The sequence below is a fragment of the Macrobrachium nipponense genome, chromosome 28, assembly GCF_015104395.2.
Source record: "Macrobrachium nipponense isolate FS-2020 chromosome 28, ASM1510439v2, whole genome shotgun sequence".
Classification (NCBI taxonomy): domain Eukaryota; kingdom Metazoa; phylum Arthropoda; class Malacostraca; order Decapoda; family Palaemonidae; genus Macrobrachium; species Macrobrachium nipponense.
Genome location: NC_087217.1, coordinates 24,851,621 through 24,921,620, shown reverse-complemented (window position 1 = coordinate 24,921,620; position 70,000 = coordinate 24,851,621). Strand labels below are relative to the sequence as shown.

Below are 70,000 nucleotides of genomic sequence, written 5' to 3'. Positions count from 1 at the left end.
TATATATAATATATATCTATATATATACTATATATATTATATATATATATATTATAGTATATATATATATATATATATATATATATATATATATATATTATATATATAAATATAAACACACACACATATATATATCTATATATATATATATATATATATATATATATATATATATATAGTATATATATATATGTGTGTGTGGTATATATATATATATATATATATATATACATATATATATATATATATATATATATATATATATATATATATATATATATATATATATATATATATATATATATATATATATATATATATATATATATATATGATATATATATATATCTATATATATATATATATATATATATATATATATATATATATCTATATATATATATATATATATATATATATAATATATATATATATATATATATATATATATATATATATAAAATCTCAGCAGTAAGCACATAATTATATTTCTAGCTGAAGCCACTTCATAATGAAACGACAGAGTGCCAAATACTTTCGCGTATTTTCAACATATCTTCGGGACACAAAGATGTGTTAGAAATACTGGAAAGTACTTGGCACTCGGTCGTTTCATTTTGAAATTTCCCAGTGGCCTCAGATAATATATACACAGGTAGTATACACAGATACCTGAGAACTGTGAATCTTCCACTCACGCGAATTTGCACTGTCCTGAAGACTGAAGAACACTGAATCTTCCACCTGAGTGAATTTGTACTAAGAGTCTTGAAGACTTGAGAGTAAGTGATCTGGAAACTTATTCCCGTGAAAGCAGAAGCGCACTATGGCATGTAAACCACCCAACCTCTTCAAGTACATCGGTTTGCTCAGCGAGAGGGAGAAGGAGGGAGAGGGGGAGAGAGGGAGAACAGGTGGGGTTTGGGGTTTTTGGTCGAAAAACCATAGCGTTGGGGTTTTTTTGGATGGAGAGAGACGGTACCCCAATCATACGAAAGGATCGGTTTGTGTGTATGTGTGATACCCAGACGTGTCTTGGGATAACGTCATCGTTCTAAGTTTCTAGACAGGAAAGTTTTTGCTAAATATGATTCGTAATCGGTACAAATATTTCATTTAATTCTATCTAAGTCATTCATTCTGACTTCTTGATTCATATTTTGAAGCTAATTATTTAAGAACTAACTTGGGATTAATTTAACTTCACTGAACATTCTCTTTTCTTTTTATTTCCTCCTTTTTTTTATTTCCAAGCAGTTTTGTTGTTATGGAATCTTTTTCATGATTTTGCAGATATTTGGGCTTTTGAATGTAAATGACAGAATATTCATTGGAGAAGATTAAATATGAACAAAAGGTAACTATTTCTAAAGTAATCTTGCAGTATTTTCACTAATTATAATAATAATAAAAATAATAATAATAATGTTAATAATAATAATAATAATAATAATAATAATAATAATAATAATAATAATAATAATAATAATAATAATAATAATAATAATAATAATAATAAAAAGGCAAAGTAACGAGAACTGAAGGGATAAAGCTACCAGATGGGAGCAACATCAAACACATAGATGAGACAGGATACAAATACCTGGGAATAATGGAAGGAGGGGATATAAAACACCAAGAGATGAAGGACACGATCAGAAACAAATATATACAGAGACTCAAGGCGATACTCAAGTCAAAACTCAATGGCGGAAATATGATAAAAGCCATAAACACATGGGCAGTGCCAGTAATCAGATACAGCGCAGGAATAGTGGAATGGACGAAGGCAGAACTCCGAAGCATAGATCAGAAAACCAGGAAACATATGACAATACACAAAGCACTACACCCAAGAGCAAATACGGACAGACTATACATAACACGAAAAGAAGGAGGGAGAGGACTACTAAGTATAGAGGACTGCGTCAACATCGAGAACAGAGCACTGGGGCAATATCTGAAAACCAGTGAAGACGAGTGGCTAAAGAGTGCATGGGAAGAAGGACTAAAAAAAGTAGACGAAGACCCAGAAATATACAGAGACAGGAGAATGACAGACAGAACAGAAGACTGGCACAACAAACCAATGCACGGACAATACATGAGACAGACTAAAGAACTAGCCAGCGATGACAATTGGCAATGGCTACTGAGGGGAGAGCTAAAGAAGGAAACTGAAGGAATGATAACAGCGGCACAAGATCAGGCCCTAAGAACCAGATATGTTCAAAGAACGATAGATGGAAAAAACATCCCTCCCATATGTAGGAAGTGCAATACGAAAAATGAAACCATAAACCACATAGCAAGCGAATGCACGGCACTTGCACAGAACCAGTACAAAAAGAGGCATGAACCAGTGGCAAAAGCCCTCCACTGAAGCCTGTGCAAGAAACATCAGCTACCTTGCAGTAATAAGTGGTACGAGCACCAACCTGAGGGAGTGATAGAAAACGATCCTCTGGGACTATGGTATCAGAACGGATAGGGTGATACGTGCAAACAGACCAGACGTGACGTTGATTGACAAAGTCAAGAAGAAAGTATCACTCATTGATGTCGCAATACCATGGGACAGCAGAGTTGAAGAGAAAGAGAGGGAAAAAATGGATAAGTATCAAGATCTGAAAATAGAAATAAGAAGGATATGGGATATGCCAGTGGAAATCGCACCCATAATCATAGGAGCACTAGGCACGATCCCAAGATCCCTGAAAAGGAATCTAGAAAAATCAGAGGCTGAAGAAGCTCCAGGACTCATGCAGAAGAGTGTGATCCTAGAAACGGCACACATAGTAAGAAAAGTGATAGACTCCTAAGGAGGCAGGATGCAACCCGGAATCCCACACTATAAATACCACCCAGTCGAATTGGAGGACTGTGATAGAGCAAAAAAAAAAAAAAAAAAAAAAAAATAACAATATTAATAATTCTGATGAGAATGTTTTTGGCGCTTTTTCATTGGTGTTCGAAGCTCAGGGGGGACTTCTCCTATAGGCTCCTGTCAGCTCTCAGACAATAGGAGGAGCCCGCCCACCTGTCCCTACACCCAGCTTCAACAAACAATGGGAAATTTCCAGAAAGGTTTGTAAGATCGATTGTGAGTAAAAATAATAGTAATGGTAATAGTAATTCATTATTATTATCATTGGAAGAAAGTAGACTCTCTCCTAAGAATTTTTCTGCTCAAGTTGATATATGAGTTATAGAATTAAATGAACTAAGCGAATTGTGCAGACTGCCAATAAACGTACGTTATAACTATTTGTAGAAATATCAAGTTTAATATTTGGAACTAATAACTATTTGCAGAGTATCAAGTATGATATTTGGAACTACACTTTATGTAAATATCAACCACATTTGTCATCGTGGTCAGTAAATTTGCTTTCTCAAAAATAAGAGAATTCGCAGTAAAATATATGTTTTTAGAAACAGCAAGAATAGTTAATTGCACAAATGGAGCTTAATGTGTTGTTATATAATGACCTCAGAAGTCAGTCATTTCATCTAAGAACAAGTAAAAAATAAGCCAAAGTTTCTTCGGTGCAATCTAGTTTTCTGTGTAGCGTATAAAGCTGCTTGAGCCGCGGTAAATGAACATTTCATCCACGCCCTGTTGGTGGTCTGTCCCATAACGTTGCCAGACAAACTATTATGGCTAGAGAGGTACAGTTTGGCTATTCCCCGTTGGAGGCCTATCTTATAACGTGGGCAGAAGCACGATTATGGCTAGAGATAGCTACAATTTTCGTTGTTTGATGATTGGAGGCTGGGTGATCATCGTACCAATTTGTAGCCCTCTAGCCTCAGTAGTTATCAAGATCTAAGGACGGACATAAAAGTGTTTACGGACAGGCAAAGTAATCTCAATATCCGTTTGGCTTATTCAAGTAACTACCATATATACAGGAGAACGTTGGAAAAGGATATAAATAATGGATTTTCTAGATTCCTTTGTGACCTTTCGCCTCTGGGGAGAATTAGTTCTTTTTAGTGGATATCTATAATATAGAGATAGAGTCCTGAGTAAATACATTGAATTAATGACTCTCTGTAAATTAACAGATCTATAATGAATAGTTATATAAGGAGAAATAGCATCATGTATAACCATAACTAATAACATCTTCTGAAATTCAAGAGACCTGTAGCAAAGCTGAGTGTCGATCAGTTTATCAAAGGTTTTAACTTTTTTTATCACTTCTTATTTACATTGTATATTTTCCTCCATATATAATTTATTTTATAAATACACCTGAGGTTTTACAAAAAATTTTGAATGATTCCTTATACAAATAATTATGATTTCCTTCTAAGAGAGCGATATTACAATATTGTTGGATAACTTATAGTAATTTAAGGAGAGAGAGAGATAAATTAATTTTGTTTCTTTTTTTTATTGCCCCTTTTAGATACAGAAAAATTTAGTGAGTTAACAATGATTCCAGAAGAAAACAATAAAGGAAATATGAGAAATATAAATGAATTTCACATGATATACAGATCAGAAAGCTATTTATGTGACATGACATGAGGAAATAATAATTTCATCTTCGATACAAATTTTTTACATTTATAAATTTTAGGTACACATAAGTTCTTTTTAAAAGTCTGACAGTACAAATGATTTAACACTTATATACTAACAAAAAGTTATGCAATATCCATAAATTTTTAGCATACAGTTGGTAACAGATTCCCAGAATTGTAGGTTTTTAAAACAGGAAAATCAAACTACATCAATTGATGCGACCAAACGTAAAGCAAATATTAATTCGAAACAGGTACAAAATTCATGAATGGTATATACAATCACTTTTCACAAAATCAAGAATGGTCACTGGAGGAAAATGCCACGAAAAAATCCCATGTCAACTAAAATTTACGTCAAGAATTTATGAAAAATCCCAGTTAGGGGGAGAAAACCTTGTCAAGAATTTATAAAAATAAAATCACAAGAAAAATCTCACTTAGAAAAAACTTTATGAATTTATAATGATTTCCCGTGAAAAAAAATTCTAGTTAGAATAAAATTTAAGACAAGAATTTATAATGATGTCCAATTAAAGAAATTCTACTTAGAATAACATTTAAGTCAAGAATTTATAATGAAGTCCTAAGAAAAAAAAATTACTTTACATTAATTTGTAAAATTTGCAAATGACAGGAGGGGCTTTTTTTTTTTTTTTTTTTTTTTTTTGCATTTGTGGAATACATACTTGAAGGGTCCATTTTGCTTAAGGAAGCCGAATCCTTCATGTACAAAGAATTTCTCTTGAGCTTTGCTCGTAAGATATTTGATGTCGTAATCCCACAAATGTATTTGTACTCTGAAGCACAAAACCCATTTTACCCACTAGGACACTTCTGGATTCTGCTGGGGGCACCTAGGGTATAGTGTCCAGCATCCTGGGGATGATGATGTTGAGGTCCCCAGATGTATAATTCCCAGTGGGGTGAAGTGTTGGTGCTAGTGGCCATTTCTTCGTGCCTAGAATTTGAAAAAATTCTTTAAAAGTGTATATATACACCTTGGTGAAGACTTTATTTTCATTCACAAACTGCAAGGAGCAAGATTTTCTGTGTAACTAGTATATAATACTATCATCATAACTAGTGATATTTTCGAACAGTCAGTGTAGAAATTCTTTTATTTGAACATCCCTAACATTAATGAAATTGTTTGAATATCAACTTTTATTCAAAATACATCAAGTAAATTCCACAGTTATAAGAGTCATTAATATCAGTTAAGTGCTATGCGCCTGTATTTTCACTGTAAATGGAATAGGCCTGTCTCACGTGATGAGTGCTTTCTGTCGGTGTTAACATGTAAATTTTCTTTAATGAAAACCTTCCTTCATACTTTTCAATATTAATATTCTAAGATTTCACCACCCAGTTAAACAGCAATGGATTGAAACTCAAAAATAGAAAATATAGTCCCATGAAAGCTGAAAGATTTTGAGAATTAGACACAGCTATACTTGTTAAATAATCTTCTTCTACTCAGTTGCTGCTTAAATTTAGTGTAAAGCGAAAAAAATAATTCTAAATTTTCCAAAGGCAACAGTGAGGTGTAAAGATCCACCTTTTGTGTGGCAACAAAAGAGGGAATCACTAAAGAAAGTACTTACTATAGGTTGAAGCCTGCATACAACGATGATGCGTATTAGGGCGAAAATGCCGAAGAAAAAAACCACCATTAAGAGAACCAAGGCCTCACAGATAGGTACAGGCTGGTATTCCTCGCTGAAGTCGTCAGCAGGAATGTAAAAGCTATCACTTCCGTTCAAGGCTTCCATTGCTCTGAAGATAACAAAGAAATAAGACCATTTTAGAGAGTAATCAAAGGGGTAAAAGATTATAGAGATATATTCAACAAGAAATAAGATAATTTTAGCAGTGATGAATGTAGTAAATGGGTGGAGATATATGTTAAAAAACTTTTTTTAATAATCACATGATTTTGTTTTTAGCTGAAGCCACTGGGAACTTAATAATGAAAAGACAGTGTGCCAAATACTTTCGTGTATTTTCAACACATCTTCGGGACACAAAGATATGTTAGAAATACTGGAGAGTACTTGGCCCTCGGTCGTTTCATTTTGAAATTTCCCAGTGGCCTCGGCTAATATATACACAAGTAGTATACACAGACACCTGACAATTGTGAATTTTCCACTCACCAGAATTTGCAATGTCCCGAAAACCGACGAACACTATGAATCTTCCACCTGAGTGAATTTGTACTAAGAGTCTTGAAGACTGGAGAGTAAGTGATCTGGAAACTTATACCCCTGAATACAATAGCACACTGTGGCATGTAAACCACCCGAGGTCTTCAAGTACCGCGGTTTGCTCAGAGAGAGGGAGAGGGAGGGAGAGGGGGAGAGAGGGAGAACAGGTGGGGTTGGGGATTTCTGGTCGAAAAACAATGGTATTGGGGGTTTTTTGGGTGGAGGGAGACACTACCCCACTCATACGAAATAATCAGTTTGCGTGTATGTGTGATACCCAGACGTCTTGGGATAACGTCATCCTTCGAAGCTTCTAGGCCTGAAAGCTTTTGCTAAATATGATCCGTATTCGGTACAAATATTTCATTTAATTCTATCTAAGTATTTCATTCGCTGGGTTCTGACTTCTTGATTCAAATTTTGAAGCTAATTATGAAAGAACTAACTTGGAATTAATTTAACTTATCTGTTTTCTGTTATTTCACCTTTTTTTATTTTATTTCCAAGCAGTTTTATTACTCTGGAATCTTTTTCATGATTATGCAGATATTTTGACTTTTGGATGTAAATGTCAAAATAATCATTAGAGAAGCTTCAATGTAAACAAAATGTAACTATTACTAAAGTAATCCTGCAGTATTGTCACTAATTATAATAAAAATGATAATACTTTATTAAAAGTAATGGCTACTTCAGCAGCGTTACACTTGTAGAGATTCTTCTCTATTTTCCGAATAGCGGCTTTTTCAAGTGCTACTTAGACAGGCTAGTAGAGCCCCTATGGAGGTCATGATCAAATATAGAGTGAAAATTGGTGTATATATTTGAATTTTCAGATAAAATATGATACCATAGTCATCAAAGTCATTAACGATATCTCTCTCTCTCTCTCTCTCTCTCTCTCTCTCTCTCTCTCTCTCTCTCTCTCTCTCTCTCTCTCTCTTTCTTGAAGTAAGCGAGCTTTCGTCTGGAGCTGCCAGACATCCTCGGGCTGGGAAGCTGAGGGTGGACTGATCTTGGAGCGGTGTCCGTCCTCGTTTATATTTAGGGTTGACAGCAGGGGGTCTGCCCTATGCTGATCTACTATTGGCTGGTGGCGGTAGTTCTTCGTTTTCATTGGTGGCTTGAACCAGGTCTCAAGCCACTTTCCTTAGCGGCGCGGTAACATTGATTGGCGTTTCGCTACGCTGCGGGACGTCACGGCTAACTTGATTATCGTTGGCTGCAGAAGTATCTCGTTCGGGGCCGTTGCCTTCCGTGGAGTTGTCGTGCTCGATGGTGTCATTGTTTGTGGCAGGTCTTCTCATACTCGTAGGGAGGAGAAATTCTTCTTGCGTCGTATTTAGTGTAGGTTTTACTTGCTGGATGAGAAGCACCTCCAGCAGGCGTAACCGACGGGCATCAGGTGCCTTCCCGATGATCCTCGTGTTTTGGATGATCACATCCTGGGAGATAGCCTCTTGATGTCTGGTGCGGGTGTGATTCTTGATAGCCCCCTCTTGGGCGTGGCATGAGAGTCTCTTCGACAGGCGCATGGTAGTCATATCAACGTAGGAATGTATTCTGGTACACTGCATGCGTCTGTTTCAGGGGGTCTCGTACCTGTGGAGAGGGGTTATTTTTCATAATAAGGTCTTGCGTCCTCCGATTCTGGTAGTAAATGGTCAGGTCGATATTTTTGGTGTCGTCGGTCGGGGATACATTTTCAGAAATGATTTTCTTAACTGAGTCGCCTTCTTCACGGTAATGGGAACTCATGAAGGCTTTATAATACTGCATGAAATCATCCTGGGGGCCGTGTTGCGGGCTCTCACTACCGTACTATTTCTCCACGGCTGTACGTTCTTCTCTGCTTATCAATTTATTTGAATACCCGTTATTTACGAGTACTTGGGAGGCGCGGTCGAGATCCTGATGAGTGTCTTGGGAGGTCGAGCAGTAGGAGAGGGCTCACCTGACGAAGACCCTGATGATTGTGATTTTGAATCTGGCGGGGCACTCACTGTCACCATTGAGGCAAAGTCCTAGGTTGGTTTTCTTCCGTCTTACTCACAAGGGCGTCGAGGAAGGGGAGCCGATCGTCGATGCTGTATTCAACCATGTAATTCAGCACGCTGCACTGCTGAAATGCCTGACGGAGGGCTTCTACATTCATTCTCGGCGTCGACTTGAACAAAGATGTCGTCGATATATCGTCCATATCTGTGGGGTTGCTGCATCCTGGCGAAGACTCATTCATCCACGGTGCCCATGTAAAAGTTAGCAAAGAGTAGCCCCAATGGGGAGCCCATCACTACGCCGTCCTTCTGGTGGTACATCTGGCCATGGTGGGTGGAGAAAGGGGCCTTTTTCATGCAGATCTCCAACAGTGTACGGAGCGAGGCTTCTGGTATGTTGAGGGGCGCCATCGACTGACTCCTATAGACACGCTCAATGATGATGTCAGGGCTGCTTCTCACTCTCTCCCACTCCTGCCACAGTCTCTAGGTCTCATTCTGGAGAGCACGCAGTTCGGTAGTCTTGATCACTATTTGCCACTGTAGGAGGGATTTTCTAAAACTCCTGGTGTCATTATTTCTTGCTGATGGGTCGTGTAGCCGGAAATTAGTGTACTTAGGAAGCAGACCCTCTCTCAAGCATACTTTATTAAAAGTAAAGATACCATAGTCATCAAAGTCATTAACGATATATATATATATATATATATATATATATATATATATAATATATATATATATGATATATATATATATGATATAGATATATATATATATATAAGTATATATATATATATATATATATATATATATATATGATATATATATATATATATATATATATATATATATATATATATATATATATATATATATATATATATATATATATATATATATATATAATATATATATATATATATATATATAATATGATATATATATATATATATATATATATATATATATATATATATATATATATATCTTTCTCTCTCTCTTTTTCTTAAAGCAAGCGAGCTTACGTCTGGGGCTGCCAGACATCCTCGGGCTGGGAAGCTTATTCAAGGAACAACCATAATATACACGAGAATGTTGGAAAAGGAGATAAATAATGGATTTTATACATTCCTTTGTGACCTTTCGCTTCTGGGGAGATATAGTTCTTTTTATTGGATACCTATAATATACAGATGGAGTCGTGAGTGAATATATTGAATTAATGACTCTGTAAATTTACAGATCTGTAATGAATAGTTATATAAGGATAAATAACATCATGTATAACCATAACCAATAACATCTTCTGAAATTCAAGAGACCTGTAGTAAAACTGAGAGACGTTCAGTTTATTAAAGGTTTTAATTGTTTTATCCTTCTTATTTACTTTGTATATTTTCCTCTATATATAATTTATTTTATAAATAGACCTGAGGTTTTATCAAACTTTTGAATGATTCCTTATAAAAATAATGATGATTTCCTTCTATGAGAACGATATTGCGATATTGTTGGATAAATTATAGTAATTTAAGGAGAGAGAGAGAAAAGTTAATTTTTTGCTTTTTTTATTGCCCCTTTTAAATACAGAAAAATTTAGTTTGTTAACAATGATTCCAGAAGAAAACAATTAAGAAAATATGAGAAATATCAATGAATATCACATGATATTGAGATCTGAAAGCTATTTATGTGAGAAGACACGGTTAAATAATAATTTCATCTTCGATAAAAATTTTTACATCTATAAATTTTAGGTACACATAATTTCTTTTCGAAAGCCTGATAGTACAAATGATTCAACACTTATATACTAACAAAAAGCTATAAGTTCGAAATCAGTTATACATATTAATTAGCAATATCCATATATTTTTAGTATACAGTTGGTAATAGATTCCCAGCATTGTAGGAGGTCTTCAAAACAGGAAAATCAAACTACATCAATTGATGTGACCAAACGTAAAGCAAATATTAATTCGAAACAGGTACAAAATTCAGGAGTGGTATATAAAATCATTTTTCACAAAATCAAATCAAGAATGGTCACTAAAGGGGAATGCCACAAGAAAATCCAACATCAACAAAAATTTACGTTAAGAATTCATAATGAAATCCCATGAAAACTTTTCTATTTAGAAAGAAATTTTTGTTTAGATTTTATGGTGGTATCCCATGAAAAATCCCAGTTATGGAAAAAAACTTGTCAAGAATTTATAATAAAATCCCATGAATTATCCCACTTAGAAAAAAACTTTAAGAATTTATAATTATATTTTGTGAAAAAAAATTCCATTTAGAATTAAAATTGAGTCAAGAATTTATAATGAAATCCTATGAAAAAAATGACTTTACATTAATTTGTAACATTTACAAATAACAGAAGGGACATTTTTTTTTTTTTTTTGCATTGGTGGAATACATACTTGAAGGGTCCATTTTACTTAAGGAACCCGAATCCTTCATGTAGAGAGAATTTCTCTTGAGCTTTGCTTGTAAGATGTTTGATGTCGTAGTCCCACAAATGCATTTGTACTCTGAAGCAGCAAAGCCATTTTACTCACTAGGACACTTCTGGATTCTGCTGGGGGTACCAAGGGTGTAGTGTCCAGCATCCTGGGGATGATGATGTTGAGGTCCCCATATGAATCCCAATGGGGTGAAGTGTTGGTGCTAGTGGCCATTTCTTCGTGCCTAGAATTAAAAAAGTCTTCAAAACTAAACTTCCTTAATACTTGTCAATATTAATATTCTAAGATACTTTGACCCAGTTAAACAGCAATGAATTGAAACTCACAAATAGAAAATATAAACTCGTGAAAACTGAAAGATTTTGATAATTAGACAGAGCTATACTTGTTGAATAATCTGCTTCTACTCAGTTGCTTTTGAAATTTACTGTAACGTGAAAAAAGTAATTGAAAATTTTCCAAAGGCAACACTAAAGTGTAAAAATCCACCTTGTGTGTGGCAAGACAAGTGGGAATCACTTAAGCAAATACTTACTCTAAGTTCAAGCTTGCATCGGACGATGAAGCAAAACGATGCCAAAACGACGATTAAAAACAGCAAATTTAAGAAAGGCAATGACTGACTGTTAGGTAAAGACTTTTCCTCCTTGGTGAAGTTAGCCTCAAGAGTGTAAATGCTACCAAGTCCATTACAGGCTTCCATTGCTCTGGAAAAGATAAAAAAGTAAGGCCAATTTAGAAGAGTGATAGATGGGGTAAAAGATTATAGAGATATTCAAAAGGAAATAAGATAATTTTAGCAGTGATGAATGTAGTAAATGGGTAGAGAAATATATTAATTTTTTTTGTGCGGGGGCTGCATACTCTATCCCATAAAGTTTCGAGCGAATATGTAATGTAATCCCACCATAAAACATTGAATCTTTGTAGTACAAATAATTTATTAATGTTTTAATGTATTTATTTATCAAATTGTTAATTTGTCTGTGCTTTCTAATAACCATATCTTCTCTCTGTATATCCTATTATCTTCAGTAATTCCTTTCCAAACTGCACCATAATCTTTGGAAGCATGAATTCCTAGCCAATGGGACATTTTAGGACTGTTCCATATGCATAGGGTTCGTCTTCTGAATAATAATAATAATAATAATAAATAATAATAATAATAATAATAATAATAATAATAATAATAATAATAATACGCGACGTTTCCTCCTGATCGACAGGACATTATCAAGCAATAACTGCTGAGGGACTGAATCCCTCAGTAGTTATCGCTTGATAATGTCCTGTCGATCAGGAGGAAACGTCGCGTGAGAGAGAGAGAGAGAGAGAGAGAGAGAGAGAGAGAGAGAGAGAGAGAGAATTGTATAAGCAATAATAAATCAAATGACTCAACCGAATTTTACCATGCCCTTTGGTGCGTTGCTCGCCAGTCTAAGCAACAACGAGAAAGCCGTCATCAGAAAGATAGAGAAGACTCTTTATAAAATTAATAGTGCTGAAGCAGCAGTCATTTTTAACAAAACATGTCTACGAGAGGGTCTCCTTCCGAAATATACAAACATCAGGCTGTACGACCCCACAGCAAGAAATGAAGAAAGGACCAGGGACTTCAGAACGTCCCTCCTACAGCGGCAACTACGGGAGAAGACTGCCGATATGAAGACCCTGAAGGAGGAACATCACCGCCTGCGAGAAGAATGGGCGGAAATACGTGCTGAAGCTGTCCGCCCTGATCCTGATGACAATACCAGACACGACACCCCTGCAAGAGACCACCACCACCAACCAGACGACAGAGCGGAGCACCAGCGCGAGCCTCCAACCTACGAAGATATTAACGCGCGCCTTGCCTACCTAAGCGAAGAAGACATGTGTAACCGGGTTAGGGGCGTAACCCGTAAACTTGTCGCCCTCAACGGCGGTAAGCTACACATTCAAGAAAAGACGCAGAGGTATATCAACCTCACTGCCTACCAGCCCACCCCTGAACAAAATGACATATTAAACCTCGGACTAAACTGCCACTTCATGTCAAAACCGAAGAAACACGAGAAACGCCTGGAGATTGAGATGCTCCTCGACTCGATTCAGCAGTTGGAAGCAAAGAAGATCCTGACAACGACGGACGCCCTTCAACCTCTTCTGCTAGCAGAGGCCCTTACGGACAGGGGGTCATACTCGAGCGGTATTTACACCAAAGAGATGAAGGAGGCAGCCGCAGATCTGAAGAAGAAGGAAGACATCACCGTAAGGCGTGCAGACAAGACAGCCGCGTTCGTGCTCATCAGCACCTTGGAATACTTCGAGAAACTCGACGCCATCTTTTCTGATGTCTCTAAGTTCGAGAGACTTACGAAGAACCCGACGGAAGACATCAAACGCGACGCCAACCGGGTCATCGCAGCCGTGAATGCCACTACGAATGCCACACACCTCCCGCCCATCCAAGGTGACTACAGCCTCGGCTACGTATACGGGAACGTGAAGACCCACAAGGAAGGCAACCCCCTACGCCCGATCATCAGCCAAACGCCCGCCCCGACTTACGCTCTGGCCAAACGCCTTAATAAAATTCTGAACCCCTATATCCCCTTCAGGTACTGCAAGATCCGCGACTCCCCCGGTGCGGGAACCATGGCGTCCTTAGACGTTGAGTCCCTATTCACCAACGTCCCAGTCGACGAGACGATAGGATCATCCATGGAGCGGGTATATAGGAATCCCGATATGAGACCCCCGAACATCCCAGAAGACTCCTTAAGAACCCTGCTGGATATCTGTACGAAGAGAGCCCCTTTCACCACCCACCGAGGACAGATGTACCGCCAAAAGGACGGCGTAGCGATGGGGTCCCCCTTAGGAGTCCTCTTCGCTAACTTCTACATGGGAGAAGTGGAAGAAAGGGTCTTCTCGCAACACAGATGTCCCCGCACTTACGGACGCTACATCGATGACATCTTCGTGCAAGCCGACTGCGAGGATGAGGTAGAAGCCCTTCAGCAGCAGTTCCTGCAGCACAGCGCACTCAACTTCACTGTCGAGTACAGCAGCAACGATCGGCTCCCCTTCCTCGACGTCCTTGTCACGAAGACGAACCAGAAGTTGGCGACTACAGTTTACACCAAAGCTACGAACCTCGGACTTTTTCTGAATGGTGATAGCGAGTGTCCTGCGCGGTTCAAGACCACCACCGTCAGGGCCTTCATCAGGAGGGCCCTCTCGCACTGTTCGACGTGGCAGGACACACACCTCGAATTCGACCGAGCATCCCAGATGCTAATTAACAACGGGTACTCGAACAAACTCGTAAACCGAGAAACTCGAGCCGCCCTTGACAAGTGGTACATGACGGAGGAAGAGAGAAGGAACATTCCGCCCCCGGAGGATATCAAACTTTTCTGTAAAGCCTTCATGCACCACCAATACAAGGAGTAAGAAGCAGCCATGAAGAAAATAATAGAGGAACACGTCCGCCCCATGGAGGAAGGAAAGAGAGTGTCCTTCATTATTTACTACAAGAATCGGCGTTCGAAAGACCTCCTGATGAAGAACAACCCCTCCCCACCGGTAGGAGACCCCCTGAAGCAGTCCAACGTCATCTACCGATACGTATGCCCCGCCCAAGGATGCCCTGGGATTTACATCGGCATGACGACGATGCGCCTGTCTAAGAGGATTTCCTGCCACGCCCAGGAGGGCGCCATTAGGCAGCACGCCCTTGTAGTACACCACAGAAACATCACGAGAGACGACATCGTCAGGAATATTAAGATCATCGGGAGAGCACCTGACCCACGACGTCTGCGTCTCCTAGAAGCGCTGCTCATCCTCGAAGAAAAGCCTCCCCTTAATACCACCCAAGAAGCGTTCCTGATACCGATGTGTGTGAGGAGGACCACACCCCTCCCCCCTAACGAAAGTACCAGCGCGCATGAAACGAACACCGGACATGAAAATAATACCAGGGGTGACGTCACTCAGGTATAAGCCAATCAAGAGGCTCCCGGTGATACCCCCCACCTGAGAAGGTCTGCAAGACTCGTCAACGCCCGCCGTATGAGTCACCTTCCCTGGAACCAATAATAATAATAATAATAATAATAATAATAATAATAATAATAATAATAATAATAATAATAGTAATAATAATATAAAAGTTTCGATATATTATTGCTCTTCATACAGTAGCAAGGAATTTAAATAAAAGAAAATATATACACTCGCTTCTCTCTTTAGAAAAAAATGATAAATAACAATGTGACCTCTCTGATAATGCCATTTTCTTCTATTTTTTTCTAAGGCTGTAACTTTCAAAACTAAGCAATTTCCAATGTTTTAGTATCTGAAGTGTGTTCAACCAATTAATTAAAAACGTTATGTTATGTTAAATAGGAGTTTTAGAAATGAAAGTTTTTGAACTATATCATTAAAATTTATCCTATGAATAAAGTGTCAGTTGTTGTGTGCTAGACAACGAGAAGAAACGAACTCTGATATATTCTTCAATTATTACGAATCGTTCCTTATGTCAGTGATACAGGAGAGAAATATATTCGAAATTTCTAAAGGGGTTAATAATTTTTAATTGTATTTGGGAATTTATAGACACGACAATTTGTGTATTACCCATATTAAATGAAATTTAAAGATAAAACGATCAATTTAAGTTCTTTGTGGGGGGATTGCACACACACGCAATTCCAAAGAATCGTATTTGTAGCGCACTCTAACTTTTCAACTTTTCCTCACACTCTTTGAATACATTTGTTTGTAAAAAAATATAAATAAATAAAATAAAATAAAACGCACTCCTCCCCGGCCCTGTAGGTAACATAGAGGCTTTCCTTTGAACTGTATTACTTCCATACTTGGACTGAATGTAGGCAGAGCAAATCATATCCGAAAAATATGTGAGGAAACGAGAAATTGCAAGGCACACTCAAATATAAGTACAAAAAATATATATATATATATATATATATATATATATATATATATATATATATATATATATATATATATATCGAGCTACAATGTCCTTTAATATCTAATTCGCTCTACCTCGGAATTAATATATTTTCATATATGCTTAACCGAAGGGGAATTTTTTCTCGATAATAGACTTACCTGGATCGGGGCGCGAACCCAGGATCCTTTCAAATCCAGGAACGTCAGTGAAGCTTTTACCTACTGCACTACCACGAGAGGCTAAAAGTTCATGTCTCCTCTCACCCTGAAATACCTTTTGCGCGCGCAGGTAATTCGTTGGTTTGGAGACAACATCAACCCACCTCGACTCAGGTAGTGTTTGTAGTGCTTTTGACAGCACGTAGCCAATCTATAAGTCATATCACTTTTCGGTGATTCATATACATATATCGAGCTACAATGTCCTTTAATATCTAATTCGCTCTACCTCGGAATTGATTTTTTCATATATGCTTAACCGAAGGGGAATTTTTTCTCGATAATAGACTTGCCTGGATCGGGCACGAACCCAGGATCCTTTCAAATCCAGGAACGTCAGTGAAGCTTTTACCTACTGCACTACCACGAGAGGCTAAAAGTTCATGTCGCCTCTCACCCTGAAATAACTTTCGCACGCGCAGGTAATTCGTTGGTTTGGAGACAACATCAACCCACCTCGACTCAGGTAGTGTTTGTAGTGCTTTTGACAGCACGTAGCCAATCTATAAGTCATATCACTTTTCGGTGATTCATATACATATATCGAGCTACAATGTCCTTTAATATCTAATTCGCTCTACCTCGGAATTGATTTTTTCATATATACTTAACCGAAGGGGAATTTTTTCTCGATAATAGACTTGCCTGGATCGGGGCACGAACCCAGGATCCTTTCAAATCCAGGAACGTCAGTGAAGCTTTTACCTACTGCACTACCACGAGAGGCTAAAAGTCAGTCGTCGCCTCTCACCCTGAAATAACTTTCGAACGCGCAAGTAATTCGTTGGTTGAGACAAATCAACCCACCTCGACTCCGGTAGTGTTTGTAGTGCTTTTGACAGCACGTAGCCAATCTATAAGTCATATCACTTTTCCGTGATTCATATACATATATCGAGTTACAATGTCCTTTAATATCTAATTCGCTCTACCTCGGAATTAATATATTTTCATATATGCTTAACTGAAAGGGAATTTTTTCTCGATGATAGACTTGCCTGGATCGGGGCGTGAACCCAGGATCCTTTCAAATCCAGGAACGTCAGTGAAGCTTTTACCTACTACACTACCGCGAGAGGCTAAAAGTTCATGTCGCCTCTCACCCTGAAATACCTTTCGCGAACGCAGGTAATTCGTTGGTTTGGAGACAACATCAACCCACTTCGACTCCGGTAGTGTTTGTAGTGCTTTTGACAGCACGTAGCCAATCTATAAGTCATATCACTTTTCCGTGATTCATATACATATATCGAGCTACAATGTCCTTTAATATCTAACTCGGTCTACCTCGGAATTAATATATTTTCATATATGCTTACCCGAAGGGAAATTTTTATTTGATAATAGACTTGCCTGGATCGGGGTACGAACCCAGGATCCTTTCAAATCCAGGAACGTCAGTGAAGCTTTTACCTACTACACTACCGCGAGAGGCTAAAAGTTCATGTCGCCTCTCACCTTGAAATACCTTTCACGCGCGCAAGTAATTCGTTGGTTTGGAGACAACATCAACCCACCTCGACTCCGGTAGTGTTTGTAGTGCTTTTGACAGCACGTAGCCAATCTATAAGTCATATAACTTTTCGGTGATTCATATACATATATCGAGCTACAATGTCCTTTAATATCTAATTCGCTCTACCTCGGAATTAATATATTTTCATATATGCTTAACCGAAGTGAATTTTTTCTCGATAATAGACTACCTGATCGGGGCGCGAACCCGGAAATCCTTTCATCCAGGAACGTCAGTGTCGGGGCGAGCGGAACAGAATCCTCAAATCAGAAGTCAGGTGTAGCTTTTACCTACTACACTACCGCGAGAGGCTAAAAGTTAATGTCGCCTCTCACCCTGAAATACTTTTCGCGCCCGCAGGTAATACGTTGGTTTAGAGACAACATCAACCCACCTCGACTCCGGTAGTGTTTGTAGTGCTTTTGACAGCACGTAGCCAATCTATAAGTCATATCACTTTTCTGTGATTCATATACATATATCGAGCTACAATGTTCTTTAATATCTAATTCGCTCTACCTCGGAATTAATATACTTTCATATATGCTCAACCGAAGGGGAATTTTTTCTCGATAATAGACTTGCCTGGATCAGGGCGCGAACCCAGGATCCTTTTAAATCCAGGAACGTCAGTGAAGCTTTTACCTACTACACTACCGGGGGAGGCTAAAAGTTCATGTCGCCTCTCACACTGAAATACCTTTCGAGCGTGCAGGTAATTCGTTGGTTTGGAGACAACATCAACCCACCTCGACTCAGGTAGTGTTTGTAGTGCTTTTGACAGCACGTAGCCAATCTATAAGTCATATACTTTTCCGTGATTCATATTACTATATCGAGCTACAATGTCCTTTAATATCTAATTCGCTCTACCTCGGAATTAAATATATTTTCATATATGCTTAACCGAAGGGGAATTTTTTCTCGATAATAGACTTACCTGGATCGGGGCGCGAACCAGGATCCTTTCAAATCCAGGCACGTCAGTGAAGCTTTTTACTACTACACCACTGCGAGAGGCTAAAAGTTTCATGTCGCCTCTCAACCCTGAAATACCTTTCGCGCGCGCAGGTAATTCGTTGGTTTGGAGACACATCAACCCACCTCGACCCCGGTAGTGTTTGTAGTGGCTTTTGACAACACGTAGCCAATCTATAAGTCATATCACTTTTCCGTGATTCATATACATATTCGAGCTACAATGTCCTTTAATATCTCATTCGCTCTACTCGGAATTAATATATTTTCATATATGCTTAACGAAGGGAATTTTTTCTCGATAATAGACTTGCCTGATCGGGGCGCGAACCCCAGGATCCTTTCAAAAATCCAGGAACGTCAGTGAAGATTTTACCTACTACCACTACGCGAGAGGCTAAAAGTTCATGTCGCCTCTCACCCTGAAATACTTTTCACGCGCGCATGGGTAATTGTTCGTTGGTTTAGAGACAACATCAACCCACCTCGACTCCGGTAGTGTTTGTAGTGCTTTTGACAGCACGTAGCCAATCTATAAGTCATATCCACTTTTGCTGTGATTCTTATACATATATCGAGCTACAATGACCTTTAATATCTAATTCGCTCTACCTCGGAATTAATATACTTTCATATATGCTCAACCGAAGGGGAATTTCTTCTCGATAATAGACTTGCCTGGATCAGGGGGCAAACCCGGGATCCTTTCAAATCCAGGAACGTCAGTGAAGCTTTTACCTACTACACTACCGGGAGAGGCTAAAAGTTCATGTCGCCTTTCACCCTGAAATACCTTTCGCGCGCACAGGTAATTCGTTGGTTTGGAGACAACATCAACCCACCTCGACTCCGGTAGTGTTTGTAGTGCTTTTGACAGCAGTAGCCAATCTATAAGTCTATCACTTTTCCGTGATTCTATCATATATCGAGCTACAATGTCCTTTAATATCTAATTCGCTCTACCTCGGAATTAATATACTTTCATATATGCTCAACCGAAGGGGAATTTCTTCTCGATAATAGACTTGCCTGGATCAGGGCGCGAACCCAGGATCCTTTCAAATCCAGGAACGTCAGTGAAGCTTTTACCTACTACACTACCGCGAGAGGCTAAAAGTTCATGTCGCCTCTCACCCTGAAATACCTTTCGCGCGCGCAGGTAATTCGTTGGTTTGGAGACAACATCAACCCACCTCGACTCCGGTAGTGTTTGTAGTGCTTTTGACAGCACGTAGCCAATCTATAAGTCATATCACTTTTCCGTGATTCATATACATATATCGAGCTACAATGTCCTTTAATACCTAATTCTCTCTACCTCGGAATTAATATATTTTCATATATGCTTAACCGAAGGGGAATTTTTTCTCGATAATAGACTTGCCTGGATCGGGGCGTGAACCCACTATCCTTTCAAATCCAGGAACGTCAGTGAAGCTTTTGCCTACTACACTACCGCGAGAGGCTAAAAGTTCATGTCGCCTCTCACCCTGAAATACCTTTCGCGCGCACAGGTAATTCGTTGGTTTGGAGACAACATCAACCCACCTCGACTCCGGTAGTGTTTGTAGTGCTTTTGACAGCACGTAGGCAATCTATAAGTCATCACTTTTCCATGATTCATTTACATATATCGAGCTACAATGTCCTTTAATATCTAATTCGCTCTACCTCGGAATTAATATATTTTCATATATGCTTAACCGAAGGGGAATATTTTTTCGATAATAGACTTGCCTGGATCGGGGCACGAACCCAGGATCCTTTCAAATCCAGGAACGTCAGTGAAGCTTTTACCTACTACACTACCGCGAGAGGCTAAAAGTTCATGTTGCCTCTCACCCTGAAATACCTTTCGCGCGCGCAGGTAATTCGTTGGTTTGGAGACAACATCAACCCACCTCGACTCCGGTAGTGTTTGTAGTGCTTTTGACAGCACGTAGCCTATCTATAAGTCATATCACTTTTCCGTGATTCATATACATATATCGAGCTACAATGTCCTTTAATATCTAATTCGCAAGAATAGTTGATTGCACAAATGGAGTTGTTTGTGTTTTTATATAATGATCTCATAAGTCAGTCATTTCATCTAAGAACAAGTAAAGAATAAGCCAAAGTTTCTTCGGCGCAATCTAGTTTTCTGTGTAGCGTATAAAGCTACATGAGCCGCGGTCAATGAACATTTCCTTGCACGCCGCGATGGTGGTCTGTCCCATGACGTTGCCAAATGCACAATTATGGCTAGAGAGCTACAGTTTGGCTACGACCCATTGGTGGCCTATCCTATAACGTTACCAGACGCATGATCATGTCTAGAGAGAGCTACAATTTGGCCTGTTTGATGATTGGAGGGTGGGTGAACATCGTTCCAATTTGTAGCCCTCTAGCCTCAGTAGTTATCAAGATCTAAGGGCGGACAGAAAAGTGCGGACGGACAGACAAAGCCATCTCAATATCCGTTTGGCTTATTTAAGGAACTACTATATACACAGAAGAACGTTGGAAAAGGAGATGAATAACATCTGAGATTCAAGAGACCTGTATCAAAGTTGAGAGACGATCAGTTTATCGAAGGTTTTTATTTTTTTATCAATCCTTATTTTCATTGTATATTTTCCTCTATATATATTTTATGTCTTAAACAGACCTGATGTTTTATAAACCTTTTGAATAGTTCCTTATAAAAAATAATTATGATTTTCTTCTAAGAGAGTCATATTGCCAGATGTTTGGTAACTTATAGTGATTTGAGGAGAGAGAGAAAAGTCTTTGTTTTTTTCTTTTTTTATTGCCTCTTTCAGATACAGAAAATATAGTGAGTTAGCAATGATTCCAGACTAAAACAATTAAGAAAATATGAGAAATATTAGTTAAATTCACATGATATACAGATCAGAAAGCTATTTATGTGGCATGGCACGTGGAAATCGTAATTTATTCTTAAAAAAAAGAATTTTACATTTAGAAATTTTAGGTACACACAAATTCTTTTAAAAATCTTGAAAGTACAAATGATTTAACAATTCTATACTAACAAAAAGCTATAAATTTCAAATCAATTATACATATTAATTAGCAAGAACTATAAATTTTAGCATACAGTTGGTATTAGATTCCCAGCACTTTAGGAGGTCTTCTAAACAGGAAAATAAAATTTCAACAATTGATGTGACCAAACGTGAAGCAAATATTAATTCGAAACAGGTACAAAATTCAGGAGTGGTATATACAATCATTTTTCACAAAATCAAGAATAGTCACTGGAGGGAAATGCCACGAAAAAAATCTCACGTGAACAAAAATTTATGTCAAGAATTTATAATGAGATCCCATGAAAAAAAATCCATTTAGATAGAAATCTTTGCCTAGAATTTATGAAAAATCCCAGTTAGGTGAAAAAAACTTGTCAATAATTTATATTTATAACAAACCCCAAGAAAAATCCTTTATGAATTTATAATGATATTCCGTGAAAAAATTCCAGTTACAATTAAATTTAAGCCAAGAATTTATAATGATATCCCATGAAAATAAATCCACTTAGAATAAAATTTAAGTCAAGAATTTTTAATGAAATCCCATGAAAAAATTGACTTTACATTAATTTTAGAACATTTGAAAATAATAAAAGGGCCATTTTTATATTTTTTTGTTTTTTTGTTTTTTGCATTTGTGGAATTCTTACTTGAAGGGTCCATTTTGCTTAAGGAAGCCAAATCCTTCATGTAAAGAGAATTTCTTTTGAGCTTTGCTTGTAAGATCTTTGATGTCGTAGTCCCACAAATGCATTTATACTCTGAAGCAGCAAAGCTATTTTACTCACTAGGACACTTATGGATTCTGCTGGGGGCACCTAGGGTGTTGTGTCCAGCATCCTGGGATGATGATGTTGAGGTCCCTATATGTAAAATTCCCAGTTGGGTGAAATTTTGGTGCTAGTGACCATTTCTTCGTGCCTAGAATTCAAAAAAGTCTTCAAAACTGTATATACACACCTCGGTGTAGTCTTCGTGTTCCTTCTCAAACTGCAAGGAGCAAGAGTTTCTGTATAACTTGTATATACTAGTATCATCATACCTATAGATATTTTCGAACAATATACTATTATCATCATACTTATAGATATTTTCGAAAAGTCAGTGTAAAATTTTTTTATTTGAACATCCCTATACATTAATGAAGTTGTCTGAATATCAACTTTTATTCCAAATACAAAAAGTAATTTGCACAGTTCTAACAGTTATATTAATATCAGTTAAGTGCTATGGGCCTATATTTTCACTGTAAATGAAATATGCCTATCTCGCGTGATGAGTGATTTCTGTCGGTGTTAACATGTAAACTTCCTCTAATGAAAAACTTCCTTAATACTTGTGAATATTAATATTCTAAGATTCTTCGAACCAGTTAAAAAGTAATGGATTGAAACTCACAAATAGAAAATGCAGACCCATGAAAGCTGAAAGATTTTGAGAACTAGACACAGCTATACTTGTTAAATAATCTTCTTCTACTCAGTTGCTTCTGAAATTTATTGTAAAGTGAAAATATTCATTCAAAATTTTTCAAAGGCAACAGTGAAGTGTAAAGATCCACCTTCTGTATGGCAACACAAGAGAGAATCACTTAAGTAAATACTTACTATAATGTCAAGCCTGCGTCCTACGATGTTGTACAACGGGGCCCTAACGCCGGCGAAAAACAGCACCAATAAAGTAGCCAATGACTCACAGATAGGTATAGGCTGGTCCTCCTCGGTGAAGTATTCATCAGGAATGTAAAAGCTATCACTTCCGTTCGAGGCTTCCATTGTTCTGGAAAAGCCAAAGAAATAAGACCAATTTAGAAGAGTGATCAATGGGGGTAAAAGATTATAGAGATATATTCAACGAGAAATAAGATAATTTTAGCAGTGATGAATGTGGTAAATGAGTAGAGAAATATATCAGAAAAACTTTTTTTTGTTGGGGGGGGGGGGGGGGGTGTGGTTGGTGCGTGCTCTATCCCATAATGTTTCAAGGGACGTTGTAGTGTAATCCCACCATAAAACAATGAATCTTTGTAGTCCAAATAATGTATTAATGTTTTTATCTATTTATTCATCAAGTTGTTAATTTCTCTTTGCTTTCTAATAACCAATCTCTTTTCTTTTTATTTCTTATTATCTTCCGTAATTTCTTTCCAAACAACATCAAAATCTTTGGAAGCTTGAATTTCTAGCCAATGGGGACACTTTAGGACTGTTCCATATGAATAGTGTTCGTCTTCTAAGTAATAATAATAATAATATTAATAATAGTAATGAATGACAAGCAGAACAGATTAATGATTAATGGCACAACAAACCAATGCACGGACAATACATGAGACAGACTTAAGAAATAGTCAGCGATGACACATGGCAATGGCAACAGAGGGGAGAACTAAAGAAGGAAACTGAAGGAATGATAACAGCGGCACAAGATCAGGCCCTAAGAAGCAGATATGTTCAACAATAGATGGAAATAACAGCTCTCCCATATGTAGGAAGTGCAATATGAAAAATGAAACCATTAACCACATAGCAAGCGAATGTCCGGCAATTGCACAGAACCAGTTCAAAAAGAGGCATGATTCAGTGCAAAAGCCCTCCACTGGAGCCTGTGCAAGAAACACCAGCTACCTTGCAGTAATAAATGGTACGAGCACCAACCTGAAGGAGTGATAGAAAACGATCAGGCAAAGATCCTTTGGGACTATGGTATCAGAACAGATAGGGTGATACGTGCAAATAGACCAGACGTGACGTAGATTGACAAAATCAAGAAGGTATCACTCATTGATGTCGCAATACCATGGAACACCAGAGTTGAAGAGAAAGAAAGGGAAAAAATGGATAAGTATCAAGACCTGAAAATATAAATAATAAGAAAATGGGATATGCCAGTGGAAATTGTACCCATAATCATAGGAACACGAGGCACGATCCCAAGATCCCTGAAAAGGAATCTGGAAAAACTAGAGGCTGAAGTAACTCCAAGACTCATGCAGAAGAGTATGATCCTAGAAACGGCGCACATAGTAAGGAAAGTGATGGACTCCTAAGGAGGCAGGATGCGACCCAGAACCCCACACTATAAATACTACCCAGTCGAGTTGGAGGACTGTGATAGACAAAAAAAGAAAAAAAATTAATAATAATAATAATAATAATAATAATAATAATAATAATAATAATAATAATAATAATAATAATAATAATAATAATAATAATAATAATGGAAGGCAGAACTCCGCAGCATAGATCAGAAAACCAGGAAACATATGACAATACACAAAGCACTACACCCAAGAGCAAATACGGACAGACTATACATAACACGAAAGGAAGGAGGGAGAGGACTACAAAGTATAGAGGACTGCGTCAACATCGAGAACAGAGCACTGGGGCAATATCTGAAAACCAGTGAAGACGACTGGCTAAAGAGTGCATGGGAAAAAGGACTAATAAAAGTAGACGAAGACCCAGAAATATACAGAGACAGGAGAATGACAGACAGAACAGAGGACTGGCATAACAAACCAATGCACGGACAATACATGAGACAGACTAAAGAACTAGCCAGCGATGACACATGGCAATGGCTACAGAGGGGAGAGCTAAAGAAGGAAACTGAAGGAATGATAACAGCGGCACAAGATCAGGAAATGAAACCATAAACCACATAGCAAGCGAATGCCCGGCACTTGGCACGAACCAGTACAAAAAGAGGCATGAACCAGTGGCAAAAGCCATCCACTGGAGCGTGTGCAAGAAACATCAGCTACCTTGCAGTAATAAGTGGTACGAGCACCAACCTGAGAGAGTGATAGAAAACGATCAGGCAAAGATCCTCAGGGACTATGGTATCAGGACGGATAGGGTGATACGTGCAAACAGACCAGACGTGACGTTGATTGACAAAGTCAAGAAGAAAGTATCACTCATTGATGTCGCAATACCATGGGACACCAGAGTTGAAGAGAAAGAGAGGGAAAAAATGGATAAGTATCAAAATCTGAAAATAGAAATAAGAAGGATATGGGATATGCCAGTGGAAATCGTACCCATAATCATAGGAGCACTAGGCACGATCCCAAGATCCCTGAAAAGGAATCTAGATAAACTAGAGGCTGAAGTAGCTCCAGGACTCATTTAGAAGAGTGTGATCCTAGAAACGGCACACATAGTAAGAAAAGTGATGGACTCCTAAGGAGGCAGGATGCAACCCGGAACCCCACACTATAAATACCACCAAGTCGAATTGGAGGACTGTGATAGAGCAAAAAAAAAAAATAATAATAATAATAATAATAATGATAATAATAATAATAATAATTATATAAAAGTCTCGATAAATCACTGGTCTTCAATCGGTACCAAGAAATTTAAATAGAATAAAATATATACACTCCCTTCAAGCTTTAGAAAAACAATGATAAGAAGTATTGTGACCTTTCTGATAGGAGAGAAAATCAAGTATATTTAACGTAGTAATTTGTAATTCTTTAGTAACTGCAGTGTGTTCAACTAATTAATTAAAAAAGTTATTTTAATGTAAATTTGTGTTTAAGAAATGAAAGTGTCTAATCTGTCATGCAAAATTATCCTATAAATAAAATGTCACTGGTTGTGTGCTGAAGAGCGAGAAGAAACAAACTATGACACATTATTCAGTTATCAAAAATCATTCCTTTGTCAGTGATATAGGAGAGAACTAGATTCGAGAATTTTTAAGGGGTTAATAATGTTTGTATTGTATCTGAGAATTTAAGGACACCACAATCTGTACATTACCCATAGTAAATGAAGTTTAAAGGAAAAAACTATCAATTTGGGTGCTTTGTGGGGGATTACAAACACACACACACACACACACAATCCAAAAGATCGTATTTGTAATGCACACTAATTTGTCAAATTTTTCTCATACTCTGAATACATTTGTCGCAGGCTTTGAATCCACGTAGGAAATTGGTTGTAAATATAAATAATAATAAAATAAAACACACTCCTCCCCGCCCCTGTAGATAACATAGGCTTTACTTTGAACTATATTACTTTCATCCTCGTACTGAAGGTTGGCAGAGCAAATCGTATCCAAAACATATGTGAGGAAACGTGAAGTTGCAATGCTCACGCAAATATAGGTACAAATAGTATATACATATATATCTATATATATACATGTATATATATTATATATGTATATATTATATATATATATATTATATATATATATATATATATAATATATATTATATATATATATCTATACTATATACAAAATCTTGTAAGAAATCACAAAAGTAATCTCATGATTTTGTTTTTAGCTGAAGCCACTTCATAATGAAACACAGAGTGCCAAATATTTTCTTTTATTTTCAACACATCTTCGGGACACAAAGATGTGTTAGAAATACTGGAAAGTGCTTGGCACTCGGTCGTTTCATTTTGAAATTTCTCAGTGGCCTCAGCTAATATAGACAGAAGAAGTATACAGAGACACCTGAGAACTGTGAATCTTCCACTCACGCGAATTTGCACTGTCCTGAAGACTGACGAACACTTTGAATCTTCCACCTGAGTGAATTTGTACTAAGAGTCTTGAAGACTGAAGAGCAAGTGATCTGGAAACTTATTCCCGTGAAAGCAGAAGCACACTGTGGTATGTAAACCACCCATCCTCTTCAAGTACCTCGATTTGCTCAGAGAGAGGGAGTGGTGGAAATAGGGAGACCAGATGGGGTTGGGGGTTTCTGGTCGAAAAACAATGGTATTGGGTTTTTTTTAGGGGGGAGGGAGACACTACCCCACCCATACGAAATGATCAGTTTGTGTGTATGTGCTATACCCAGACGTGTTGGGATAACGTCATCCCTCGGAGCTTCTAGGCAGGTAAGGTTTTGCTAAATATGACTCGCATTCGGTACAAATATTTCATTTAATTCTAAGTAATTCATTCGCTGGGTTCTGACATCTTGATTCAGATTTTGAAGCTAATTATTTAAGAACCAACCTTGAATTAATTTAACTTCACCGGACACTCTTTTCTTCTATTAATTTTTTTTTTCCAATCAGTTTTATTACTCTGGAATCTTTTTTTATGATCATTCATATATTCTGACTTTTGAATGTAAATGACAGAATAATCATTAGAGAAGCTTAAATATAAATAAAAAGTAACTATTTCTAAAGTCCTTCTGCAATATTTTCAATAATTATAATAAAAATTATAATAATTGTAATAAGAATGTTTTTGGCGATTTTTCATTGGTTGTCGAAGCTCAGGGGGACTTCTCCTATCGGCTCCTATCAGCTCTCAGACAATAGGAGGAGCTCTCCTACCTGTTCCCCACCCAGCTTCGAAAATCAGTGGGAAATCTCAAAAACTGTTTATAAGGCCGAATAATAATAGTAATAATAATAATATTTCATTATTATAGGGGGGGGGGGAGAAAATAGACCCTTTCTTAAGCATTTTTCTGAACAAGTTTATATATGAGTTTCAGAATTTAATTAATCTTGGTCAGGAAAATTAGTTTTCTCAAAAAATTACAGAATTCTCAGTAAAATATATGTTTTTCGAAACATCTACACTAATTGATTTCACAAATGGAGTTGTATGCGTTATCATATAATGATCTCAGAAGTGGGTAATTTCATCTAAGATCAAGTAAAGGATAACCAAAGTCTCTTCGGCACAATCGAGTTTTCTGCGCAGCGTATGAAGCTGTCAGAGCCGCGGTCCATGATCATTTCAGCCACAGCCCGTTGGTGGCCTGTCCTATAACGTTGTCAGACGCACGATTATGAATAGAGAGAGCTACAATTTGGTGTGTTTGATGATTGGAGGGTGGGTGATCATCGTACCAATTTGTAGCTCTCTAGATTCAGTAGTTATTATGATCTAAGGGCGGACAGAAAAGTGCGGACGGATAGAGAAGGCCATCTCAATATCCTTTTGGCTCATTCAAGGAACTACAATATATACAGGAGAACGTTGGAAAAGGAGATAAATAATGGATTTTCTAGATTCCTTTGTGACCTTTCGCTCCAGGGGAGAAATAGCTCACCTTCAGATCGAGATTTTTTTTTTTTTTGGCGGGGGTGGGGGGCGGAGCGGGGGAGAAACCAGTGATAAACAGCATCAGTTTCCAATGGAATTTAGATGCCTTCTGTAGCTTGGAAAGAAAAGCTTCATTAGTTTAACTCATTCCCGTAAATGAATCGAAGAGGAATGATATTCCGTTATTAAGAAATCATTTATTATATATATACGGTATATATATTATTTTTTCCCCTTTTATCTCTCGCTCTTCATCAGTCGTCTCAGTGCGAGTCTCCAGAAGTTTGTATAGTTTCCGACCCGCCGGAATCTTGATATTGGCCCACAGTTCGGCCTGCATGCATCAGCTGGATCTTCGTTTGTATGCTAAACAATCTAACATGCTTTAGGTTCGATATTGCATTTTCTTGGCGTTGGGTCTTTTATTTCTATTTTTCCTCCAATATCTGAGTTTCATTTTTTTTTTAACTGTTTTCGCTTTAAGTGCAGGAAATCCTGAGAATAATCAAAAGACTTTAATTTTTTCATGTTGTATGAAGTCTTTTTTTTGTTTTGTATTTTCGTTTCTCAGAAACTCCCAGATGCTACGTCCTTTGTTCGACCTTTAGCTAAGAACATAGGTCTGTCTAGCACCTGCTTTCAAGGATCCTGTAGAGACGAGACGAGATGTCCCATATGTCCTTCAGACAACAATTGTCCCATGGTCTCTGATATATTTGAGGGTTGGTCTTATTGGCAGCACAAAAGCAGAAGATACAATTAACAATGCATCGTAGGCCTACAGGTTCTGTTGTGACTTTTGGCTTTTGAAGAGAAAGGCTTAGCATCTTACATGAATTTTGATCTTCTGTAGTTACGAAAACAAGGTATACTTCGCCTGTTCCTGAAAATAAGAAACCTTCACTATTATTATCATTATTATTATTTTTTTTCTTTGTTTTTAGCTTTATCACAGTCCTCCAATTCGACTGGGTGGTATTTATAGTGTGGGGTTCCGGGTTGCATCCTGCCTCCTTAGGAGTCCATCACTTTTCCTACTATGTGCGCCGTTTCTAGGATCACACTCTACTGCATGAGTCCTAGTTTTTCTAGATTCCTTTTCAGCGATCTTGGGATCGTGCCTAGTGTTCCTATGATTATGGGTACAATTTCCACTGGCATATCCCATATCCTTCTTATTTCTATTTTCATGTCTTGATACTTATCCATTTTTTACCTTTCATTCTCTTCAACTCTGGTGTCCCATGGTATTGCGACATCAACGAGTGATACTTTCTTCTTGATTATCATTATTATTATTATTATTATTATTATTATTACCTCTTTATTCCACCCCTCTCTTTTCTTATTTGTCGTTTTCTTTCGATGCATTGTTCAAAAGTTCTTGAACTTGTCGGTGTCTGACTGGGCAGTGTCTAGACTCAAGATATTGGTTCCATCTCTTACGTGCATATTCCTGTTCTTCGTTTGCATGCTAAACAATCTGGAATGTCTTGGTTCAATATAAACCTTTTTAGATGTACGACTTTTTTCTTCCAATATCTGAGACCTTTCTTGAGTTGTGGGAAATAACAGTTTCCTTGGTCTAGCATTTATTTTATTTTATTTCGTTTATAAAGGAAGAGGTGTCAGATTGTTTGATTTCAGCACTCTGTCAGTCAAGTAACCTATTACCTAAAATGCCAGTCAATCAGTCAATCACTTCTTCATCATTATTTATTAAGAACATTTAATTTTCTTTTTTTTCCTCAGATAGGGTAAAGCTCTAACTTTATTTGATTGGAGTTGCGTTATCCCAGCACGTGAGAGAGAGAGAGAGAGAGAGAGAGGAGAGAGAGAGAGAGAGAGAGAGAGAGAGATTGCTTTACACTCTCACAAGTGTTCCGTTCATTTCAGGAAATTCCTCAGAACTCTACAATGGATCGTATTACGAGCAAAAATAGTAAATTCTCGTATATTACGTTCCTGTTTTTCAGTGTCTTCTGAGCAACATCAATTTCATCTTGATTTATGTTATAATGGTAATGTAGTATTTTGTCATTTTCACTGCCTGTTGTTTTAATGGTAGTAGTAGTATGAATAATAGTAACGGCAGGGATTAAGATTTCCAACAGCATCTTTCTACTGGCAGCCTCCATTTGGCATCTTAGCTGACGAGTATTCTGTCGTCTTCGCGGCGCAGTTTATAGTAACGCTCGTGCCTTTCAAATGAGGAACGCGCGATCGATCCTCGGACTGCCCTAGTTTCCTTTAAAGGACAGAAATACCATGTAGGGATTTGTAGGAAACTATATAGGTCATAACATTTTGTTAGTCTATAACTGAGGGATAGACCTTGATTAGAGGAAGAGTGAAAAATAAAACGATAAAGCAGGCGTGACTGACCAATTCGTTTAAATCTATATCCTATCGTCTTTATAACTATCTTAATCCCAATTTCTCTTTGTTATTACTCCCCTTTTTATTTCTCCAAATATATCACGAGTCTGCGTCGTGAGTGCGTGTGTGCGTGTGTGTGTGTGTGTGTGTGTGTGTGAAACTTTCATGCAAGGTACAAATAAGAACGAAATAAATTCTCTTGGCATGTTTTATTCTACAACTACAAAACTACTGATACATTGATAAAACAATGGTTGTCTTCTGTAGCATTACAGTGCAATTTCCTGTTAGATTTTGATATGTAAAGGCAAGAGCCCGTACTGGAATCACACCAGACTTCTCTAATGAAGAGGAACTTTGTTCTTAAATAGGCTATTATTCTTGAACGTGGTTTTTATATGTTAAACAATAGTCCTGCCAAGTTTATCTGTAAATCTTAATGTAGTGGATGAAACATTAAAAAAAAGGCTAACAGGAAATTTAAACCATTGCCTACTTTTTTTTTTATTTTCTGTTCTGTTATTCATGATTGATTACTGAAATTACAAATGGCTGTATTCTGTAACGTGTATATCCTGAATATCTAACTACAATACGACAATTTTGATTACTTGCACACAAATCAGAAAATGTCTAAAAATCTACGGATGGCTACAGACACGTTTGATTACAGTAAGTTGTAATTTCTCTCTCTCTCCAAAAAAAATAATAATTGGATAAATATTTGAGCCCGCCACCATTTCACACCCCTTGTAGCTTTGGATGCCACGTATACTGTATACTCCATGCTGTATACTGTATAAAGATTCTTCCTGGGTCTTTCAGATGTGTCCATGGACCTCGATTTGACCAGGGATGGGCAAGGGTCCTGCAAACTTGGTGCTAAGACAGGCCTGTGAAAGAGAAATGTAATTCATTTCCATTGCTTTTAAATAATAGGAAATGTATAGCTCACTAGGTCTAGAGAAAATTATATATATATATAAGTATTAGATAAATGGATACTAAACATTTCGTTTATGAAAATAATTTTCTATCAGTAGTTTTCCTAAACATGTCTTCAGCCTGGGCAAAAGAAAATGTGACCATTTTTACCATACCTTCTTTCAGAACAGTATAAGAAAAGTCTTACAAAATAAATTTTGAAAAATTATTTTACTCTCTAATATTTTGAATAATGGCTTTATGAACCTATGGAGATTAATAATTTAATTTTAGTTAACTTGAAAAGATAATTCCTTAATTCCCTTATATAGATAATCTCTAGACATAAAATGTATGTGGTCAATTATGACGTCAAACTACTCATTAATTTCGAAATCATAACTTAGACCCAACCTGTCACAAAGTCCTCTTACTCTACTGCATTACTTCGCATGAGCGTTAAAGTTGACCAACCACTGAGTTACATGCTGGTCAGGAGATACTCACGAGCAGTTTTCTTTATGTTAACCTTTAACTAAATTCAGTTAAGTTGTTAGTTCACGTATTATATTATTCATGTTTATACTGAGCATAGTTATTGAGCCAAAGCCATTTCACTTAAGTCAGCAGTGATTGATACTCTGTAATGATCATTGTATCAAATGTTATATATCTATATATATATATATATATATATATATATATATATATATATATATATATATACTATATATATATATATATATATATATATATATAATTAAAATTCCCATTTCCACAAGAAGCATTCCAGACAGAAGACTCACCTCACTTGTCGTCGGCTTGCCGTTGTACTTCTTGCGACAAATGCACACCACCACAGCGACAAGCAGACACACGAGCATTATCCCGAGGCAGACTGGAAGCAGCGACTGCATGTCCTCGGCCAACTTCTGACGCTGGGTCAACTCCTTGAAATAGAGGTAAAACTACGGCATTTGAACATGACGTATGCTGTTCTTAAAGCGAGTCAAAGTTAAATAAACTTTTACTCATTTTATTTTCTTTCTTTTAAGTTGAGGCAAAATGTGAAACAAATATGTTTTATTGTTAAGATATTTTATAAAGCTCATGTAGAGTTATTTGTTTAAATGAGGACGGGAATTTCGAGTCTCAAACATTCATACTTCATAAGAATATTAAATGATCTTTCAGTAAGTATGTATGTATGTATGTATGTATGTATGTATGTATGTATGTATGTATGTATGTATGCATGTATGTATTGAAAAATGGGACATGTATATCAACTCATTAATAAGAAAATGTATTACAAAGAAACAAACTACACTAAAACTACAACTACCTCATGGAAGAGAGGGTCAATTATACGCCATAACGACCCTCGAGAATAAACAAGCCAGAAATTACATATTTTGCTCTTTTATTGAATGGCTTATTTTAACTTTCCTCAATTATAGTACAGTATTTCCCAAACAACTGATTGTTAGTGTATCTTTTAAAGAGCAATGCTTTTAAAAGCAGCCATTTCAAAAGTTTCTCTCTCTCTCCTTAAAACAGGGAAATTAAAAAAAGGAAAAAGTAACTTGAGCAAATAAATTCACGTCTCCATAGTTTCTCTCTCTCTCTCTCTCTCTCTCTCTCTCTCTCTCTCTCTCTCTCTCTCTCTCTCTTCCCCAACAGGACCAGACCACTATACTCTTCATTTTAATCCATATTAGCCAATGAGGCATTAGCACACAAAGACAACCTTAGGCCTTCCACAAAATATGTAAGTGACGCTCGTGGTGACATCAAGCATCTCTCAAGAAAGTGAGGAGAAGATCCTCTTGGAGCCAGGCTCTCGAGGGAACAATAGTAGCCACCTAGCCAACAGGTCTCCCTAGCAAGCTGCGACAAACCAGATAACCTTGGATCAAGGGCTTCAAGAGGAGACGGTGGCTCCTGTCCTCATGTTCTGAGACCTGCATGAGCGGCCTCCTGATCTGTGAGCTTGTAGCAAACAAACTGAAGACTATTTTGAAATGTTAAGAAAGTATGATACAAGGAATATGCAAGGAGAAATGTGACGTGGAAAATGTTTTTGGGTGTTGAGGTAACTCAGAGAGAGAGAGAGAGAGAGAGAGAGAGAGAGAGAGAGAGAGAGAGTGAGAGAGAGTGTGATTAGTAACAAGATGGGGACAACTGAGCTTGAAATATGCTTCGGGTGTTGAGATAACTAACTTAGGAGAGAGAGAGAGAGAGAGAGAGAGAGAGATTATTAACAAGATGGGGACAACTGAACTTGAAATATATTTCGGGTGTTGAGGTAACAGAGAGAGAGAAGAGAGAGAGAGAGAGAGAGAGAGAGAGATTAGCAACAAGATGGGGACAACTGAACTTGAAATATGTTTTGGGTGTTGAGGTAACTTAGGAGAGAGAGAGAGAGAGAGAGAGAGAGAGAGAGAGAGAGAGAGAGAGAGAGAGAGAGAGAGAGAGAGATTGACTGATTTTGGGCTCTCTTGACAGCATGACGTCCAAAGGTCCCCAAAGATAATATCATTTGTCGAGAGTAAATGGTATATAGAACTGAACCAACTGAAACCAACAAAATACAAACAGAAAACTAACATTATTAACCGGATATTTTGCATGTCAAAGGAACAGCATTTCGAAGTAAATGCAAAAATGTTAGCGTCATCAAAATTCGCAGCAGCATCTTCCAGATTCTTGGTCAGAGACGGGATCCAGAGAGTATCTCCCATCTGTACGACGAGCCCTAAGGAGACATGTTTCGTTTCTCAAGGTCACGAAGAGCGTCATGAAACGCCTCGCTCACAGTTAAGGGCCCAAGCAGTCGGTACAGCGCGGCTGCTGGGGTCCGCCCCTCACCGATATAAAGACAAATTCGTGTTATTAGACGAGTGCCCTCCATCAAGGCAGATAGGAAAAGCCTCTTGTCTTTGGGACATGGTGAGACCAGGAAAGAATATTGAGCTGAATAGCTTTTCGAAAAGAAATTACACTGCTCCCATGAAGCCTTATTGTTAATAAAGAGAGAGAGAGAGAGAGAGAGAGACAGAGACAGAGACAGAGACAGAGAGATGTCCTTTTCATTACATTCAAAATAACTAATGTCCATTTCGTGATGCCACAAAAGCAGTAAAAATTGTATATATTTCAGTATTACAAATATGTCCGGAATCACATTAATAACGCGACGTTTTCTTTACTTGATAACCCAAGAAAAAACTGCCAAAATACTGTAGGATTTAGGAAGTCCTTTGAAGAGTCAAGAGAGCTTACTTTATGAAATTACGACGTGCTATGTGTAAAAATAAATTATGGTAGTTTTGACCTGTGACAAACTCAATTTTAAGTTGCTTAGCAAAACGTTTTACCCAATGCATCAGTTTCATGCAACATTTTAAGACAAGGAGGACGAGTAAGTTGATTAATAATAATGAACATCGCAACAATATACACTCTTAAAAGATAGTCTTCGATCCAGGGAAAGAGATACAATAAAATAATTTCTTTTCGAATCCCAGATACACTTAAAGATAAACTAATTGGATTTCGTATCAAAAATTCTTATAGGGTTAAGTCCCCAGCATTTCTTTTCAAAGGACGTTCGTCTTCAAGTCCTTCACACCACACACGAAACAGAGGAGTCTGTCACCTCAAAGTTGAAACTAAGTTTGGTTTAGCAAACTCCTGCTTCCTCACCAGAAACTAAGTTCAGCAGCTATACTCACAATCATACGATCCAGTTGGTCAGCAGAGGTCGGAGGTGGCATGCTGAGCGATCGATGTAGGAAGGATCTCAGCTGAGAATGAAGAACTTGGCTAATTCGCCCTTCCACTTGAACTTGAAAAACAAAGCTGGCAACATTCGAATATCTTAGTGGCCTATAGGCCTAAATTTTAGGAGGAGCCTCTCTATAAACAATCAAGTCCTCCTTCTTTTAGGCCTAAAACACCCAATTTTGATTGGTCACTGATACTGAAATTCGTCCTTCGGTAAAAGGACACAGGCTGCTTTTAGGTCTACAAAAGTCTGGTTTTAGCCATTTCTTGGGTGTCGTCCAAAGTTCAATGTCAAGGGAGTCACGGAGAACATTTTACGTACTAAGTCTTCGCAGTGTCGTCTGTATCGAATTGAAGTAAAATAAATGGTTTTATATACAATTTTGTATGTTTTATTGAATTCTGTTAAGCACAGCCCTAAAAAATTTGTTTTTTTTCGAAAAAAATAACTAATTTTTATTTGAAAAAATAAACTTTAATTCTGTTGTTTACTATATATATTTTACGTATTGAGTCTTCACAGTGTCGTCTGCATCGAAATGAAGTAAAAAAAAGTTTCATATAAAATCTTGTATGTCTTCTTGAATTCTGTTAAGAATAGCCATCAAATATTTTTTTTTCGAAAAAAATTCACTAATTTTCATTTGAAAAAGAAACTTTAAATCTGCTGTTTACAATATATATTTAAATAAGTATATCTATAAATTTCTAGAAATCTTTACAAACAACATATTTTTATATATACTGCAAGAGTCTTCTTCATAAATAGACTCGAATTATGTCCAATTCTCATCTAGGATATTAATGATTTAATGATCGATTTAAGAGTTGAGTTTTGGTAAAGAAAATGCTGTAACAATAAATGGTAAAATGTTGCTTATTTCATGACAATCCATGTTCATTTCAAGAAAAAAATATAATCAGTCTACTTTATTAATTAACTTATTTTATGGGTAGATTCAGAGCTAATGACATATATACTGTATATATGCTGTATCTACACACGCATGCATATATATATATATATATATATATATATATATATATATATATATATATATGTATATATGTGTGTGTGTGTATGTATATAATATATATATATATATATATATATATATATATATATATATATATATATATATATATATATATATATATATATATATATATATATATATATATATATATATATGAATTCAAGATCAAACAAGAGTGTTTAAGAACTACAACTTGCATTGATTTATTACTTTAATATATTATGTTACTCTTGTCCCAATCAATATTCCTATGTTGTTATCATTAATATAAGAGTGATCTTAACTGTTGGTCGATTTTTGTCACTGTTATGATTAAATACGAGGCAAATGAAAACAATTTCCTAAGAATATGATTGTATTTTTCATTAGAATAGATTATACCTTACCTGCGAAATCCTCTTGGTAACAGAAGTTGGTGGGGGTTGTGGGGGGGGGGGGGGGGCGGAGGGCAATATATTTACAAGAAAATGAGAGAAAAACAGATGAGAAGAAGACTGAGAACAGAGGCGTAAGAAACTACGCTTTACGAATTGTCGAAATTTTCCAGTCTTCCAAAGGAATATTCGAGATCAATAATACAGAGGAGGAGATTGGTAAAGAAAACAACCATTATTTTTTTGTTATATATATAAAAGACGAGATAGAAATTAAATACTTAGTAACCCCGTCAATACTGATGCCATGTATGACCATATGGATTTGGGGTATTCTATGCCCCTTTTCTCGCGTTAATTTGATCTTGGCATTAACAGAATAACCTCCAAATATGATTTTTAAGCCTCGTTTTAACTCCCAAAAACTCCACTACTGAAGTTAGAAACGCCAAATTGTTAAATGCGACAAACCGTGATTAGGCCTATTTCGGCAGCCTGTGACGTCACGGTTAAGTGAAAGCAAGCAAAAAAGCATCTGGCTTCCCATTGGTGGAGGAGCTTGTCTCGGGCGCTCGCTCTCCCCAACACAGGTAAAGTTTTACGAGATTTTGCTATTCCACGCTGTACGGTCTTCTGGAGACGTCGTGCTTCGCTGAACAACTCTGAAACAGTTAAGTAAATGGGCAGTTTTCTGTTGGTAATTGCGCTTTTGTGTCTTGGAGATGTAAACAGTTTGTGGGATTGTCTTTTATTTTAAAATACTACTGGTGGTTTACTCGGTATCCTTATAGCCTTCCCGTAGTATAGTTGTAAACTCAACTCGCATGGTTTAGTGTCCCTCCTGTTTGTTTTCTTTGGGTTTGGAGGCACAGATTTGAAAAGGCAAACCTAGAAAGCATTTTTTTTTTAGTTCGCAACCACCTTGGAGTGATTTTCTAAAGGGATAATTGAATATTTCATTCTTGGATTAAATGGTAAGGAAAGCATTTTGTTTATTTAGCTACACAAGTTTCTAGTCCTTTAGGAAGTAATGGTTTCTTACGTGTTTTTCCATCAGAACTATTGAAATTATCCAAATATCTTTTTTTATTTCCTTTGATTATTGTCGAGTGAATAGAATATTACAAGTTCGTTCAGATCGTCTGCTAAGCTACGGTAAAATTAATCGTCTATTTAACTATGGTAAAATTAAAGTGGCAATGGAAATGCGTTGGTTTTGTCTCCACCAGAAATATTTTGAAAGTCGAAAATAAGTTAGTTTCTTTTCCAGTTTACCAACGACTATTCACTTTGCCTTCAGGCACCCACAAACCGTCTCTCTTTAACATACGTAGGTAAATATAACTCTCTTGCCATTCACAAGGATGTTTGCTAAGATCAAATAACGACCTTAAAATTGTCTGACTAATGTGACTTGGATACTTCATACATTGCTAACTCGTTGGTATGAATAGTGCTGACCTGAATAAATGATAAGCATTATTATTCTATTTGTCTTTACAGTCACCACAAGAATAACATTTTGAATGTGTCAAGTGTTGTCTATATAATGTTTTATTTTCTGTCTTTGAGTAGCCATAAGATAAAGATTGAGGTCTTTTTAGAGGAAGCTGGAATTTTTAAAATGATATTTAGATACAAAAGTTTGTTGTTCTGATGTCCCAGTGAATGCTTTTGTTTTTTTAAGCAACTCGTATTTATAATTTGGATGTGTATACGTATATATATATATATATCTATATATATATTATATATATATATATATATATATCTATATATAGTGTGTGCGTGTGTGTGTGTATGCATATATGCATATACGTATAGGCATCAGCATCATAGATAGTTACTAAAAAAAAAAATCATTCATTAGGACATCAGTTAATCTACCAGAACAACTCTAGCTACTCCTTTTTCTTTGTATCTAGTGTTGTTCTGGTAGATTAACTGATGTCCTATGATTTTTTTTTTTAAGTAACTCTTATGTATGATGTGGATGCCTATACGTATATGCATTACACACACATATAAGTATTATACACACACACACACACACACACATATATATATATATATATATTTATATATATATATTATATATTACATTACGTAATAACATCCAAATCATAAATAAGAGTTGCTTAAAAAAACAAGAGCATTCACTGGGACATCAGAACAACAAACTTTTGTATCTAAATATCATATAAAAATTCCAGCTTCCTCTAAAAAGACCTCAATCTTAGATATAATATGTTATTATATCTAAAGAAACAGACTACCAGCTCACTATCGAAATCTTGAATTTAGCTCAACGAGTACCTACAGACAACTAAAATTCACTTGAGCACCTGTCTTCTAAATTTATATTAATATGATGAGACTATCATAAATGCTTTCGTAATATGTTATTATATCTAAAGATACAGACTACAAGCACTATCGAAATCTATGAGTTATCAGATAGAATAAATCTGAATCATATTTTCTAGAAAATTTTTTTACCCATAACAAATATAGGACAAAATCTTCTGCTAAACCCAGTGGCTAATCATTGTCTTTACTCTTGAAATTTTAAGAACTAATACAGCAAGAATGTAAGTATATAGAGTATATATATATATATATATATAAAGTATATATGTATATATATATATATGATATATATATATGTATATATATATATGTTATATATGTATATGTATGATATATGTATATATGTATATGTATATATGTATATATATTATATATATATATATATATATAATATATATTATATATATATATATATATATATTAATATATATATATATAATATATGTATATATATATATATATAATATATATATATATATATATATATATGATATATATACTACATTCTTCCGTCGTATTAGTTCTTAAAATTTCATGAGTAAAGACAATGATTAGCCACTGGGTTTAGCAGATGATTTTGTCCTATATTTTTTCATGGGTACAAAAATTTTTCTAGAAAATATGATTCAGGTTTATTCTATCTGATACCTCATAGATTTCGATAATATGCTGGTACTCTGTTTCTTTAGATATAATAACATATTACGAAAGCATTTATGATAGTCTTATCATATTAATATAAATTTAGAAGACAGGTGCTCAAGTGAATTTTAGTTGTCTGTAGGTACTCGTCGGGCTAAATTCAAGAAATGAACAGGATTTCTAAGATATTTATTTTTGCTGTAACCTCAGGAATAGTCTTGTGTTATTTGAGTAAGATAAAGAGTTTTTCTTGGTAATGCGGGTTTGATATATTTTTGTTATAGTTAGCGATGATGTCCTACTTTCTGAAATAGTAAGCTGATATACTTTGGAACATACTTTCATGGCATTGTTATTTCACAATTATGAACGGCATTTATATATCAGATAACCTGTTATATAAATGGAAATTGTTCCATAGCACATGAAAAGACGGCTGTATTTAATTTTAGAATTTATATGTAGGCTATATAGACATTGATAGTTTTATATATACTGATATTTTTGGTAAGAATAAATTGGCAAGTACTCTGTAGTAAAATTGCACCTGTAGAAATGGATGATGGTGTTGTAAAAAAAGTCTTCTGGATTTAGATTTATATGTAGGAATGGGTAGTGCCATTTCAATTAAACAAATGTCATAAAAAAAAAAATCATATGTAAAAGTAAATAATTTTTCACAGCCACAGGTAGTGATGTATAGTGCTATTTCATTGCCTTAAGCTAACAAATGCTATGCAGTCAACATCATATGTAGAGATGGAAGTACGCCACAGGGATAAATTAACAGCATTCATATTTAGCATTCAAAATCATTTAAAGACTAATAGCTTCTTTTCCAAATAAATTGTCAACTTTTATTCAAGATGGTTTACATAGATGACCTCTGTTCTTTCATAGGAATGAGTTAACTTAATTTTTTTATTAATTTTAAGCAGTAATTGAAGTTGGTTTTTCATAAGAAAAAATTCTCTATTTTCTTTTGTAAATATTTAGGTAAATTTTAGGATTAGTGTTCCTCCTATACGGACATAAACTTGATTCTTTCTAGCAAAAATAACTAATTAGTTTTTCTTAAGGAAAATGGGGTAAAAGACAGATGCCAATGTTTATTGTGACAAATGATTGCTAAGTTTTTTTTTTTACATTCTTTCAGTCTTTCACTTGCTCCTTTGAACAATTCTTGTGTTTAGCAACTTATAATAAGCTCAAGAAATTCTGAATTTTGGTCATTGTCACTCAAATCTTTGTGTTATCTTCATTAGGAATTTGGGGAAAAAAATCACCTAGTTATTGTAATCAATTTCTCAATTCTTAGAAACAAAATACTGAATGCTGGTGTATCTTAAACATACCATATCAGTCCTATGAATTAATGAATTAAAATTCAGTTCAATGCCCTATATTTTTATGACTGTGAATTATCAATTCAACTCCTCAAAGAATTATTAATTCTTGTTGTATTCTTTTTTTGATAGATGATCTCTTCTGTATTTTGTATTATCTAATGTGAATTGTTTCAAATGAGCACCTTGTTCTTTGCACGCTTGAATTTGTAGTCAAACGCTTGTAGGCTTTTTCCATAGGAAGAGGGTTCATAATAATGATAATAATAATAATAATAATAATAACAATAATAACAATAGTAATAATAATAATGATAATAATAATAATAATGAAATATTTACGTACTCATGCTTCAGTTTATGCTTCTCTCTCTCACTGTTGGGATGTGTGTTTCATTAAATGAAAATGCAATAGTGTCCAGCCTAGCAAAGGCTTAGCGTATCATTAAATTTTGATACCGCACTTAACCTTACCTAAATTTCATGAACCTCAAATATATATATTCCCTGAAATGCAGTTAATAAATGTGTCAAAATCTCAAGAGATTTAAATGCTACACTAAATACTATACAAGAATTCTTTGAACTAAAATGCTTATGGGAGTTTGTAATAACTGACATGTTCTTTGCACAGTGATCAAATATGCCTATGCATTAATGGCCAATGTTGAGGAATTGGTGTTATAAAATAATAGAAAACAATTATAAACAATGGTTTCAATATATTATTAAATATATTACATAATTCATTTGCAGTTAATAGTTTCCACTTCAACTTTTGTCTCTTGTATTTTGACTGATACATCGACAGAATCAGAACATTTTTTTTATAATAAGATTAAAAGTCTTCTAATGCATAAGTAAATCTGTAAAGTTTACTAACATATGAATAGCATAATATGAGACGTCTATCCATTTGAAAAGAAGAAACGTCATTTTTACTCAGGCACTGAATGTCATTCTTCTGATACATAATTAAACGTTCAAAGTTTACTAACATAGTAATAGCATATGAGACAAATATTCATTTGAAAAGAAGAAAGATAATTTGTACTCGGGCACTGAATGTCATTCGTGTTAAATCCCTTTTTAGAAGAACATGTACAAATGCAAATTGATAATTCAGATTGGAAAAGGCCAAAAGAAAAGCAATAATAACACTGTAAAGGAAGAGTTTAATGGAAACGCAAGGGGACAATATTGCAAACAAAAACAAAACAAACTAAAAATACAGCGTTGTAGCTTTTAAAACTTACAAAGAATACAGAATATCTAAGTGGGGCATTGGACAAAAGTTAGAACACCACAGGAAGACTTGAAAAATACACTACGTCAAAAACACTGTGAAAAAAAAGAATATCAACATTACAGAGATATTTGTCAGGCGTCGCAGAATACCCAACTTGAGGCATTTTCAATAAAAATGACATAAAAGCACGTCAGCCAAATAAAAGGGTCACATAATTCAACTCTCCAAGGCAACAACTTTACATAATATCACAAAAAAATTAAATAAATAAATAACTTGTATTGCAGTATGTCAGAATTTCCTAAACTCCAAAACAAGGATGTTTATGAAGTAATAATACTTCAAGACCAAAAGAGTTAAATAGCATAATGAAGAAATGCCAACACAAAGTGGCAGATTAAAAGAAAAATACTTTAGTTAAGATTATACTTAACACTGCAAGGTGCCACAAAGTATATAACAAATTTGAGATTGATAGACTATCCAAGTAATAAATATTACAATACAGAGACTTTATAAAACAGAACTGAGATCAATTAAAATATATCCAAGTAATAAATATTACAATACGAGGGCTATAAAAAGATTAAAGATTAATAAAATATTTAAAGTACTAATAAATATTAAAAAACCCATAATTTCCTTGTAAGATGCTGGGTACGAAAAGTAATTATAACCACAGACAGTGCAGTGAACTAGCACTGGCAAATGTCAAAGAGGCAAGACTTTTCCATTAAGAAAAGTGAGAGTAATCAACATTAAAATGATCCAAAGAAGCATAAAATTTTTAGGAGAATATAAGACACTTGAGATCAGTATATATATATATATATATATATATATATATATATATATATATATATATATATATATATATATATATCTATATATATATATATATATATAAAATCACACAAATCTAGATACTCACAGACACGACACCTGCTTTCCTTTCCACCTCTGGAGAACTAATAATCAGCTGAATGGACACCTCTAGCTGTCCCTTAGAAATATCTTATCCCCTTTACCCATAGATACCTTTTCGGGATTAGATTTAGGCTTGTAACTTAATCCTCTCGCTCAATAACCCTACTACTGCTCGCTGGCCTTTCACTAGTCTAGGACGCCTGGCTACCTCTGAGAAAAAAAGGCTTACTTTTTTATTTATCATTTTCCAGGCATTTCTTCTTCTCGCCTCAGCAATGACATAGAGAGCTGAGCATGCGTAAATGCAAGAAGACTGATTATTTTTTAATTCACAGTAGTAGAAAGCGAGGAAAAAAAACCACAATGCCAAAATAAAAACATGCCCCATTTTCTCACGTCTGAATAGAATAAAGTTCGCTAATGTTTCTTTGGTTTGTTTACAGATATATTTCCAATTGGCTGGGGATTGTCAAGTCTAGAGAGCAGCTTTAATATTCACTCAAAGAAAAGTCACGTCACAAAATTTTTTAATTTCTTATAAAAAAAAATCCGAATATCAATATCTTGCAATCATGTTAAGTTCAATGTCATGTCCTTGCATATTGTTGCATACTGACATTTACTTGAAAATACTAATTAATCACGTGCAAATTGGTGTTGTTTAACCACATTTTACTGCATTGTGAATTAAACAGGGTAGGAGTTAGACCCAAACAAAATAACAGATTTAGTGCATTACCAGGTATCAACAACACTGTTAAATGTAACTTTTTCTTTCGTTGGGAAGTATGAGTGCTACGAAATTACCTGCTTGGTACCAGCATCTATTCAAAATTGCAATGATTATTTTAATATTCGTTACCATTTAGTTTTCTCGTTGAAAAGAATTAAGGGGCTGTTATATTTTTTTTATTAATTTTTTTCATCTGTTAGTTTTGATACTTCATCGGTGATATTAACACAACACACATACAGGGAGAGAGAGAGAGAGGGAGAGGGAGAGGGGGGAGGATTAATTCATCCACTAGCCAGGATTATGTTTTGAAATATACCATTTTTACTTCCAGAAGAATATATACAGTTTACACAGGGATATATATATATATATATATATGTGTGTGTGTGTGCGTGTGTGTGTGTGCGTGTGTGTGTGTGTATAATTATACAGCTGATATTTCCTCCCTATCGAAATTATTATTACAACTTATATAAAACAAAAAAGCATCGAAATGACGACAGTCATTTCCAAGATGAAATGCCATTATATGTACTGATAAAATAATTTTTACACATTAAAACTACCTTCACGACTACTCAGTCTTTTCGCTTTCGTTGGACCAAGAAAGTTGTTTGTCAGGTTTTTTTTTATGCAAGGCAGAGAATAAACGTGGAGGCGGACTTTTGAATCTGAGCTATAGGCCTACTGAACCGAACGTTGGCCACTGATAAATATGTGGTGGTAGGGCTCTCCGCGAAGCATTGTGATACTGCGTAGAGGCTACGAGCAGCCGCCTTTTGAAGTACAACACTCAAAAATGTCGTCTGATGATAGTCGAAGATTTCAGCATATATATAAATGCTCATCTTTATTGTTGGGGTTCATCTTCTTCTTCTTGTTCTTCTTCTAATAACAATGATAATAATAATAATAAATGAATGTCCACAACTATGTTGATGAGTAATGTATACGTATGTTGTATTTAGAAGCAATACAAGTACGGTTTCAAATCGCAGTATGTTATTGAATTAATTTAGCCTTTTTCGTATTTCTTCGAATTCTGTAGATGTAAAATAATTCTTCTAATTTTTCACTGGCCTTATTAAATTGCTTTTAGTCTTTGTTTTCTCATATTTCTTCGTATCTGGCAAGTTTTTAAAATGTAAGGAAAATGATAACAGTTCAAACTGTTACTGATGACAATTATATTTAAATGAATTCAAGATAAGTTGACGCCTAAAGACTCGGTAAAGTGAAATACCAAAGTTACTCATTTATTTTGATTATGAGTAACAGTTATGATTGTTATTTTTTTTACATACATTTTACTTTCCTGGAATCTAAGAAACGTGAGACACTATGCTTCAAAATGAATTCGTGGGAGGAAAAACCGAAAACAAGTGTAATTCAGAGATAAGGTATCTTCGGGTCCTTATAGCCAGTACAAAACAATTCTTATCTATGGTGCTTGTACTTTCGTCAGGACACAAGTGCCAGCAGAGCCACTGGAATAAACGGAAAAAGATTAAAAAAACTTACATTTCTGAAGTACCAATCAAAATAGGAATATATTAAAAAATTTTAAATTATGTTTTCATCACGTTCACAATAAGAAGTTGTGCTTTTTTTAAATTTTGCAGGTGTTTAGCCCTCAAAATTTGTTTTACAGCTTTCAGAAAAATATTCGTAAAATATTTTAAATTGCCTTAAGAATGTTGTCATTGACAATCACATAAAATTCCAGGTTTTTGAGCATTGTCTTGCTTTTTTTTCATGGTTTCAAATAAGAGGAATCAAGAAGGGCTATCCAAATTATACTAAAGTAAATTTATTTTCTTACTTGCAAACTGTTTGAAATATAAGATATATAAAAGAGATCTATCCACATTATTTAAATTGCATTATAATACAATAGTTTAGTGTCGTCTTAGTGTATTTTCGCCGGGAACGAGTGGTCTACCATCGGACAAGGAAACAACCCTTGTTTACTGAGGGTTTGTTTACGTCCCTAGAGAGGAAATCCCCATAGCGACCGTTACAATGCACTCGGCTCTGTATAAGAGAGAGAGAGAGAGAGAGAGAGAGATTTTATCTGGTTATTATAAAATTAAAGCGAGCCTCACATTAAATGTTTTGTAATGTGGTAGCTTTTATTTCGTGAATTTCATTTCACAAAGAGAGAGAGAGAGAGAGAGAGAGAGAATTTTATCTTATTATTGGTAAAATGCAGCCAGCCTCACATTAAATTGACTTGTGTGGCAGAATATTTTTCGTGAATAATTTCATTTAACAAAGAAGGAATATGTGTCTTCAGGTCTGAGAGAGAGAGAGAGAGAGAGAGAGAGAGAGACACTCTCGCTCCTTGACCTTTTTGTACCTCTTATCTCCCTCGGATACACGCACATGTACGGACATTCACATACACACACAAACACTCACACGGACGCACGCACGTACGCAGACCGCAGACTACCAGTCGCCCATTTATTTTTTTTATATTCCTCCTGGTGCTTTCAGGAATTTGGGAGGCCGAGGCAAGAAAACCTCTCTCTCTCTCTCTCTCTCTCTCTCTCTCTCTCTCTCTCTCTCTCTCTCTGAACTGAAGACACGGACTCCTTCTTTGGTAGCTGAAATTATTCACGAAAAGCATCCTGCCACATAAGTCACAAGTTGATGTGAAGCACGCTTTATTTCATTAACAACCATATAAAATATCTCTCTCTCTCTCTCTCTCTCTCTCTTAAATTCACGGAATCCTACCACATTACAAATAATCGAATGTCAGCTCGCTTTATTTTACTAATAGCCAAATGAAATCTCTCTCTCTCTCTCTCTCTCTCTCTCTCTCTCTCTCTCTCTCTCTCTCTGAACCTTGATCAGTAGATCGTCCATGGAATGTCCCATCGAGAAAGCATGGATGAGACAGAATAACGACACTCTGTCTTCAACATTCCAGCCAATCGGAGTAAGGAAGCAGCGAGGCTGCCAATGAATTCCAACGCCGAATAAAGTAGTCACGTTAGGCCCAAGTGAAAACCCGTTTCAAGGGAGGTAGGAAAGTTAACCACGCCACAGAATTAATCGGACGTTCTCTTCAGGAGATTTTCAAGCTTTGCGTCGTTCTGGAGGTTTTATTTTCTCGTACATAGTATTTTAGGAGCAGCAGTCGAAGTTTGTCGTTTTTTTTTTTTTTTTTTTATCATATGGAGATGGAAGTCGTGGTAATCTGGCAGGATTCTGAAGTCCAAAATAAAGATTTGTTTATACACACACACACACACACACACATATATATATATATATATATATTTATGTATATATATATATATATATATATATATATATATATATATTATATATATAATAGAGAGAGAGAGAGAGAGAGATTTTAAATCACGAAGAAATAAAAAAAAAAACTGATGCTTATGCAACAAAGTTACAGTTGTTATGACCATGTCTTGCTAATAAGACTGAAAGTAATAAAGTAATAGTTAGCCTCTCCAGCGTTCCATTTTCCTTCGGCTGTAGCTTTTATATGTATATACATACATACACATATATATATATATATATATATATATATATATATATATATATATATATATATATACTACGCTCGATGATTTAAAGTACAATACAATTCCCCCCCCAAAAAAAACAAAAAACTAAACTAACAAAAAACGAAAAAATAATAAACAAAAAACTAAAAAAAAAAAACATAAAACGAAAAAATAACAACAGACAAATACTAAAAAAAAAAAAACAATAAACAAAAAAACTAAACAAAAACAAAAACAAAAAACGAAAAAAATAACAACAGACACAAACTAAAAAACAAAAAATAACAATAAACAAAAAACTCAAAAAAAAAAAAAAACGACACCTACAACTATAAACCTCATCCTTTTCAGGAAATGGTTGCCAGTAGTCACGGAACTTCTCCTTTTTCCCCCGAAAAAGTCCAAGAAGTGTCCGAGGGTGTCATTACTTGCTGCTTCCTTGTGATGGGCTTCCTCGTCCTGTTCAGGATCATGATTGGCATTATTTGGGATATAAGGATTGCGCATGCGCAAAGGGAAATCGACGTGAGTACTATACTGCAAAGCCGTCTTCAGAACGCCGAATTGTTTTGCATACCTTTGAAATATCATGATATAACTGGTTATCAGAAATCTTTAATGATCGTGCCTAACACTCAACTTGACTATATTCTCGTCTAACTAGAAATTTACTGCAAATATTTAAACTAATAAGCCAGGGAGTAATCTCTGAAAATAACCAGATTTACTAGAACAAAAATTGCAGTCTTGATCATCAGAACCCTTACTTAACCTACTTGGGAATATTACAAAAGAAATTGAAGCACAGAACTGACATATATATCCCAATATAATTGCAGACGAAAATCAATTAGTAAATATTTACTTGAGAAGTTCCATTTTTAATGATAATCAAAACACGAGCATGTTCCCAGATTTACACCCCAAAGAAACTGAAACACACAACTGAGACATCCGAATAGAATTTCAATTTGACACTGACGAAAGTCAACTAAACATTCAGCTGGGAACTTAATTCTGAACAGTGATCAGAATTCTGACATATTTTTAAAAAGTCCAAAAGTAAACTTGAACAGTACTGAGACATCCCAGTAATAATCAGACCACTGGCATATTCATAGACATATCACAAAGACACTGAAACACAGAGGTGAGACATCCAAAATGAATTGCAAATTTGAGACTGACGTCCTTCGTGCTTGATATTTCAGGAACCACCAAAACTTTACCACCAAAGATTCTTGGCTGAGTACCAGAAAGGGAAGTAGTAGCCCGGTGTACACGAACTACTCATGAATCACTGAATCGTCCTGATTTCATGAAAGAATTGGTTAGGAATTTAATGAATGAACAGATACTCTGCTTCGATTTGTCTGCGTATATCCCATATGTATATACACCATTCTTTTTTATGTATTGAAAGGTATTCTTAAATTTTATATCTTTGTAACCAAAATGTGGAAACTATTACTTGTCACATTTTACAGAATTTGACTCTCTCAAAGATTACATGTTTTTAGCAATTGTAAACACTTGTTATATATATAGGATATATATATATATATATATATATATATATATATATATATATATATAGATATATATATATATATAATAAGAGTATATATATACATATATATATATATTCTATATATATATAGATATATATATATTATATATATACATACATATATATATATATTATATATATATAATATATATATATATCTATATATATATATATATATTATTACTGCATACAGTAGATAAATATATATGTATAAATATATACTATATATGCCCTATATATATACATATATATGATATATATAATATATATATTACATAATTATATTAACATATATATATATATTATATATATATATATATATTATATATATGTATATGTTAATCTATATATATATACATATATATCTATATATATATATATATATAAATATATAATATATATTATATATATATACACACACATGTGCAAAAACATAAATTTGTAGTTATCAGATTTTCAGGAAATTTTAATTGCATGAAGAATGAATATTCCATTGATTTTAGAGATATTAAAAATTTCGGAACTAGAAATTAAGCGTAGTGAGTTTTCTTGCCATCAGAAATAATGTCATGCAAGCCTGCATTTTGACTAAATACTAAAGAAGAAAATACTTGCATTAGCCCAAATTCTTTTTAGCATCGTTTAACGTTGCCCATTTTACAGGTAAACAAATTTATCAGGCGTTATTACCCTGGACAAAAATACCACTTTACTTGGTGTTGATTGCATAACAGATATTGTTCAGTGTGCCTGAAATGTCACATATTAAAAAAAAAAAAAAAAAATCTTTTTTCCTTAAATAAATGCTGATGAATAACACGCGATCTTTCCGTATTTAAAATGAGGAACATTGTAGAGAAAAGCGAAAACTGATAATTATAAACACTATTATTCTTTTATTTTGTTTTTTCTGTCCCTTATTATCTACTACTTCCTTCTATTCTATATCTTATTTTTCTGTTTCACACAAGGGCAAGGGGAAAATGTGCAATATTTGTTAAAATGTTGTAGGTTATACAACGTAGTTTATGTATTCGAGAAAATATGTATGTATGCATGTATATTTGTATGTAGGTATGTATGCATGTATGTGCTATCAAGGAATGAATGAACTAACAAGTGAAGTGTGAGTTAATTCATATCGTGAAATGTATCAACTTTAATTTTAATAATGAAATGTATCTTTAATATAGAAAATAGAACAATATAAGTATCCCTTCAATTTGTCTAAGTAGGGCTCAAGTCGAAATGACAACTTTGCGTAAAACTGTAGACTTAAATATCCCGTTGTTTACTTTTAAGTGCATTGTTGACTTATAACAGATTTTAAAATACACCTGTTTGGAGACACTGGGTTTCATTTCTTCCTTCTTAAGTGTCATTTTGTACTGAAGTGTTTATTGGAAACTTTCCTTGTTAGTTTTGGTTTGTGTTACATACAATACGATACGATTTTTCTATCAGTTATTTTCTTACATCACATATGGCTATTCTAAAAAGCTTTGTTACCTTTGTGTTTCATTGTCACTTTAACCTTAAGTGTGTAAACTCTGGGTAATAATAATAATAATAATAATAATAATAATAATAATAATAATAATAATAATAATAATATCAACACTGAGTTCTACAAATAGTTATTTCTGTGGATACTCACAAAACCATGACAATTAATTTTATTTCTCATTAATGCTTTTTGATTACCTCCTTAACCTTGACAAATTCATCGATTTGAATTACACTGTATTGTATTGCAGTTGAATAAGGTATTCGTTCATTCTATTAATTTTTGTAATGTTTTTGGTGAAACCATTTTAAGTATATCTCAGGGAACATCAATACAGATTTGTTAAGCTTATTCATTCACCTGTACCAAGTTTATTTTTTAGAGGGTGTTTCATTTAAAGCTAGAAGATATTCATTCCTCAGAATTTTAATTTATAGTTTTTGCATTGCATACTATTAATATTAATAATGTATCTGTATTAGCAAGCACTTACATTACTAACAGAAAACTAAATAATACAGATAATTAATTAGTCTTTATTTATTCCTTTATTGTAGCCACAATAAATATTCACTTAATCATTATTGCTTCATCAAATCTCTGGCATATCTTTTTTTATCAGTGGACCCTTCATTTTTCATGAATTCTGCGCTGCATTTTTGCACAGTACTGGATCCCTATCAGACAGCAGCTCAATGCATTTTTATGTTGCATTTTAGAGTTATTAGACTATTCCCTATATTTTTCATTCGTTCATTCTCTGACTAATAATGGAGTTCTATGCATATTTACTTTAATTGCTAATTTTTGGGGGTGGTATTGCAGTATAGTTGCATACTAGAGGTGGGCTATCAGATAGCTGCTTAATATATTATGTATGTATGTATATGTATAATATATATTTAAGCAGCCCTTCCAGATTTGGTTTTTGTTACCCATTATTACATAAAAGCAGTGTCCTATTAGACAGTCGTCTAATTTCTACTAATTCAAAACCTAATTGGATAATAAATTAGTCTTGCAGACTAATTAATCATAGCATTACATTTCCCTAATTCAATAGAAAACCATCAAACCGTCAATGAATCTTTTTGAGTTAATTTTTTTCTTCTAAAATTCTGCATTTCAGTGGAGCCCTACATTCGGTACAATCCTGCCAATTCCTCCCACTTTGAGGACATAAACCTCGACCTCCCGCCCTTCATGTTTTTGGGAATCCTCGTCATGGTTATCCTGATGCTGTGCACCAAAATTCTCATTGGACGTCCGTCGGCTGAAAAGGCTCACTATGAAAAGAACCACTTTGAAAAGAATCATTATGACAAGAATCATAATGGGAAGTAAGTTGGCTGGACGGTTCTTGCTTGCTGAAAATTGACGCATAACAAAATTACCATTTTTTTCTTGATAATGAAACACAATAATCATTGCTATGATTAAGGTGGCGGGAAAAATGTTATTAGCTCTTTCATGCTATAATTGATCTTACATACGATTTATTATATAGAATCTGTTTATTAAGTTCGTGAAATATTTTTTATTACTTTTTCATGCTATGACTGATCTTTGATCTTAGATACTCTTTATTTCGGATTCATTTATAAAATTCGTCAATACTACTAATTGATTTTTGTAAATGCTACAATTATGAAACATTGTTGGTGTCTTAACTGAAGTCAAGTTGGCCCTGTTGTTTAATTCCTGCCTTTGAGAATGAGTAGAAGTTTAAGTCAGTGGTAAATAGCAAAATATTTCCTCTAAGAATTTTCAGTCCAGAAGTCATTCATCTGTTTCAGAAAGACAAAATGATCAGGGAAGCTCTTATCGTCTAATATCCACAGGATGGTGATCAATGGAGACCATTGCCTCATGCCTTGAAACTTCTTGTCTTCTTCGTTACATCGATCTTCCTACTGTGGGCTAGGAAGAACTCGAAATGCTCACAGACAAAATTGAACAAAACTATCTTCCCACTTTTGAATAGGAGGCAATGATCGCGGAATTCTGTCGGTATCCTGTGTTCTAAGGACGCAGCTGGTTCACCAAAACAGTTGCCAGAGTAATTTGTGGTATAGAAAGATTCTACTGGATGTCTAGATGCCTAAATGTTTTTTTTTTCTCTACATAGCTAGAACACAAACTATGCTCTCTGTTTTATAAAGATTAAAGTATTTTTATCTAATCATATTTTTTATTTGTGTACTTGAAAAAAGATATTATTAGTTAAAACTCCAAGGAAAACTTTCATCAAGTTTACTGTTTAATTACTCGTAACTTTCAAAAGAATTTTTATAAAAGAAAATTATTGTTTTCAACTCTAGTAGACGTAAGGTTTAGAAACCTTGTTTTCATTAAGTTTATAACTTCTGTGCTTCATAGAAACTTTAGTATTTTTTATCCAGAGGTAGATTATCAAACATTAATTTCTGTTCATTCTAAATTTCTAAGACGTTTTGCCACATAAGTAGATTACTGCTGTACTTTATTAAAATTTAAATTTTAAAGAGATTGTTGTGCTCTATTTTATTGTTAATTGAGGGCCCAATATCTTGCTGTTACAAAGACTAGATAATTTTTTTATTATCTTAGAAATCATTTCTAATAACTTGATTTTGCATCAATATTTTTTCCACATTCTATTTCGTTACAAATAAGTTCAAATAGTTTTATTTCTATATTTTTTTTTTTTTTGAAATTTTAAAGACACTGTTACAGAGATAAGTATTTTTTTTTTTAAATCATATTGTTTAAAAGTTTTTATTACAAAAGAAGTGTTTTGTTTTTGTTGGTATTATGTACAATTTTATATTGATTATATCTTAAACACTTTACTGAATGATAGTCTCATGTATTCAAGCTCTATATTTTCAGTCAAACAAATTGATTTTCTTTGGATTTCTGATTGTAGCCATCTTTTACAATATATAGTGAATTTAAATACCCATTCATGAATTTCTGTCTCACAATGCATAAGCCCACAAATGCATGCAGACAATATGCATACATTTCTGTTATGTATTCTGTAAGCAACATTTTTTAAAGAATATCAACTGAATATGCATTTGTAACAGAAGACAATAAACTCCATATAATAGTGAAGGGTGTTTCTGAAACCAAGAACTAGGTATATGCAGGGCTCGGTTTGACTTTTTCAATTAATATATTTATCATAGATACGTGAGGCATTATGTTTGATAACATTGGTTTAGGTCTCCTTATTTCTCAACATACAACATTATTATTATTATTATTATTATTATTATTATTATTATTATTATTATTATTATTATTATTATTATTATTATTATTATATGGGCAAGCCATAGGAACATAAAACGTGATACAGTAACTTGCCTTAAGATAGAATGGTCATATACTGTAGGTCTCATTATTATTATTATTATTATTATTATTATTATTATTATTATTATTATTATTATTATTATTATTATTGATTATTATTATTATTATTATGTGGGCAAGCCATAGGACCATAAACGTGATACAGTAACTTGCCTTAAGATAGAATGGTCATATACTGTAGGTCTCATTATTATTATTATTATTATTATTATTATTATTATTATTATTATTATTATTATTATTATTGAGTGCAAAACCATAGGACAAACTTAATTCAATGGCCTAGTCCAAGATAGACTAGCCAAATGTGAAAGAAAGGCAGAGGTTAAAGAGCAACAATAAATATGCTCACATATATATATGTTAATGTTTGACATAAGAGTAACTCAATTAGCTACATGACTTCCCATAGCTTGAATATTTTGGTCTTACTTTAAAAACACTCTCTCTCACACACATTCGGATCTTAAGGAGGGGCTAAATATTAATCTCAGACACAATCCATTTGCAGTTGAAGCTACCATTTTACTGAACATCTTATACTTTTATACGTTCATATGTAATTGAAATACATAATGCAATCTTCTCTAATATTAATTGGATATTGTCATATGCCTGTTCACCAGCTGTGACAAAATTAACAAAAATACTTTGAGAACATCGAGTAAAAAGTCTAAGGAAAAATATGGAAACAGCAAGGAAATCTTGATTTGAATAACTTTTCAATTCTACCCTTACCAAAGGATCTCGTGGCTTCCAATTGATGTAGACTTTTTAGTACTTCTCGGTTAACTGGTATAATGTAACCTTCAATACAAGTTTCGCCGTCACAATATTTATTTCCAGACACAGAAAATAGCGATTAGGTAATTATTTGTTTTATCCTTGGGACCACGGAGCGTATGGCCTCGAAAAATTACTCGTATTACGAATTACTACAGGACTGCAGTTCTTTCAGTGACCCTAAAGATATATTACATAATAGCAAATCTTAAAAGAGTAGTTTAGAATACAACACTGACCCTTTTTCGACTTCACGAGGTTTTCTATACTTTGATGCAAATTATGTACTATATATAAGAAATATAGAATGTTTTTAAGGCATCAATACTTTCATTACTGATGTATAATCTAAAAGTTAAGGTATGTTGACAACTCGTTTTGAAAATTCATTTTTAATGAGAACTTTTTTCAGTTTTGCTTCCATTTGTGAAGAAATGACCATGACTTTCAAAGGTAAGGATATTATTATTATTATTATTATTATTATTATTATTATTATTATTACGGCCTCTAATTAACTCAAATTACTAGCCTTGTCATATTGAAGAATATGTATCCTTTGCCCAGTCTTATTTATTGCAAGATCAATGAAGATATCTCGCCTTTGAATATTAAATCAAATCCTTAAACTTGTAGTTTTATGAAATAATGCGTTAAAATAATCATTGATGAATAAAACAACTTCTGACATATGTTTGTTTATAAGGCATGTGATTCTCGACCTCAATAATCACTTTGAGGGTTTATGGAAATTCGCAGCGTTTTCTTCCAGTTTCTTTTAAGATGGCATACCAATACCTAGTTGAATATCCCCCCTTTAAGTTTATTTAAGAAGTAAAACCCTATCCTCCACTGTTTATAAAATACCCATCATTGTATGTGATTATCAGTTAAAATCATATTTAAGGTGCATTTCTTGACGCCACCAAATAATAGAACCCAAGTCGTCACATTTGTGGTTTCATTTTACGAAAATTCATTTGGAATGAGAATATTTTTTTCATATTTATGAAAACAGAATTCACGAACGAACCCGTGCGTTTCAGATGGATGGGACCGAAGATCTTACAGATGCCTTGAAAGACATGCTGGATCCCGAGTTCCAGGAATTGCTGGATTTGGTCACGGGACGCACCATGAATTGCTGCAGCGTCCTGAATTACTACAGGAGTGAACTGGTCAATTTCTTCGAGGTCTTCTTCTTCCTGAGGTTTATCAGTATTCTGGTTATTCTGTTGGCGATGCGAGATGACGACAGAATGTAAATTTGGTTGCCATTCGCTACGCTAGGAAATGAAGAAGGTACGTGATAGTTTCGAAGGTTAATGTTTTGAATATTTATATATATATACTAATAATGTATATATATAATATAATATATATATATATAATATTATATAATATATATATGTATGTATGTATGTATGTATGTATGTATGTATGTATTGTATGTATGTAGTATGTATGTATGTATGTGTATGTATGTATGTAGTATGTATGTATGTAATGTATGTATGATATGTATGTATGATATGTATGTATGTATGTATGTATGTATGTATTGTATGTATATATGTATAATTGTATATATATTGTATATATGTATATATAATAGTATATAGTAATAATGTATATATAGTATATATATATGTTATATATATGTATATATTATGTATATAGTATATGGTATCATATATATATATATATATATATATATATATATATATATATATATATATATATATATACATATATATATATATATATAATATATATATACATATATATATATATAGTATATATATATATATATGATATATACATATATTATATATCATAATATACTATATTATACATTATATATATACATATATTTAATACTATATATATACATATAATATATACATATATATATACATATATTATATATATATATATATATATTATATATAGATATATATATATATTATATAATAATTATACATTATTATAATATACATTATCTATCTATTATCTATATATTATATTATATTATATTATATATATATATTATATTATATATTACATATATACATTTATAATATGTATGTCTATATTATTATTGTATGTTTTAATTGGTATTTGGGTTTTAAATTTGTAAATTTTGTAAATGTTATGTATTGTATTGTATGTATGTATGTATGTATTGTTGTTTTCTTGGATGTATGTAGTTCTTTTTTTTGTGTTGTTATGGGTGTTTTTGGTTATTGTATTAGTTGTTCATTTGTGTTTTTTTTGGTTGTTTTGATGTATGTTATGTATGTATATATAATAATATATATATTAATAATATTAATATTTATATAATATTATACTATATTAATATCTAAATAATATTATACATATCTATTGTTGTAAAATTAAAAACATTATATATAATTATATATATTATAAATATAATTATATATAATATTAACATTTATATATATAATATACATATGTATTTATACATTATTAGTATAATAATACTTATATAATATTATACATATATATATATCATAATATATATACTTAATATATATATATAATACATATATTATACATATATAATATATAATATATAATATATATTATATATAATATATATGCTAATGTATATATTATATATATATATATATTTATTATATATATATATATGTGTGTGTGTGTGTGTATGTGTGTGTATGTGTATATATATGTGTATATATATACATGACCATTTATATTCTATAAATATTCAATAAGAAATACCTTTGACATGAAATTTACTTTCCGTGGAATAACCCACACCTAAAATGAATTATACATGATAAGCATATCAACCCTGACCAGGATCAAACCTGTACCTAAGGGGGTAATTATAAACAAGTACACCATTTCTTGCAAGGGTTTTGACAGCCTGCTCTAGGAGCAAAAACCTGTGTCAGCATAAGATGGCTTTATTTACAATAACAAAAAAGGCCTGGGTTGGAGCACTATGCCATAGGCCATATCTCCTCTAATATCAGTCTATGTAACTTTTGTTTTTCATTTCAGAATCTAAAGGAGAAATTGGTCAACAAAGTAAGGACGTTCCACCGAATACCTGGGCATTATAAAAGAAAATCCATTAAATTCAAGGCAGGGAGAACAACACTTACTAGTCACTGACATGGGAACTTAAGTTACATTATTATATTTTCTATTGGCTGTGGCAATGCAAATATAATCTTTCGAACCAATTTGAATCCCAAGTACTTAAAAAGTACTGGGTATAATAATAATAAAAAAAAACATTGCATGTTTCATAGGCTGTGATTTTTTTTAATATCAAAATCTTTTCAAGTTCCTCCTAGTCACTGTTGTTGCTTATGCAAAAACAAAATTCTTGGATTAGAACTTTATGATTTTCTAAATCATGACTGTTTTAATATTTAAGTTTATGTTGTTTTCAAAATAATGATTGTTTTGATGCTTTTGTTTTTATGCTTATTTCAGTATTATTTCTCCTAATGACTTCTGCTATTGATATTTGAAATACCTATATTATAAGGTAATAACTTTATCTGGTCTAGTTTAAAGGGATTATTCAAAGACAACGAAACTTAATGATAATCGTCACAATCAGTACCTAAATAATCATGGACTATAAACTAGGTTATGAAAACTTGCCAAAGAGATTGATACAAATGATATTTCATAATCACTCTGTTTTCACATAAAATATAAAAATAAGTATATTGTTCACCTGTTTGCAAACTTTCATTTGATTTCAGAGTAAAAACAGCTATAAACTTGCAAATCTTTATATTCTTATCTTATAACTTTTCTCAGCAAACTTGTATCAGAAACATTTTAATTTTACAATTTGTTTACAATGCTTACTTACACCAATTTCATAGCTTATTATCATATTCTCCTTCATCAAGTTTAGTCAGACCATGAACATTAATGATCTGTGATAGAATTCGGAATTTTATGCCAAACTAGGAATATAGAAAAATATATTGAAGAGCCAGAATAGGCTATAAAGTGGTGCCAAATACTTATCCAAATTAAGCATGTAGAAGAAATATATTCAAACAAATGTATATGTTAAGATATATGCCAAATTTTAATATAGGTGGAATTTAATGTATTCAGTAGTTTAATTAAAAATATAAGTGTATGACAGTATATAAGAACATTATGTATATTATGACCATGTACAAAAATTTCAGTAAAAGAACAAATATCCCCGACTGTGTAATGTTATTTTTTTTCCCGTGAATGATGTAATTTCGAAATAAATTATGCACAATATTAGGGAACAATAACAGCACGAGAAACCTTGGAGAGCTTGATTATACTTAGAGTTCCAGTGTTTTGATGCAACCAGATAATTACTTTACCTGACACCTAAACCAATATTAACCTTTGTCGTAAAGAGGTTGGCTATTACAGCAAAAGTTTTGTACAATTACTGTTGAATATAATTCTGTATGTTTTTCTGTCATCAGAAAATACATACTGCCTTACCTTTTGTATTACATAGCTTTTTTTTTTTTTACAACATATATACTTTTGTGTACCTCTCTTTTAACCATAACTGAAGTTTAGTTTTGAAGTGCAAGCTCCATAACATTTCTCCGAGAGGAAATTGTTTTAATTAGCCACTAACAGAAGCTTTACAAGAATTTGCTTCACTACCAGGAACTGAATGAGTATATCAGCAAAATACAGCACCTCCTTTCATATTCGAAAAAAAGAGAACTGATTTTAAAGTCTGAGGTGGTCATATGTACCACAGTCTGAAATAAACCCACAGAATAAATTACTAAAATTATATTCAGGTAAAATATAACTGTACACTGACTGACCATCACTGACTGCAGTCTTCTATAACCAAGAGAAAGCTTATCTCTGAATACAAGATTTAGAATCTAGCCAATTCAAATGATCGCAGTGTCCGGTTTTGTGTATCTTAAAACGCTCATTGAACTCTGCATTACGACTGAGTCAATTAAATGTCCTTCAAATCGAACAAAACTGAAAGCTGTAAATTATATATAAAAAAAACAATCAGGTATTGTTACCACTCAACGTACTGGCTATTAGTACCCTTTACAGTATTATTTCCTAAATGTTTGCTTTGTTAACTCGAATATGCATTCAGATGACAATTAAAGTATGTATGTTAGATGAAAAGTTTTAAATTCAACTCATCTTTTTCAGAATAAGTTCAAACAGCGGTTAGTTCAGTACATTCTATACTATTAAGTATCTATGTATCTTTAAGATCTTTTATTGTAAACAAACTTAGCACGATTTGTTTCTCCGAAGACTTATGGAATTTGAAATATTGAATATAAATTCCCAATATTTTTCTATTTCAAAATACAATACATAATATTTACAAAAAGATATACATTATAACTTAGGGAAGTGAAACATAAAGAAAGGGTTACCATAGATCCCTTATACTAACACCAAAAGGGAATAAGGTTTACATATAAAGTAGGATCCTATGAAGTCTTATAATCTATAACTTTATGATAATCAATTCTCAGAGTGCATTGCCGAGCAGGAACACTAAGAGACAAATGTAAGAAATTCAGAGTATCTATATACTTGAAAATTAGATATTTTGTGTTAACTAATCTCTAGCTAAAGCTGTTCTGTGAAATACTATTATGCAAAACGAAATACAACAATAATCTCTGGGATTTTCGTGACGAATAATCCATTTATGATAACCTCTCGGTTTTTAGTCTCTGCTACAGTGGTTGATCTAAATGTTGCATGAGGTAAGAAATTCCGGAAAAACCATCTGGTGGAACAATTGGCTTACTTAAAACTTCTGTATGAAATCATTGTCTGTTCTGAATGGTTCTAAAGTCTATTCTATAACAGCATATAGCCACCTGGTTCAACATGCAGATTAACAAATAATTATTATACTGTGGTTTGGGTGTTTGAAGTATTAGTTCTTTAACAATTAATCTTAGGTTTTGCTATTTTGCAGGCGTTTCGATTCTGGTATAACCAATATAAAAAAAAAAAATAAAAATAAAAAAAAATAAAGGCTGCACTGATAATTTTTTGAAGTGGCCAATTACCTTTCTAGCGAAATACTACTTTTTACTCAACCTGAGTATGGAGCATTACAGTCAAGTGAATTAGTTTTAGAGAAATCTTATTTTTCTGGTAAAAACATTAAATATTTTGTATAATATAACTTGGCTCAACACTAACGTATGTCATACACAGATACCTTCCATAAATATGGACTTGAAAAGTTTTAAGAGCTCGTACTGGATTACATGGGTAAATAACGAAAAATCTATCGCTATCCTCGGAAACAGCGGATCAACTTTTTTTTTTCTAAAATAGTTCGCTGAGTAAGTTAAGTAAATCTTAACCAGACCACTGAGCTGATTAACAGCTCTCCTAGGGGCTGGCCCGAATTAGATATTTTTACGTGGCTAGGAACCAGTTGGTCACCTAGCAACGGGACGTACAGCTTATTGTGGGATCCGAAGTACACTGTATCGAGAAATGCAATGCCAGAAATAAATTCTTCTAAATCCATTCGCAGAGTCAGGATTCGAACTTCGGACCACCGGATGGCAGCAGAGCGCGAAAACCACCCGTCCAGCCAAGGAACAACTTGGCAAAGATCGTACCGTATTTACCATTACTAGAAAGTCTAAGGCCCCGTCCACACGGTCGACCTCTGCTCGGTAAATTTTGCCGCATTTATGCTGTTGTCCGAACGACACTGGTTGGAATTGGATAGTGATAGCCTGGCAGTGTTCCGCTGTACTCTGACGTAATTTTTCTGTTATTGTCTACTATTTACGTTGGGTGAAAATGGTTGTTTAAAAGGAAAAGTGTGTATTTTAGATAATTACATTATACTGAGGCGCACACATCTGTGTATAAAGATATATTAAATAAACAAGTAGAAAAAAATCGGTTTAATAGGACCTATACACTTTAATCAAAAGAAACGTAGCAACAAATCACCTAAAGGAATTAATCTTCAACGAAGTTTATAAGAATATCATGAATAACGTAAACGAAATAGTAAGCATCACAAATATTTTAAGGAAATGCACAAAATGAATATGAAACATACAGAAAACATATTTGTGAAAAGGTATTACAAGAAAATAAGAACAAACTGACAACGATAGTTATTCGCAAGATATTAAGAATTTATGCATAATCTATTTGGTTTTCAAAGTTCCCATAAGTCATACTTACCTGACGTATTTATCACGAAGGGTAAAATAACGGGAAACTTTATTTTCCTTTGAGAAAGTTTTACATGAAATTGTGCTTTACGGACACTTTTCCGTAGGTGACGTCTTTATCCGTTTAATAGAAATATTTCCGTCAATGAACAGCCCTGCTGCAGGCAAAGCCTCGATATTTCGATAAACATTAGAAAAGCCCTATACGAAGCTTTGCTCGCCGTTTCTTCGTTTCTGACGCCACACCGAGGAAGGTTCGCAGAGCAAAGCTCGACCGTGTGGACAGGGCCTAAGAGGACTTTTCTATCATTTGAAGAATGAGTTTGATTTAATTCTCCATTAGTTTATAACGAAGAGAGAATTGATAGGTTTATTAATATCAGTCTGTTACATCGTAAATGAAACGAGGTACACAATTGCTTGACAGAAAAACAAGATAGTCAGCTAGATGAAAATGAGTCTTCGACCTATACAAGTCTGTTTTTTAAGTTTGTCCTTGATTGATTCTGATGTTATGAACTTCTCAATTGGTTCAGTCATTGACTAATATAGCAATCCCAATGTAAGTGAATGTCCATAAATAAATTCTAAATCTTTGAGGTCTTGTTGGTAGATCGTTTCTCATGACTAGAAAGTTAACCAACAATTTCTTTCGTTTATCTTTAACCTTGTCCCCTAATAACGTTCATCTGAATTTATACCTTTTCAGATGTCATATGATGAGTGACTTCCTCTGCATCAAAATGATTGATTATTATGACTTTGCGAGACAGGTTTGGGTATGTTTCCCCACATCATTCGATTGAGCCGTTTTCTTGTTTAAATTTTTTTTCAAATTTAAAGAAAACGAGAAACGGATTGTTAATCAAGAAACGTCAGCACCACTGTATTGTAATCGTCAGTTTGTTTATGCACCAAAATTTACAATGTTCTCACGATCTTTATTCAGAAAATAATTTCTCTCAAATTAGTTTCCCCGATTGAAATAGTTAATTCAAAATACTTTCCAAATGAAGCTTTAAACCTCCAAATTTCAATTTAACACGAAATTACAGGTTGGCATCACTCCAAAACAATATTTTGAACAAAAGCTCGAGGTATGAGATTTCAATCCATTTACCTTAGTAGATCAACGCGATGGACAATGGGATTAATTCAAAACTTTGTTTTCCCAATGTAGCTCAAGCAAAATTGATTAAAAGGCCTTTAGCAGTACACACACTACAAACCATAACAGTGCGCTATGTCTGCAAGCCTTTGTGGAGCCAATTGCAGTACATTGAATAACAAGCGTCAGTAGAACCAATTGCAGCTCACAGAAAGACTGGACAAACCTTAGTAGAAGTGACTGCTTACAAGCATTAGTAGACCTTAAACTTTTACAATAGGTAGAAGCCTAATTGGAATGCATTGCATCCCAAGAATGTTTATACTAGCATTAGGAAGATCCATCGCAGCTCACAGAATAACAAGCCGTAGCAGGACCTATTGGATATCACAGTAACATGCAGCCTTATCATTGCAGCAAACAATTACCCAACCCGTAGCAGAAGCCATTGCAGCTCATTGCTAACAAGCCTTATCAGGGCTAACAGCAGCCTCTTTTTAACCAAACTTATTACCATCAGATTCATATATACTTTCCCAGTCACATCGAACTGCAGTCTGGGCTGGAAAACACAGTAAATATTGCTGCACTTATCCACAAGCCCACACAAAAGTATTTAATCTCATTTCTAGCAGTATAAGAAATCTCAAAGCTCTCATTCTCTCGGTCAACTCGAATGAACATCAAAGACGACAGTACGCATTTAGCCATTCCATTATCTGGATAAACTCACAAATGGGTTTAAGACCATACTCTTTTTAATAAAAGCTCTAATTGCCTTCTGGTTCCGGTACATATTAGAATCTAAGGGTTCTTTAGTGGCATTGCAAAATTGGTATTAGAAAATGTTAAAATTTTAAGTAAAAGTTACCGGATTTTACCCATATTGTCAGAGCGAGGAAGGGATTTACTTACAGCAAATACGTATGTTGAGACAGGTGCATTATAATCTTAAGAGTTTGTACAGTTACGTTATAATAAGAGTGTACAGACTGTTAGTTATTTCGATACTTTCAAGAAATCTTCTAGTAAATAGGTTACGTTAATTAATTTGTGTATACACCTTTATCTGCATTATCTTATATAAATTTTGTAGTCTACTGCATTTCCCTTCAAACAAGATTTAGTTAAGACAATTTTTAGAATTTATTAGGCTTAGAATGTATCGCAATCATTTTTGTTCTTCTGAACACTTAATACCAGCAATCAGTTCTACACGATAGAAGAAAAACTAACTTCTCCAATTAAGAACATCCCCATTTCCATAAGAACTCGCACCATATTATATGGTAGTCCACGAATATAAATTGTACACTACAGAATGGGTCGCATAATATGGTCAAGACAATATCAACTATACCAGTTCAGCTGGTAGACATTTTCAGGACAATCCAACAAGGTCCATTACAGTTCAAGTCACAGGATAGTCAAAATATGCTGATAATTTTTATTTCTATTTAGAAATTCACCTCATAAGGAGATACACTAAGGTTTAAAAGATATCTGCACAGTATAAGATTAAACACTTTAAAAAAGAAAGCTCTAGCTAATGACCCAGATAGTAAAAACTAAGAATAAACAAACCTGAACCAGAATTTGTATATTTTTTCCAAATTAGGATATTAAAAACTAGATTATTCAAAGTTAGCAACTGCTAGACATGACAACTGCTAAGGAAGACATTGCACCTAGCTAATGACCCAAACAGTTAAAACTTATTAAATAAAAAACCTGAACCAAACAGATTTTGAATGGTTTTCCAAATTATGAAATTAAAAACTGCATTATTCTAAGTTATCAACTGCTAGACATGACTACTAAGGAAGCCATTGTACCTAGCTAATGACCCAAACAGTAAAAACTTTACACAAAAAAACCTTAACCAAAGTAATAGAATATTTTTCCCAAAATTATGAAATAAAAAACTGCATTATTCTAAGTTATCAACTGCTAGACATGACAACTGCTAAGAAAGACATTGTACCTAGCTAATGACCCAAACCGTAAAAACTTTGCTTTAAAAAAGCTCTTCCAAACAAATATTGAATGGTTATCCAAAATTATGAAATTAAGAACTGGGTTATTCAAAGTTAACTGCTTGACATGACAAACGGACATTAACTACTTAGATGCCAAATTAGGTTAAGACTGCGTTTATGTATAAAACCTCCAGGTCAAGAAAGTGATTTTACAGAAGCTATTAAGACGGATTTGACGCAGGACCAGCAGAAGAACAGTCCTTGATAGGACTTCGCAAACATAGGTCTTATATGGCCTGAAAATAGAAATTTAGATATTAGGACTCAAACCAAGATATATCCTAGGAAAAGTAAGTTTGTCATTTCTATAAAAACAGTTCAGGCAGTTTCTTTACCTAAACTGTTCAGGAAATGTTTTAAAAAAGAAATTTGCTGAAACTATTTTAAGCATCAACAAGAAACTGCGTAAACTACCCATAAGTAAAAACAGATTATGATGAAGCAATCTTTGAAAAAATATATTTAAAAGTTGTGGAACTCTTATTGAAATAAAACAATGGAAATAAGCCAGAAAAACTACTTAAACTATCCTTAAACGCTCAAGAGGGGTTTGATTCGAACATACCCTATAAACTAGGTTGTTCAAATACAAGAACTAAACATATGAAGTTCAATGCCTAAAAATTGGGAAAGTCAACCATTTCCCTTTGTTACAAGGCCTAAATCACCCCAGGTTAAAAGTTCACAATATCCCTGCAATTAAATAAGCGCAGATTGAAAATTTAGATTAAATAATATAAAACTATTTTAACGGTAACTTTCACTGCCTAAATTAATGAATATTCCAAACTAGCTGCTGCGCTGGGTACAAAGAAAAATGAACATTACCTTCCGTCCGCGAAGTAGGAAGTATGCATCACGACATATATAACACACTATAAATGATGTGGCGATAAGAATTAAGGCTGCAAACCAGTTGAGCAAGTTATAATTGTCAACAGGCTGTGGAGTCATTGAAGCAGCAAGGTGGTCTTCCGTGGATGTCAACTGAAAAGAATAAAAGGCGCAGGTCAATTAAAAACTATTTAACTGTTAATCTTCAACTAAACTATGGAGTTAAAAACTACAGATAATAGGAAATTGTTTGAAAACAATAACTTTTAAACTTACAGCTAACTTATGGAGTATCTTCAGAAAAAGCAAGAAATTCTCCGATAGTTAAAGAAATTGAAACAATAGGTTAATAAAAGTTATCAAAATATTACTGCAATCTCAGATTATCCTGAAGTTTTATATCCTACAGAAAAGTGAAAAAGAATTCTTTTAATAATGTACGGAAACAAAGATATTTATTAGACCAAGAAGAGATTTTTAATAGAACGAAATCTGTTTAAACTTAATTTCACTTACATTACTGTTCTCTTATTATGAGACCTAATTATATATACCATAAAACAATCACCTATGCGGAATATAACAAGAGTGCAGATCACTTACATCCATATTTATAAACAACGAAGAGTTCAGGTAAAAATTTACAGCACAGTTAAAAATTCACAGCAGTCTACTAACTGGTCTGTGTCAGGCCTTTTTACTCGACAGACAGAAGGATGTAAGAAGACTTGGAGAGGAGTGGTGTTTAAACGCAAGGATGAAATAGCACACTGCCCTATTTTTTGTTGTTCCATGGTAGTTCTGTTAGTCCTGGGTAGAACGCCATCTATCTTAACGAAAGAAAGGCTGGAAATACGAATTCCTGGAAATATGTATTCGTGACAATATGAATTCTTTGAAATATTGTGAATTCCTGGAATTATTAATGCCCGGTAATATGCGTTCCTGGAAACATTAATGCCTGGAAATATGAATTCCTGGAAACATATTTTGGGAAATATGAAATCTATAAGTAAGATTACATGGAAATATGAATTCCTGAAAATATGAATTACTGGGATTATTAATGCCTGGAAATATGAATTCTGGATATATGAACTCTGGATATATGAATTCTAAATATATGAATTCTGGAAATATCAATTCTTGGAGATAAGAATTCTGGGAACATGATTTCTGAAAATGTGAATCCTTGAAAATATGAATTACTGGAAATATGAATTCTGAAAATATGAATTCATTGAAATATGAATTCGAAAATATCAATTCCTGGAAATATGAATTCTCAGCTGAGATTCTCTGATATTTCTAGATTTATTAGAAGTGAGTTTTGAGGCTGAAACTCCCGAGATATCATAAATATGGCAATTTTATCCTGATAGTGGATGAAACAATTAGTAATTTCAAGTGTTTTTTTTATATTTTGACTGATGTGTTTATCATCGTTGTTACTTTATCATCTGTCAAGAATTTCCAAATCCATTTTTTGTTGATATCAATCGTTCTATGTCCAGGAAAACTCTTTGTGTTGGAAGTATTTTTCAGATTTTAGCAACTTTACTGTGCAGCTGTTTATCTTACCCCCGAATATAATTAAAATAGGCTGCGTGAATTACCTTACTTTGAAAATAAATTGAAACAGGAGAAGTGCAAGGTAATAACTAAATAAGAAAAAATAAGTATCAAATGATAACTTTACCAAACAAATGTAACTAAGTAGACCAGGTAAAAAAAAAAACTAACTATGAAAAAATAACTTTTTAGCCTTTGCGAACTTCCATCGATGTCCCAAATACCCTTTTTTAAACTCCCATAGTTTGGCTGCGACAGTAATTCAAAGATATTCTTCCCTGCTTTTCCTTGTAAATGGGTCGTATATTCTACCTAGCCTGACATTAATCAGATAAGATGGCTTTCGATAATCCCATGGAAACTTTTACTGCTCTTCAGAGAACTTTGTACGTGGATATACAGCCCCTTAAGAATTACTAGCATATAGTTATTGCACTCTAGTGAGAGGTACGATTAGTTTTTTTATTTTATGATTTAGAAACTTGTTTTAAAACTAAATGTAGGTACTTGTTGCAGATGGTATTTGATCTTGCATTCTTATTGCAGCCATGTGATTATGTATGCTTAGTTTTTTTTTATAATTTAGACACTTGAGCTTGAAAACTATATGTTTTAAATAGCATATGACCATGCATTTTAATTATAATTCACACTAGCTCATTCGTAAATCATTTTGGGCCTGAGTGAAGGTATGATCACAGTCTACTTGAAACTTATCAGTATCCTAAGATACCAAGATAAATGCTTCGAATACTACATCAAAAGTCATCAACTAATCAAATGAATAAGGCAGGTGAGATGAATAATTATTCATGAGATTGATTTGCGAATTGCAATTTTGACCTTATGGATAATCGTGACAATCTATGTAATCGTGTATTTATTTATCTTACCTTTATATTACATGCAATTGATGACAATTATCTTTTATTTGATATTTCAAATATTTATGTTTTAGTATAAAAAAGATTTCTTAACTCAGAAGATATATGTATAGTCGTTCAAAAGCAGACGTGTAATCACTGGGTGAAAAATAAATTAATGACTATTTTCGTTAAACCTCCACCCCCCCATATTTTAGAAGATCCCAGGCAAAATTTATCTAAAAAAAGAAGCTAGTAATTATGTTTTAAAGATTCAAGCAAGGAACTTGCACCACGTAAGATAAGGTACCTCGTTAATGGTCTTATCATCATGATTTGCTGTTAATGAGATATTCATTAAGAGAACGGTGATATATTCATGCCTTCATTAAACGTATCTTGTAAGCATTTCCTCGGAGTAAGTTTTTTTTTTTTTTTTTTGTATTAAAGTAGGGCCGTAAATTCTCTCTCTCTCTCTCTCTCTCTCTCTCTCTCTCTCTCTCTCTCTCTCTCTCTCTCTCACGGGCTTATATTATAAACATAATTCTAAAGCTTATGGATTATTTTAAGGAGCTCTCTCTCTCTCTCTCTCTCTCTCTCTCTCTCTCTCTCTCTCTCTCTCTCTCTCTCTGTGAAAACTTACAAACCGACGCATGTTAAGAAATTCTATTTGTTTTGGACTCTATCCTCAATGAAACTGAAAGGAGACGTGCGTAAAAATACTACCTAACTGAGAATTGACAATTCCTCGTTAAAAGCAATGAATGACGTCTGTCCTATTCATAAATTCGTCTCAAATACCTCAATTTACTCTGA

At 34.1% G+C, this 70,000-nt stretch overlaps 3 long non-coding RNA genes across 3 annotated transcripts; 2 read left to right on the top strand and 1 right to left on the bottom strand.

The window, feature by feature from the left end:
* Window positions 1-38,049: 38,049 nt before the first annotated feature.
* LOC135201301 (uncharacterized) lies at window positions 38,050-54,452 on the top strand. Its single transcript, XR_010311480.1, has 3 exons — window positions 38,050-38,168; window positions 52,517-52,727; window positions 53,229-54,452. It is a non-coding gene; the product is annotated as an uncharacterized LOC135201301 (long non-coding RNA).
* On the top strand, window positions 38,318-49,844 carry LOC135201302 (uncharacterized). Its single transcript, XR_010311481.1, has 3 exons — window positions 38,318-38,472; window positions 48,662-48,835; window positions 49,522-49,844. It is a non-coding gene; the product is annotated as an uncharacterized LOC135201302 (long non-coding RNA).
* An 11,272-nt stretch (window positions 54,453-65,724) lies between the features above and the next one.
* LOC135201596 (uncharacterized) lies at window positions 65,725-67,493 on the bottom strand. Its single transcript, XR_010311559.1, has 3 exons — window positions 67,353-67,493; window positions 66,744-66,902; window positions 65,725-66,151 (listed from the first exon to the last, which is right to left on the bottom strand). It is a non-coding gene; the product is annotated as an uncharacterized LOC135201596 (long non-coding RNA).
* Between the last annotated feature and the right edge of the window lie 2,507 nt (window positions 67,494-70,000).